Source organism: Ranitomeya variabilis, chromosome 5 (assembly GCF_051348905.1).
Source record: "Ranitomeya variabilis isolate aRanVar5 chromosome 5, aRanVar5.hap1, whole genome shotgun sequence".
In the NCBI taxonomy this organism is placed as follows: Eukaryota; Metazoa; Chordata; class Amphibia; order Anura; family Dendrobatidae; genus Ranitomeya; species Ranitomeya variabilis.
In genome coordinates, this window is record NC_135236.1 from 394326627 (window position 1) to 394398715 (window position 72089).

At 46.1% G+C, this 72089-nt stretch overlaps 1 long non-coding RNA gene across 1 annotated transcript; it reads right to left on the minus strand.

The window, feature by feature from the left end:
* Positions 1-2747: 2747 nt before the first annotated feature.
* Positions 2748-41851, minus strand: LOC143773687 (uncharacterized). Its single transcript, XR_013215304.1, has 3 exons — positions 41596-41851; positions 3150-3280; positions 2748-3049 (listed from the first exon to the last, which is right to left on the minus strand). It is a non-coding gene; the product is annotated as an uncharacterized LOC143773687 (long non-coding RNA).
* Between the last annotated feature and the right edge of the window lie 30238 nt (positions 41852-72089).

A 72089-nucleotide genomic window follows, 5' to 3' on the forward strand; every position in this document is an offset into this window, starting at 1 on the left:
TTCAGAATGTTTAAGATGCCATGTGATGGACGCAGACTTTATACATATGGTGTGGGAATGTCCAGTTATTCTATCCTTTTGGAATGAGGAAACCTCGTTGTTGACCTCCCTTATACATACTTCTGTTCCCCTTGATCCATTAGTATGCTTGTTTGGTGTACTGGAGGAATAGATATGGGGACACCACGTTACGATTTTCTTGCGGGAGACACTTTTCTTGGCTAGGAAAACGTTAGCCTTATGTTGGATGAGTAGTTTGTGTCCATCCCTTAGAGCTTGGATTGAGCTGGTAAATTCAATTATACCCTATGAGCGGACACTATCAGAATAGGGGATGCTTGGGGAAATTTAATAAGATTTGGGACACGTGGACTTTATCACATCTTACCATATCAACACGTAGATAGTGGTCTGATTTTGTTTTGTTTTTTTAACTGTGGTAAAGATAGCATTGACTCACACTTTATACTATAATAAAGTTATTAACACTATGGGAATTTGTTCTTGGCAGCGGGGTAGTAGTTGTAGTTTTAAGTTAGATGTGTTGGTTGTATGGTATCATTCTGTGTTATGTATAACCAAAAAACATACATTTTGTATAATCGGTCTCTTAATTAATTCCCAATTGTTATGGACTTGAGGAATTGAGATTTGTGTGAATATTTTACTGTGTAGACTTGCTGTCTTCCTATTTTACGAGAAGCTTATATGCGTTATATTGGTTATGTATTAATGTGTGCATTGTTGTTTATTAAGCGAATTTCAAAAAGATTAGATGAATACTGAGTTTCCTCTGTATCCCACAACCCTTAGCAAAATTTATTTCGCATATGGGCGCCCCATCCGTGGGGACTGGCATCGGTGGTTACAGTATGGGTTGGTGTTATTACCCATGGAACACCACTCGTCAAATGGTTACAATCTAGCCACCACATTAAAGAAGTCAAGACTTCCTGAGATAAGGTTATTTTTGTTTCAAAATGACTGAGTACTCGTCTTTCCTCTCGGAGAATCTGGTGTTGCAATGTCCGGGTATGGTATTGTACCCATTGAACTGCTGGGATACAGGAGGTAAGAGATCCTAAAAGTAACACTGCTTTCCTCAAGGACATGCGTGGATTATCCATCGCCACTGTTACTTTGTGTATGATGAGTGATATCTTTACCTGAGGGAGAAGACACTTTTGGCTTGTGGAGTCTAGATGGAACCCTAAAAACGTCTGGAGGGGATGTGGAATAAGTCTGGATTTCTTGATATTGATGATCCAGCCCAGACCCTGTAAAGATGAAAGTGCGTGAGCTAAGCGGTCGGCACACTGGATAGCTGAATTTCCGATGACTAAAAAGTCATCCAGGTAGGGTACAATTAAGGTCTCCTTTTGACGAAAGTGAGCCATCACCTCCAAAATCACCTTGGTGAAGATTCTTGGCGCTTTGGAGAGGCCGAAGGGCATGGCTGCATGTTGGAAATGATGAATCTCGCCTTTGAATGTCACCTCTACCCTGAAGTATCTTTGGTATCTGTCATGGATAGGGAGATGGTAATAAGCATCTTTAAAATCAATGACCCCCATCATGCTATTTGGAAAAAGGAGTTTTATGGTGGATCTGATTGACTCAATTTTAAAATTATGATTTTGAATGAACGAATTAAGTCTTTTTAGGTTTATGATTGTTTGGAATGAACAATCGGGTTTAGGAATTAGAAACAAGGGAGAATAGAATCCTCTACCTTCTTGCCCTTCCGGAACCTTAACCAAGACCCTTTTAGTTAATAGGGTTTGAATTTCCACCTCCAGGGCCTTTTGTTGTATTGGTGAGCTGAGGGATGTTATAATAAATGAGTCTTGGGGAACCAGAATGAATTGTAATTTAATTCCTTCTCTGATTATATTCAGGATCTAGTTGTTATTTCTTCCCACTGGGAGAAAAAAAAAATTGTAATCTGCCCCTTACCGGGGTAATAGGCGTTTCAATATTTGTTTTCTTGTTGGAGGTTGGGCCTTCTAAACATAGTACCTCTCTGTTTTTCTTCCTTTGTGGCCCATCTTGTTGGCCTCTGTTTGCCTTCTTTTTCCAAATGGCCTTCTCTTAAAGGCCCTCCTATAGAAAGGAATAGAAGAATCAGGAAAAGCTTTCTTCCTGTCTTTTGCTCTTTTGGTGTTATTTACCAGACCAGCGGACCTTGCTGCCAGGTGAAGAGAATCTGCTGATGCATCAGCCATAAAGGCTGCTGCCCCTCTAATTAAGGGAATTGCGGCTTTTTTCTCAATTTTTTGGTCTAGTTGATCAATCCATATGAGCATTGACCTAGCGGTGCATGTACTGGCTACTGCTGGTTTGAATATGCCTGTAGTTGCCTTCCAAGACCTTTTTAAAGATGACTCTGCTTTACGGTCAAAAGGGTCAGAAAGTAGGCCAGCATCTTCTACCAGTAATGTAGACTGCCTAGAGGTAGAGGCGATGGCTGCATCCACCTTGGGGACTTTAGTCCATGTCAGCAACTTCTCGTCACTAAACGGGTATTTTCTTTTTGACGCCGAGGGTACAAAGCTTCTCTGATCCTGCTTCTCCCATTCTCTTTTTATTAAAGCCTTGACTGCCGGGATTACTGGAAAGGCTTTCCTTTTTCTCTCAGCCAAACCCGCAAACATAATATCCTGCGTGGTTTGAGCATCTTTTGTTTCCTCGCACCCCATAGTGTCTTACCGATTTTACCAAATTGTCCACACCACCTAGGGGAAAAGATGATCGTCCCTCAATTTCTGAGGAGGATGATGACGATGTCAGTGAAGAGTCTGAAACTATTTCTTGTTCATTATCAGACTGATGAGGATATTGTTTATTTACTTTTGCTTTTTTGTGATTTGGCATGGGTCATAGCTTGTAATTTCTCCCTAATTATGGTATGTATGCCCATGATTGATACTGCTGCTCCCTGTGTGGTCTCAGTCATGCAGTCTTTGCAAAGCTTTTTAGGGTAAGAATCTGGGAGAGGTTGGCTACAGAAGGCGCATTGTTTAGGTTTAGACTTGTGTCTCTTTTTGGCCTGAAGAGAGGGAGACATAGCGAGAGAAAGAGAAAAAAGGAGGGTGTCAGCTTTATAGGTAGAGTTTTTTTAACACTCACCCAGTGAAGCTTAAGGGTACCGGATCAGGAGGCCGAGGTCCAGTCCTGGATCTGGAGACCGCTACGTCGCTTCTGTGACCGGCATCTGTGGATCCCCTGCTGGAGCAGTCCTTGGGGGAAGCTGCGGAGTCTGTTGGAGGGTCCATAGTCCCTGGGGATGACATGTTGCAGCGTCAGAAGCAGCGCTTGTCTGCTTTTTATAGAGCACCATTTAAAAAAAAATAGTCTGTTAGCAGTTCTGGGTCGTTTTTGTGGTACTGCGCATGCGCGAGTTGATGCTTCCCCCACCGCTGACCTCGGCCTGAGTGCCCCAGAAGTTTAACCTCTACTTCCGGGGCAGGAGCATCTGCGGCTGTTGGTGCATGCGCGGCCCGAGATTCTGCACCAGACCGCATTCTGGAACGCTGCCCTCACCTTATCAGACTTCCTGTCAGCCAGGGCTCGTTCTGTCACCGCTCCACGCCGCATGTTATTTAGTGATACCGAGTAGCCTTCCACGGCCCCGGTCATCACCTCAGCCATCCATCAGACGAGGATGGAGCCATCAAACAGAAACTCCCCCGACGCTGCTTCTGAACTGCAGCCCCTGCCGTTCCCAGAAATACTGCGCAGGCGGCATGCATTAGTTCAGGTACGTGTTCTTTATAGGAGAATCCTCCCATTCCGTAGGAACAGGAAACCTAAACTGAGGAGGAGAGGCGGACCGCCCTTTTATTTTCTGTAGGTTTCCTGTTCCTATGGGGTGGATCCCTCTCTCCAGTAGGGTGCTGTCGTGGCGAAGAGTAAAAATTGACTTTTTAATGTGTTTAGGATGAAAGCTGTGCAAGAGGCTGGTACCACCAGCAGTTTCCATATTAAGACACCCATCACTTGGGTGTCCCAATATGGCGGTCGATGAACTTCTGCCGCTTGTAATTCTGGGATCCGGACACATCTGGATGGAACAGGATGTGAAGACATTACAAGGTAAGTATATATTAAGATTTTAGAGTAAAATGTAAATTGTTCTTTTATGCTATAAACTACTGACATGTCTCCGAAGTTCCAAGCAATACATTTTGTATTTATTTTCTGAAAATGTGAAATGATTAAAATAGCAAAAAATGCGTTGCTTGCAGACCTGAAATAATGCAAAAAAAAAAAAAGTTCATAATCATTTAGAAACAATACTAATGTTTTAACTCGGGAAGAGTTCAGAAATCAATATTTTGTGGAATAACCATGATTTTTAATCACAGCTTTCATGCGTCTCGGCATGCTTTCCACCAGTCTTTCACACTGCTTTTGGGTGACCTTATGCCACTCCTGGTACAAAAATGTAAGCAGTCCTTTGTTTCATGACTTGATTACATTCCAGAGGTTTTCAATGTGCTTCAGGTCTGGAGATTGGGCTGGCCATGACAGGGATTTGATGTGGTGATCTCTCATCCACACCTTGATTGACCTAGCTGTGTGGTATGGCGCATTGTCCAGCTGGAAAAAAAAAAAAAAGAAAACAGTCCTCAGAGTTGGGGAACATTGCCTGAGCAGAAGGAATAAACTGTTTTTCCAGGATAACCTTGTATGTGGCTTGAGTCATACATCCTTCGCAAAGATTAACCTGCCCAATTCCAGTCTTGCTGAAGCATCCCCACATCAACACCTGGTCATCTAATGGTTAGACAGACCTAGAAAGGCATACAAGCCACAGTGTCTTGCACCCACTGTGAAATTTGGTGGAGGATCGATGATGATCTGGGGATGCTTCAGCAAGGCTGGAGACCTGCCTATTCCTTCTTTTTTAAGAAATAGGCGGGTCTGCTCAACAGCAGCCCGTTTCAAGCGACATCCCGTCATCCTTGCCGACCATTTTACAGAAAGGGGGTATAGTCGTCGGTGCATCAAGGAGGGATATAGATGGGCTAGATTCATGAGAAGGGAAGATTTACTTGTTCCCAAGAGATACCGTGGAGAGGAATCCAGTGAAATTGGGATGGGATCCGTGATATCCTCTCTAAACATTGGTCTGTCTTATATACTGATGGTGTCCTGGCGGCACATTTATCCCCGCGTCCATATTTGACACAGCGAAGGGGGAAAAATCTGAGTGATCATCTTGTCAGAAGCCACTATGTGGCAAAACCCCAGACCGTTTTCAATCTTGGGAGTCCAAAAGTTGGTTGTTTCCCCTGTGGTTCTTGTGTCGGTGTCCCAATATCCTTAGATGTGGGACCTTCAAATCCTCAGATGGGAGCAGGGAGTTTAAGATTCGCGATTACATCTCATGTAACATCACACATGTAATTTACTATGCGACTTGCCCATGCTCCTTTATTTATGTGGGTCTCACATCTTGGGAGTTAAAGGTGAGAACAGCGCGAACACGTGTGGTATATCTTGGCCGCCAGGGACGAGGAAGACATATCACTGAAAACATTACCGAGACATCTGAGGCTTCTTCATGGATCTGATCTCGGCAGCTTGAAGGTGAGGGGGGGGTATTGATAGGATTCATGGTGGTGTTAGGGGTGGCAATCTAAATCAAATTTTAGCACAACACGAGTGCAAGATGGATTGTCACCCTTGACACCATGACCCTGAGGGGACTAAATGACAAATTTACTTTTGTTCCCTTCTTGTGACTCTGCCCCTGATTTGTCTTTGTGCAGTCTTAGACCTGTTCCCCCTGTTCTCGTCTGCTGTGTGGCAGTTGTCCTGATTCTCTTACATGCACTTATTATGGATGTGTTGGAGTTCTTTCCACCTTATTTTTATGCTTTTAATTTTTGTGTTGTTTCTCAGTTTTTATTTTTAGCCATACTATGCTGGTTCATGTTTCGTGGATAGGTGCATGCCTTCCAGATACGCCTTTTCTTTTCCTTGTGACATGACTTTGCTGGGATAACCAAGAGAGATATTTTTATATTGCAGTTATATATATGCAATTGTAATGTACTCACATTTTCTTGTTTTATTGTTCTTTCTTACTTTGCACTTTGTCACTTTCAATATTGCGCTTTGACACTATTGCACTTTTTTGATTATTATCCATAATTAAACTTGTATTCATTGGATTTATATTTCCTTTCCTGGTAATATTCACTTTGCCCACCTAGTGTCATTCACACATATGCCTGCATAGTATTAGTGCCTTAATTCTAAATATTACCGAGTTTCTCTCCCTTGGTCCATCGTGTTATGGCTGCTGCCTTGGTCTTCTTAAAGATGGCCACCGCAGTGCTCCAAGGCGCCTTGATTTCTGCACCACTTGTCTTTGTATGCAGCCATCACATGATGCGATGTGCACATGTCTACTGACGTTTACTGACATCACTGGGTGAACTTTTTGCCTGCATGCGCACATCGCTCTGATGGTCACGGGGAAAGGACCCTCTTCCAATGTATGATTTCTGGGATGTGTGCGCCACATGTACTGGCATTTAGGGGTTCATCTATTTAAACCCCTGGTTTACGGCACAAGACTTTCCCCTTCTTGAAGAAGCATCTACACGAAACATGTGTCAAGGGGCCAGCAGGGAGACACGTGGTCAATGCCAGCTACAATGGGTGAGCAGTAATTAACTTTGGGGTGCTCTTTTAGTTTGGTGGTCCTTATATGGGGTATAGTTGACTTGTATTGCGTTCTGTCCATAAGCAGTGCTGGTTTCTCCCCTTTTATTTGGATATTGGTTTGTGGCTGACCACCACTGTTGCCGTGCACGCTGGGTTAAACACGCCATTCTTTCTGTTTTCATTAAGATTGATCTAGGCTGCTGTACACACATACAGCAGCCCTGCCCTGCCCCAGGCTCTGTTTGATTTGTGCACCTGTGTCTGGGCCTGTCTCACTCTTTATCTGTGGTGCTGGTCAGGCAGTGTGGAGGTCAGATCTGAAATGTCTATGTTTGGACCTGGTCGACCTTTATCCGCGCGTACCCTTTCTGGTGCCATGGGAGTGATTCTGAAACGCTACAGGTACAGTTTGCATTCAATATGGTCCTGCTTTTAATACATTTAGGAGGCCTTAATGGCACAGCGAATATAAAAAACGTAAAGTGGGATTAATGTGGTCTTGCTTCCAACATATTTAGGAGGCCATAATGGCACAGGGAATATAAAAATCGTAGAGTAAGACTGCCCCATTATGAGAATGCCGGGGCGGCTCAAAGAATTGATCAATTGTTTGCTAAATGTCTCATTTTGATATACAGTTAGAAACTAATATGTGCATGTGCACTTTTTATATTGCGTTCTGACCATAAGCAGCGCTGGCTTCTGCCCTTTTATTTTTATAATTGACTTATCTCCAGCTTTTATTGTACTCTTTATTGTTTGTATATTTTCATTACTAAGTATGTATAAAGTTATTAATCGATCGAACTCTCTCCTGGCTACTTATTGTTCCTGGTTTCTCCCCTGCTGTATCAGCATGTCTCCACATTTATTCCCCTCTGTTGGTGCCAAAACATTTGGCTTGTTTTAGGTGTATGTAATTTTGGTTTAATAAATGACTTTTTGGATTTCATTATCCTTTTGGTGGTATTTGTACTTCACTTTCCTTGTGTTGCTATGTATCTTTAGGAGTATTTCACCAGCTGATGCACATTCTTGCATTTATGCATTTATTTTGGGAGCGAGGCTGTAGCCTCTCTCAGTCTTGGTATTTTGTTTTACTCATTTTGACTTTTGTTCTAAAACTAAAAATTTTGAAGTGATCTCTTAATTTTTGCCAGAGCTGTATATGCCTACTATAAAACTTCATGTATTTTAGAGATCATTTCATTTTCAACTTGTTTAACAGTTCACAATAACACTAATTTTGACCAGGAGTACCCAAACGTTTACATGCCATAAAATCACTCCAGAGGGGAGGTGACTAGAATATTTGTATACATTGCTGCCATTTTTTTTTTACTTTTTAAAAAGTTGTAATTGATAAATCAGCCAAAAACAACTGGACACCCCAACTCCCTCCCACAATGATGAACATAAATAAAACAGTTGAACAGGTAAAACAGACTTTCAAAAAAGCACAAAATAAAACACGAATTAGGTACAAAAACAGGAGAAAAACATCAAACTCTAAACAAAAAGTGCAATTGCAATATTGAATGTTCAAAAAGTTTTGTCTACTAGAAATGAGGCTCTCCTTATACAATGGAATTAGAGAACATTTTTAATTTCCCAAGTCTAAATCCTCTGCATTACAAGACTTGGTCATTTAGGGCTTTTTTTTACTGTTCGTCCAAATTTTCTGTTGCGAGGATTTTCAGACCGAAACCTTGGACACATCTAGACTCCCATTTAAAAAAAATATATATTGCCTTACGTCAAGTAAAGAGGGGACTAGAAATCCTTTAACTATATGCATAGGCAGATTATAATTAGGGCAATGTGGGCTACTGCCCAGGCCCAAGGCTCAAATGGGGCCAATGGCCAGATTTCCCTCATTATATTTTTTTCCTCCACTTTTGGCGGCTCTTATCGCCAGCAGGGAGCGCTCCTATTGCTCTGCTGCTTGTGATAGAGAGATCAAGCGCAGCTGCAGCCCATTGTTTTCTCTATGACTCAGCCTGAGCGATGAATCGCACGGCTGCATCGCTTACTATGTATGTGCAGGCAAGAAGAGGAAGGAAGCAGAGGTGCAGGAGATCACCAGGAGGAGTGTGTTAGTTTTATTTATTTTTTTTAAGTGAATTAATTGGGGTGGGGGATGGATGAGAGCACAGTATGTTATACTGAATTGGGTGGGGGATGGGTGAGAGCACAGTATGTTATTGAATTGGGTGGGATATGGATTTGAGCATGGTATGTTATAATGAATTGGGGAGGGGGTCAGAGCACAGTAAGTTATAATGAATTGGATGGGTGAGTGTTTTGCCAAGTTTTTAACACTAAGATTTGGGTATGGCTTTAAAGAAGGCTACTACTTGCGATATAACGCAATTTTATTTCAAAGTACAAAATTAAAACAATAGTATGATTGCATACACTTTTGTATGTTTTAACATACAAAGGTTAGGTACATATAAAGATTAAATACATATAAAGATTAACTAACTACATCTGCTCACCTGCTCAAGTCATGTTTCTCTGGCCTTATATAATGATTTACACAATGTAGTAACTCTGGTTTCACCTTGCCCCTCCAGTAGCCAGCTTTAAAGATAAGATGAAACAGATACCAGACAAACATCAAACGATGAGCCATAAACCCTTAAAGTACCTTCACACATAACGATTTCGTTAACGATATCGTTGCAACGTCACGCTTTTTTGTGACGTAGCAACGATCCCGCTAACGATCTCGTTATGTGTGACAGCGATCAACGATCAGGCCCCTGCTGGGAGATCGTTGGTCATAGGGAATGATCAGGACCTTTTTTTGGTCGCTGATCACCCGCTGTCATCGCTGGATCGGCGTGTGTGACGCCGATCCAGCGATGTGTTCACTTGTAACCAGGGTAAATATCGGGTTACTAAGCGCAGGGCCGCGCTTAGTAACCTGATATTTACCCTGGTTACCATTGTAAAAGTTAAAAAAAAACAAAAAACACACTACATACTCACATTCCGATGTCTGTCACGTCCCCTGCCGTCAGCTTCCCGCACTGACTGTCAGTGCCGGCCGTAAAGAAGAGCACAGCGGTGACGTCACCGCTGTGCTCTGCTTTACGGCCGGCGCTGACAGTGTCAGTGCGGGAAGCTGACGGCGGGGGATGAGACAGACATCAGAATGTGAGTATGTAGTGTTTTTTTTTTTTTAACTTTTACAATGGTAACCAGGGTAAATATCGGGTTACTAAGCGCGGCCCTGCACTTAGTAACCCGATGTTTACCCCGGTTACCCAGGTGCTGCAGGGGGACTTCGGCATCGTTGAAGACAGTTTCAACTATGCCGAAGTCGTTCCCCTGATCGTTGGTCGCTGGAGAGAGCTGTCTGTGTGACAGCTCCCCAGCGACCACACAACGACTTACCAATGATCACGGCCAGGTCGTATCGCTGGTCGTGATCCTTGGTAAGTCGTTTAGTGTAACGGTACCTTTAGAATATAAAAGCCCACAAGGATCAGATAAAACCACCAAAGACAGGTTAACTATAATGAATTGCTTTATTTGCAGGGTGATGATTGGAGTAATACTTTTGTTTGCAAAAAACCTCACTTATTATGTAAAGCACCGTTAACTAGTATACTCTAGCCTAGTCTTCCCTTGTTATGCTCAGCACTATACATAAGAAAAAAAAACAAAACAAAAAAAAACCTTGTCTTCCTTAGCATCTGTTCTTGCTGTGTATAGCCCTGTCCCTTATTACACGATACAACACTAAACAGAACACTAGAGGGTATGTAAAAGAAAATTTTTGGCATCTACAGGTGTGCACCAGAGCATCTACGTGTTCATCACGTGACCTGTCACATGAACATCCAAAAATATCATGTGACTTGTCACGTGATACATCATATGCTGGGGGGGCCATGCACACTAAACTCTCCGGGGCACTGGTTATCCTATATCTGCCCCTGACTATGTGCACAAAGCTTTCCCCATGTATACAACATTTGCTACAAATGCGGTGTGAAAGACTTACAACATTTTGCTGGTGTACATGATACAATGTTCAATGTGCCCTGGAGGTATCTATATTGAGGAAACCATGCAAAAACTACAAACAAGGATGAATCTACACAGACACACAATCAGGAATTATATGGACACGCCTATGGGAAAACATTTCTCTGGAACTGGACATTGTATGACAGACTTAAAAGTCTTAATTACTAAAAGGTCATTTTAAGGATGACAGAGAAAGAAAAATTTCGGAATTCAAACTGATAAAAATGTTCAATTCTTTGACACTAGGACTCAATTTAACTCCTGGATTTGTGACTCACGGCATGGATACAATTCACACCTAAACCAGACTCCAGATAACTAAGAACATCATTTCCACTGCCTCTCCATTTGTACGAAAATGCCAAGTTTGATTTCCTTGGCTTAACTTTAGGAGGCTTCACCCCTCTCACCTCATGAACAAATGTCCTGCTATAGTATCCCTAAAATGTTGTGCCTTTTTCTTATTATTTGCTAACAGAATTCTCTATACTCCTCCTCCTAGACCTGTCCTCTGCCTTCGAGACAGTTGACCACTGCCTCCTACTACAGATCCTCTCTTCCTTTGGGGTCAAAGACCTTGCCCTATCTTGGATCTCCTCATACCTTGCCAACCACACATTTAGCGTTTCCTACTCCCATACTACCTCTTCATCTCGCCCCCTCTCTGTTGGAGTCCCCAAGGCTCTGTCCTAGGACCTTTACTCTTCTCAATCTATACACTCGGCCTGGGACAACTCATAAGGTCCTATGGCTTCCAGTACCATCTATATGCCGATGACACTCAGATCTACCTCTCGGGCCCAGATGTCACCTCTCTGCTCTCCAGAATCCCAGAGTGTCTATCAGCCATATCCTCCTTCTCCTCTAGCTTCCTCAAGCTCAATGTGGACAAATCTGAACTCCGTATCTTTCCTCCATCACGCATATCTTCCCTACCTGATCTATCTATCAAAATAAATGAAATCACACTTTCCCCTGTTCCCAAAATCCGCTGCCTCGGAGTAACTCTTGACTCTGCCCTGTCCTTCAAACCGCACATCCAAGCTCTCGCCACTTCCTGTCGCCTCCAGCTCAAAAATATTTCCAGAATCCGTCCTTTCCTCAACCCACTCTACCAAAATGCTCGTGCATGCCCTAATCATCTCCCGCCTCGACTACTGCAACATACTCCTGTGGCCTACCTTCTAACACTCTCGCACCCCTCCAGTCCATCCTTATCTCTTCTGCCTGACTAATTAATCTCTCTTCTCGCTACACTCCTGCTTCCCCTCTTTGTAAATCCCTTCACTGGCTCCCAATTTCCCAGCGTATCCAGTTTAAAGGGAACCTGTCACCCCCCCAGGCGTTTGAAACTAAAAGAGCCACCTTGTGCAGCAGTAATGCTGCATTCTGACAAGGTGGCTTTTAGTTATTGGTGCTGTAACTGCAGAAATAGTCCGTTTTGTAATTTGTCCCAAATACCTTTCTTCAGTCAAGGAGGCAGGCCTTTCCCCCCCTGCTGCGGATGCCACACAGCCGTCACTCAAATCCTCTTGGCGCCGGGTGCCGCCTCCTCATCGCGGTTTTGAAGTGAGCCGGCACCTGCGCTCTTTTCTCCTGCCTTGGGCAGGCGCAGTGAGCGCTGCCTGTCCTGTCCTCATATGCAGTCTAGCTGACTGCGCCTGCCCTGCCTGTGAATCCCCGATGTGTCTTCTGATTTATTCTCACTGCGGGGCTGGGATTGACAGGCAGGGTGGCCGCACAGGCGCAGTTAGCTAGACTGCATATGAGAACAGAGGACGGGCAGCGCTTACTGCACCTGCCCAAGGCAGGAGAAAAGAGCGCAGGCGCTGGCTCATTTCAAAACAGCGATGAGGAGGCGGCGCTTGGCACCAAGAGGACTTGAGTGACGGCTGTGTGGCGTCTGCAGCGGGGGGGGGGGGAAGGCCTGCCTCCATGACTGAAGAAAGGTATTTGGGACAAATTACAAAATGGATTATTTCTGCAGTTACAGCACCAATAACTAAAAGAGCCACCTTGTCAGAATGCAGCATTACTGCTGCACAAGGTGGCTCTTTTAGTTTCAAACGCCAGGGGGGGGGGGGTGACAGGATCCCTTTAAATTACTAACACTGACCTACAAAGCCATCCATAACCTCTCCCCTCCATATATTTCCACACTAATCTCTCAATATCTTCCCTCACATAATCTCCGGTCCTCCCAAGACCTCCTCCTCTCCATGCTTATTCACTCCTCACACAATCACCTCCAAGACTTCTCCAGAATATCACCCATCCTCTGGAATTCAGTGCCCCAGCACATCCGGTTATCCACTACTTTTGGATCCTTCAAAAGAAACCTGAAAACCCACCTCTTCAAAGAAGCTTACAACCTGTAATGACCACACGGCCACCTCAACACCATTGGAGCTACAGCAACCCTCTACCTACTGTCTCCTTAATCCTGTAGAATGTAAGCCCGCAAGGGCAGGGTCCTCTTCCCTCTGTACCAGTCTGTCATTGTTAGTTTTGTTTACTGTAAGTGATATTTGTATTTTGACGTAACCTCTTCTCATGTACAGCACCATGGAATCAATGGTGCTATATAAAATAATAATAATAATACTTAATTTATTTGTAACCCTGCCTGAAGGAGCCTCTGTGCTCTTGAAAGCTTGCAAACATACTGTATATTATTTTCCGGTTAGCCAATAAAGGTATCACTCTGAGAATACTTTTGTCATCATTGGGCAGAAAAAGTATTCACATCAACATTTTGTTGGATAATATACCAGTAGTGATGATCGAGCACTAAAATTATCGAGTGCTCAGAACTCGAATCGAGCAGGTCGGACGGGCTCCACTCGAATAACGAGTATAATGAAACTCAATGGGAAACTCAAGCATTTTTCAGGAAGACCCCAAGGGCTGTGGGGGGCAGGAACAACAAAAAAAAAAAAAAAAAAATCAATGAAATTATGATGGAGACAGCACTTGAATGGAATGGGCTCAGCATGGGAAGGCGCCTGGATGCATCTTTGACTCCCAGGTCGCTGCTGGGAACAATGTTGTTGGAGTATTAGGCAACTTTTACAGACTGACAATGAAACATGCAAAACCAAAGATAAAATGGATTTTACAGTAGAAAAATGTTAGTAAACATTGCTCCCTGTGTAATAACTCATATTTAAAGCAAAATTAAAAAGAGGAAAAGAAAAAAAAGCCCCTTCCACCCCTTAATAGCGGGGTCATCTCTCACCGTATTTCCACTATGACTACGGTAGATGACATAGTAGTAGAGGGGAAACTGAAAGTACACCCACAGGTAGTCACCGGTAAATGTAATTTAAAAATTTTACTACGGTACATTATCTGGGCATGTGGTGTGTGTGACGTGGTCAAACACATAGAAAAGAAAAAGCTGACAGCACTCACTAGTTGGGGCGCCCGTTCCAAGTCCAGGGAACCTTCCTGGATAATCCAGCAACCAAAATAGTAGAAGAACAGTGCTCCATCTAGGTGTAGTAATTCAAAGTGAAAAGTTTATTCTGCCATGGTAAAACAACGTTTCAACCATATAGGTCTTTTTTATGCTTGAAAAAGACCTATATGGTCGAAACCTTGCTTTACCATGGCAGAAAAAAAAATTTCACTTTGAATTACTACACCTGGATGGAGTGCTGTTCTTCTACTATTATGGTCAAACACATACTGTTAAATTTATGAATGAGGGACTCTGAAACTTGCAAAACCTATGCGGACAATGCAAGAACTACCAAAAATTAGAAGGAAAAGGTACTCTGATACACCCTGTGTCAGGCATAAAGGAGGGCCTCATACACATTCTGTTAAAAATGTTAGGTAGTGGGACTTCTAGACTCATAAACCTATGCACTAAGTGCAAGGGCTGCCAAAAGTTAGAAAGAGGCACTGCAATACACCTTGGAAGACCAAAATTTTGAACATGTGCTGCATGATTACCCTCTAATTTTTACAGAGCATGACGCATAATAACCCTCTAACAATTTTGAGTTAAGGCCGCATGATGATCCTGTAAAAATTCAGAGTGAGGGCCGCATGATAACCCTATAAAGATTTTGGAGTGAGGGTTACCTGATGATCCTACAATTCAATTGGCTTTATGTTCCGCTGTTATCTGGTGGGGTTGAGAAGTCTTTGCCAATCCAGACCTTGTTCATTTTGATAAGAATCAACCTTTCGGCATTTTCTATTAACAGGCAGATGTGTCTCATTTAGGGTTGAGCGAAACGGGTCGATCATTTTCAAAAGTCGCCGACTTTTGGCTAAGTCGGCGTCTCATGAAACCCGATCCGACCCCTGTGCTTGTCGGCCATGCGGTACGCGACTTTCGCGCCAAAGTCGCGTTTCAATGACGCGAAAAGCGCCATTTCTCAGCCAATGAAGGTGAACGCAGAGTGTGGGCAGCGTGATGACATAGATCCTGGTCCCCACCATCTTAGAGAAGGGCATTGCAGTGATTGGCTTGCTGTCTGCGGCGTCACAGGGGCTATAAAGGGGCGTTCCCGCCGACCGCCATCTTACTGCTGCTGATCTGAGCTTAGGGAGAGGTTGCTGCCGCTTCGTCAGAAGCAGGGAGAGCGTTAGGCAGGGTCCACTAACCACCAAACCGCTTGTGCTGTAGCGATTTCCACTGTCCAACACCACCTTCGGTGTGCAGGAACAGTGGAAGCTATTTTTTTTTTTTTTTCCTCAGCGCTGTAGCTCATTGGGCTGCCCTAGAAGGCTCCGTGATAGCTGTATTGCTGTGTGTACGCCACTGTGGAAACCAACTGCTTTTTTCAAAGCACATATCCTCTTGTTCCTTTCTGCACAGCTATCTTTTTTGTTTGTCCACACTTTTTATTTAATTTGTGCATCAGTCCACTCCTATTGCTGCCTGCCATACCTGGCTGAGATTACTGCAGGGAGATAGTAATTGTAGGACAGTCCCTGTTTTTTTTTTTTTGTGGGAGATTAAGATTGGCATTTCTGCTACAGTGCCATCCCTGTGTGTGCCATCTCTCACTGAGTGGGCCATAGAAAGCCTACTTATTTTTTCCGTGATTTGTGTTCTAAATTCTACCTCAACACAAAAACACTACATCAATCAGTGGTAGAAAAATATTGGCCTCAGTCAGGGCTTGTGTGCTATCTCTCATTCAGTGGGCTATAGAAAGCCTATTTATTTATTTTTTTTTTTTTCTTATTATTTGGTTTCTAAAGTCTACCTGAAAAAAAAAAAAAACATAAAAAAACAGTGGGAGAGTAATATTGCCCTTTCAGCTTGTGTGCCAGTCTTGACTCCTGGGTGTGCCACCTCTCTCTCATTCAGTGGGCCATAGAAAGCCTATTTATTTTTTTGGTTTTTTTAATATTATTTGGTTTCTAAAGTCTCCCTGAAAAAAAAAAAAACATAAAAAAAACAGTGGGAGAGTAATATTGCCCTTTCAGCTTGTGTGCCAGTCTTGACTCCTGGGTGTGCCACCTCTCTCTCATTCAGTGGGCCATAGAAAGGCTATTTATTTTTTTGGTTTTTTTAATATTATTTGGTTTCTAAAGTTTCCCTGAAAAAAAAAAATAAATAAATTAGGTGGGAGATTAATATTGACATTAGTGCTTGAGTGACAGTCCTGCGTGTGTGTCATCTCTGTGATTTTGTGCCACAGAAAACAGAGTGTGTAACATTGTGCCTGATTTTCCTTGTGGTCTCACCAACCTGTTAAGGGATATTGAAATCATACTGAAGTTATAGCTCACCGTGTAAGTTGTTTGACAGCAACAAATAAAGTTACTTTGGTTAAGATTTTAAAACAATGAGGAAGTCTGGTGCAAGAGGTCGTCGTGGGCATTCATTGTCAGCTGGTAATGATGGTAGTGGTAGTGGAGCATCAGGTGGTCGTGGGGATAAAAATATTCCACCTAAGTCTGGAGCTGTGGAGCCAGTTCCGTCGTCAGGCTACACAAGGCCTCGAACGCCCTCTTTTCTGGGAGTAGGAAAACCGCTTTTAAAGGCGGAGCAGCAACAGCAAGTTTTGGCTTACATTGCAGACTCAGCCTCTAGCTCTTTTGCCTCCTCTTCCGAAACTGGTAAATGTAAAAGCAGCGCGTCGCTTGTGGATGTTCACGGTCAGGGACAAGTCGCTTCCTTGTCCTCCTCAGCAAAAACTACAACAAGAGAGAAGGATGCAGCAGGCGACACAACGGGTCACTCCATGGAGCTCTTTACACATACCGTCCCTGGCTTAGAAAGTGAAACATTTAACAGGCCATGCCCATTACAAGTATATTCTGACATGGAGTGCACTGATGCACAGCCACAGCCAGAGTACTATGCTGCTCCTTTGACTCAGACCACCACATTGCCCTCTCAGGGTACAGATCCACAATCAGACCCTGATGAGACTATGTTGCCCCGCCACGAACGCTATACCACTGACCGACAGTGACACAGACGAAGTTGCACACGAGCTCGAAGAGGAGGTAATAGATGACCCAGTTATTGACCCCGATTGGCAGCCATTGGGGGAACAGGGTGCAGGCGGCAGTAGTTCAGAAGCGGAGGTGGAGGAGGGGCCGCAGCAGGCATCAACATCGCAACAGGTTCCATCTGCCGGGCCCGTATCTGGCCCAAAACGCGTGTCAAAGCCAAAACCTGTTGGAGGACAGCGTGGCCATCCGGTTAAAGCTCAGTCTGCAATCCCTGAAAAGGGATCCGAGTCTAGGAAGAGTGCAGTCTGGCATTTTTTTAAACAACATCCAACTGATCAGCGCAAAGTCATCTGTCAAAAATGTTCAACTAGCTTAAGCAGAGGTCAGAATCTGAAAAGTCTAAATACTAGTTGCATGCATAGACACTTAACCACCATGCATTTTCAAGCCTGGACTAACTACCAAACGTCCCTTAAGGTTTTAGCTCCGTCGGCCAATGAAGCTAGTCAGCAACGCAACATCCCTTCCGTCACTGTAAGGCCACCATTTTCCGCACCACCGGCAGTATCTGTGCAGGTTTCTTTGCCAGCCAAAAGCAGTCAGGGTCAGGGAACCACCAGTTTTGTAGGAGGAAATATTGCATCTAGGGCACCGGCGGAAACAATACCGTCTCCAACCGTCTCTCAGTCTGCCATGTACACCGGCACACCCGAAAGTTCCACGATCTCCAGCTCTCCAGTCCAGCTCACCCTACATGAGACTCTGGTTAGAAAAAGGAAGTACTTATCCTCGCATCCGCGTACACAGGGTTTTAACGCCCACATAGCTAGACTAATCTCGTTAGAGATGATGCCCTACCGGTTAGTTGAAAGCGAAGCTTTCAAAGCCCTGATGGAGTACGCTGAACCACGATACGAGCTACCCAGTCGACACTTTTTTTCCAGAAAAGCCATCCCAGCCCTGCACCAGCATGTTAAACAGCGCATCGTCCATGCACTCAGGCAATCTGTGAGTACAAAGGTGCACCTGACTACAGATGCATGGACCAGTAGGCATGGCCAGGGACGTTATGTGTCCATCACGGCACACTGGGTGAATGTGGTGGATGCAGGGTCCACAGGCGACATCAATTTAGGGACAGTTGTGCCTAGCCCACGGTCTAGGAAACAGTTGGCTGTAGGCGTTCGCACCCCCTCCTCCTCCTCCTCCTCCTGCAGAAGCTACAGCTCTTCCACAGAACGCAGTCTGCCAACCACTCCATCGGCAGATGACACTGTTGCACACCAGTTGTCCCATTATGGGCCAGCTACTGCCAAGCGTCAGCAGGCTGTATTGGCTATGAAGTGTTTGGGCGACAACAGACACACCGCGGAAGTTCTGTCCGAGTTCTTGCAACAAGAAACGCAGTCGTGGCTGGGCACAGTAGATCTTGAGGCAGGCAAGGTAGTGAGTGATAACGGAAGGAATTTCATGGCTGCCATCTCCCTTTCCCAACTGAAACACATTCCTTGCCTGGCTCACACCTTAAACCTGGTGGTGCAGTGCTTATTGAAAACTTATCCTGGGTTCTCCGACCTGCTCCTCAAAGTGCGTGCACTTTGCTCACATATCCGACGTTCGCCTGTACACGCCAGCCGTATGCAGACCTATCAGCGGTCTTTGAACCTTCCCCAGCATCGCCTAATCATAGACGTTGCAACAAGGTGGAACTCAACACTGCACATGCTTCAGAGACTGTGCGAACAGAGGCGTGCTGTTATTTATTTGTGGGAGGATACACGGGCAGGCAGTAGGATGGCAGACATGGAGTTGTCAGGTGTGCAGTGGTCTAAGATACAAGACATGTGTCAAGTCCTTCAGTGTTTTGAGGAATGCACACGGCTGGTTAGTGCAGACAACGCCGTAATAAGCATGAGCATCCCCCTAATGCGTCTGCTGATGCAAAGTTTGACGCACATAAAGGAGCAGGCGTCTGCACCAGAGGAAGAGGAAAGCCTTGATGACAGTCAGCCATTGTCTGGTCAGGGCAGTGTACAGGACGAGGTAGCGGGCGAAGAGGAGGTGGAGGACGAGGAGGATGATGGGGATGAGTATATTTTTAATGCCGAACCTTTCCCGGGGGCACAGGAAATTGGTTGCGTGTCACGGCCGGGTTCTGGTTTTTTGAGGGACACAAGTGACGTAGATTTGCCTGCAACTGCCCCTCAACCAATCACAACCGGAGATTTGACAACTGGAACTTTGGCCCACATGGCGGATTATGCCTTACGTATCCTAAAAAGGGACACACGCATTACGAAAATGATGAACGATGACGATTACTGGTTGGCCTGCCTCCTTGATCCACGCTATAAAGGCAAATTGCAAAATATTATGCCACATGAGAACTTGGAACTAATATTAGCAACCAAACAATCAATTCTTGTTGACCGTTTGCTTCAGGCATTCCCAGCACACAGCGCACATGATCGTTCTCACACGAGCTCCAGGGAGCAGCAGACTAGGAGTGTTAGGGGTGCACACATCAGAAGTGGCGTTGGACAGAGGGGTTTTCTGACCAGGTTGTGGAGTGATTTTGCTATGACCGCAGACAGGACAGGTACTGCTGCATCAATTGAAAGTGACAGGAGACAACATTTGTCCAGTATGGTTACTAACTATTTTTCATCCCTTATCGATGTTCTCCCTCAACCGTCATTCCCATTTGATTACTGGGCCTCCAAATTAGACACCTGGCCAGAATTGGCAGAATATGCATTGCAGGAGCTTGCTTGCCCGGCAGCAAGTGTCCTATCAGAAAGAGTATTCAGTGCTGCAGGTTCAATATTAACCGAAAAAAGGACTCGTCTGGCTACCCAAAATGTTGACGATCTAACATTCATTAAAATGAACCACAACTGGATTTCGAAATCTTTTGCCCCACCTTGCCCGGCCGACACCTAGCTTTCCTATGAAAAGCTCTTGCCTGTGAATTACTTTTCTAATGTCTAATTTGCTGCAGCTGATTGTACAGCATACGACATGTTTACACCTCCCTAAATGGCAAAACTCCCCACACGGGGCCGTGGTATCGCGACTTGGCACAAGCACCCGTGAGACTGCTGTTTGTCTGAAGAGGTGGGTGTGCTCGCTTTTGGTTGACGGCATTGCTACTGGGTCCCTCATAGTACAATGTAGTGTCTCTGGCGGTGGCGGTGCGCACCCAACGTCAGACACACCGTTGTAACATGAGGGGCCCTGGGGCGGTCCCGCCGGCCTCAAGAGAGTTCCCCCCTACCCCAGCTCAAAATGTGCTCTACCACGTGCAAAATTATGTCGCACAGCTCCACCAATCTTTAGTCTATTCGCTGACATCATTCAATGTCTGGCACTGACAATACAAATTTGTAGACATCTATGATGCAACTTAAAGTAGTCTGTGTCTGTGTCCTATATTGGCACCATTAAATAGTTACTGCCAAATTACTATGTCAGAAACTCAGTAGATGAGCCCACCCCTGTACCTAAGTATGCCACCTTTTTTTTTTGTTTTGGTTGTTTTGCGAGACATTAACATCTATTTATATTTTGGGAGTACTGGGACAGACACTCCTTGCACTACTCCTCCACTCATCACCAGCTGCCTGCCCGTGTATCCATGTAACCGCTGTAAAGCTGCCATGAGCCTATTGTTTGTTATTTTAGGCCTTTGATAGCCTGTCTGCGGTCCCTACTTTAAATACTCCTCCACTGACCACCAAGCTGCCTGCCCGTGTATCCATGTAACCGCTGTAAAACTGCCATAAGCCTATTGTTTGTTATTTTAGGCCTTTGATAGCCTGTCTGCGGTCCCTACTTTAAATACTCCTCCACTGACCACCAAGCTGCCTGCCCGTGTATCCATGTAACCGCTGTAAAACTGCCATAAGCCTATTGTTTGTTATTTTAGGCCTTTGATAGCCTGTCTGCGGTCCCTACTTTAAATACTCCTCCACTCACCACCAAGCTGCCTGTGTATCCATGTAACCGATGTAAAACTGCAGTATTTTGCTTATAAAAAAGAAAATACTGGAGAGATATCAAATGCAGACATTTTAACATTAAAAACAAAAACACATACAACAAAAAACTGGTACAGTACAAAAATTGGCCACCAGCTACAAAAACTCTCTCCTGCAAGTAGTTAACTGAAAGGTTTTTTTCCATTGAAAACACAGATATGGCATCCACCGAGTGTTGTCCTGTCGCGTCTTCTTTATATTATTGCCAAGAAGCTGCAACTGAATAAAGCTGAGCTTCAACCTTCTGTTCCAAATTACCATTTTTAAAAATGCAATTGGCTGTTCCGGCCTACTAAAGGTGAATGTCTGCCCCTGCCTGGTGTTGTCCTCAACTGAATAAAGCTGAGCTTCAACCTTCAGTTCCAAATTACCATTTTTAAAAATGCAATTGGCTGTTCCGGCCTACTAAAGGTGAATGTCTGCCCCTGCCTGGTGTTGTCCTCAACTGAACAAAGCTGAGCTTCCACATTCTGGCTTTCGCCCTATACTATCAGATATTAAACTGCATTTGGCCTACTAGTGTGGTTATGCCCTTGAAACAGTGTCTGCTGCTCTTGGGTTTGCTACTCCACTGAACAAAGCAATGCCGCCTGTTTAGTCCTGTCCTGTTACCAATTTTGAACTGCATTTAGCCTACTTTTATTCTTTGGCCCTATATCTGTTTCCTCCTCATCCTGCCCATTGCCCAGCCACTGCTAGATGAGTCTGCTGGTACATTGACCTAGACCACTACATTCCCCTTATACTCTACACAGCCAGAATCTGACCCTGCTGAAAGTAAGGTTCCCCTTCCCGCATGTTATACCACCTTACACAGGGACAGAGAGGAAGGTGCAGATGAAAGTGCAGGTTCCTTCATCAGGTGGGGGGGCATACTCGTTGGCGACGTCACTGGCACAGGGCCCATCAGAGTACGCAAAAGTGTCGCTGCTGGTGGGAGGCGCCCCCGCCATGCAAACACACATCGCTGTACTTTGAGGGGCCCTGTGCCAGTGCCAATGCGAACGAGTGGGCCCCCTCTGCTTGCTCAGGATCACAGCACTTGCAACGTTGAAATACTTACCTTTCCCTGCAACACCGCCATGACGTAGTCCGCATTTCCTGGGCCCACGAAAAACTTGAGCCGGCCCTACTCCCCCCACAACTTTTGCCAAATGACCCCCAATTCCCTATGCCCAACTATTATTATAAAGTTAATTAAGATTGACAAGCTTCAGAAACAAGAATGGATGTTTTTGGCATTAAAATGGGCACTGTAGGTGTTTTCCTGGCCTCCACTCACTGCCGACTATACTTCCCCATTGACTTGCATTGGGTTTCGTGTTTCGGTCGATCCCCGACTTTTAGCGATAATCGGCCGACTGCACTCGACTCGACTCTGGACAAAATCGGGTTTCACAAAACCCGACTCGATCTTAAAAAAATGAAAGTCGCTCAACTCTAGTCTCATTTATTATGCCCTATTGGACCTGGTGTGTTTCTCCCTTGTGTCTCCTCCTTGGTTGCCCAAGGATTTATGACTTCTGCCGCCATCATTGTCAGCTGCTAATTTTTTTTACTAATCGTTCAATGGGGGCCTCCTGAATTGCACCATTTTACTAGCCATCTCCACCGAAGGAATGAGAGATAGAAAGTTCTCCTTACATCGTGGGTTGAGAAGGGTTATGAGTGTTGGCCAAAATCCATATAAACACAAGGGTCATGGGAGAGGCAGTGGGACACAAAGTCAGCCATGTGTGCCAGACTCCCAACAGGCAAAGACTTCCCCATCACCACCAGGAATACAGCTTTCCATCTCCTCCTTCTCCTCTTCAGCCCATTCACGCTGAACAGACTGGATGAAGCATGTGTGGATAGTACCCTCTGTAGTGCAAGCAACAATCTGCTGTTCCTCCTTCTCAGCCTCTCCCTCATTATCACTCAATTAGTGCTGAGAAGATGAGGCTGGGTAGTTTTACCCTGTGTACTTTCTTCCTCCATCTCCACCTGCTCACCATGCAAAGCTTCCTCTTTGTGAGCAAAGATCGTTTGAGTAGACACACAAGTGGGATAGTTTACACCGATAATGCTGCTCGCCATCTTGGTTGATTCCTCAAAGATTTGGAGAACCTCACAGATATCAGACATCCATGTCCACTCATAAGTTGTTATGTGGGGAGGCTAACTGAAATACATGTTATAGCTGGAATTTAACTATGGCCCGCTGCTGCTCAAAAAGCCATGCCAACATATGTAATGCAGAGTTCCAGCGCATGGTGCCTTCAAACACCAGTTGGTGAGCTGGCCCTTGCAAGCACTGCTACAGAACTGCCAGACCAGCGGCAGCAGAGCTGACTTTCGGAAATGGGTGCAAGTAGCTTAGGGAAATCAGGGTAGGTTGAGAACGTGGCTATGCATGGTACGTGTGCAAGTTTGTCAAGCTTCAGAGCCGCCACCAGGTTACGGCCATTATCACACACGACCATGTCTAGTTGTAGGTTCAGAGGAGGGAGCCACAGATCTGTTTGGTCTGTTATACCTTTCAACAACTCTATGGCAATGTGCTGTTTGTCACAGGGCTGCCACCAGGAATTTCAGGGCCCTATACAGGCAAAGGCTCCACCCCAGCTCCCCAGCTCCACCTGAACCTTCCACAGTCCCACTCTTGGAAAAACTTCACTTCTGCACCATGTCCTCACCAATCACACATTAACATTTCCCATAAAACACCATATCACATACATAGCCATCAGCTTTTGTTTTGTCCAAAGGATTTTTTAAGTCGCCACCACGACAAAGTAGACTTTTTTCGCCTGTCCCTACTCTATTCTAACCTATTAAACATTTCTTAAAATATCCGATACTCTTTTTAGGTATATTTTTCTTTATGGGAATATGCCACTTACAGTTTTAAAAATGATCAATAATACCATATAGAAGGGACAAATACTGCAACACAATGGCCAGACCACATAGTGGCCGAATAAAACCACATACAAGGAACAAATACCATCACACCATGACCAGACCACATATTACCACCACATAATGACCGAATAATACCACATACAGGGACAAATACTGTCACACCATGACCAGACTACATATTACCATCACATAGTGATGGAAAAATACCACATACAGGGACAAGTACTGCAAATACTGTCACACCATGAACAGACCACATATTACCACCACATAGTGACTGAAGACAGGGTGGGTCATGTATATGGATACACCTAAATAAAATGAGAATGGTTGGTAATATCAACTTCCTGTTTTTGTGGCACATTAGTATATGGGAAGGGGGAAAACTTTTCAAGATGGGTGGTGACCATTTTGAAGTTGGCCATTTTGGATCCAACTGTATTTTTACCAATGGGAAGAGGGTCATGTGACACATGAAACTTATTGAGAATTTCACAAGAAAAACCAATGGTGTGCTTGGTTTTAACGTAACTTTATTCTTTCATGAGTTATTTACAAGTTTCTCTTTGTTCACAGTCATTGACATGTCGCAGAGGTTAACACGTGAGGAGCTGGTAGAAATTTTGTTGATGTCTGATGAACGCAGTATCTGGATCATTGCAGCGGATTTCAATGAAAGACACCCTACGCAAGAAAACTGTCACCATTCCCATATTATTTAGGTGCATCCATATAAATGGCCCACCCAAAAAAGTTTGCCTCATCACTGAACATAATGTTCTGTGTAAACTGAGGGTCCTGTTCCAATTGTTGTTTTGCCCATTTTGCAAATTCAGTGTGCTGATCTGGCATCAGTCGAACATCCCTTCAGCGGATATTAGATACTCACAAATGGCACCCTTACAAAATCCAGCTGCTGCAGCATCTCAACAAGGATTTGATCACTTAAGTTGAGGGCCGAGTTTCTTATCATAGAAGGCAGTAATTGACACACTCCACAAGGAGAGTAAGCCACAAAAGGTCATTGCTAAAGAAGCTGGCTGTTCAAGCAATGACTCCAGCAGCAGTCCACTCCTTTTGAAGAGCCAGCACATGAAACGTATCCAGGACATGGGCTACAAGGGTCACATTCTTTGTGTCAAGCCACTCATGACCAATAGACAATGCCAGAAGCGTCATACTTGGGCGAAGGAGTGAAAGAATTGGACTGTTGCTCAGAGGTCCAATATGTTTTCAGATGAAAGTAAATTTTGCATTTCATTTGGAAATCAAAGACCCAGAGTCTGGAGGAAGCATTGAGGCACACAATCCTAGCTGCTTGAGGTCTAGTGTGAAGTTTCCACAATCAGTGATGGTTTGGGGAGCCATGTCATCTGCTTGTGTAGGTCCACTGTGTTTTATCAATACCAAAGTTATCGCAGCCGTCTACCAAGAAATTTTAGAGCACTTCATGCTTCCCTCTGCCAACATGCTTTTTGGAGATGGAAATTTAATTCTCCAGCAAAACTTGGCACCTGTTCACACTGCCAACAGTACCAATACCTGGTTTAGAAACAACAGTATTGCTATCCTTGATTGGCCAGCTTACTCGCCTGACTGTAACCCCATAGAGAATCTATGGGGTATTGTCAAGAGGAAGATGAGAGACACCAGACCCAAAGATCCAGACAGCTGAAGGTTGGTATTAAATCAACCTGGGCCTCCATAACACCTCAGCAGTGCTGCAGGCTGATCACCTCCATGCCACGCCACATTGATGCAAAAGGAGCCCCAACCAAGTATTGAGTGCATTTACTGTTCCACCACTCCATATACCAGACCTCTGCTCTTCCCTAATAACCTTCCTCTCCAACATCACTGAAGGAGAACTTACTCACCTCCTTTCCAAATCACACCTCACCACTAGTGCACTTGACGCCATCCCTTCCCACCTGCTCCCCAACCTCACTAACATGCTCATTCCAGCCCTAACCCATCTCTTCAATCTATCGCTATCTTCTGGTACCTTCCCCTCTCCCTTCAAACATGCCACCATCACACCCATCCTCAAAAAAACTAACCTTGACCCAACTGCTATGCCCAGCTATTGCCCCATATCACTGCTCCCATTTGCTTCCAAACTCCTTGAGCAGCATGTCCATGCTCAACCTTCCTCCCACCTCTAATCTAACTCTCTCCTTGACAACCTCCAATCTGGCATCCGCCCCCACCACTCCACCAAAACTGCTCTGACCAAAATTACTAATGACCTAGTCACACCCAAAGCTAACAAACAGTTCTCCATCCTCCTTCTTGACCTGTCCTCTGCTTTCGACATAGTCGACCACTGCTACATATTCTTTCTTCCCTTGGCATCAAAGGCCTTGCCCTGTCCTGAATTGCCTCATATCTTTCTGATCGTACATTTAGCGTTTCCCACTCCTACACTACCTCCTCATCCCACCCTCTCTCTGTTGGAGTCCCTCAAGGATCTGTCCTAGGGCACCTACTTTTGTCCCCCATCTATACCCTTGGCCTAGGACAACTCATAAAGTCCAATGGCTTCCAGTACCACCTGTTTGCAGACGACACTCAGATCTACCTCTCTGGCCCAGATGTCACCTCTCTGCTGTCCAGAATCCCGGAGTGTCTATCAGCCATATCCTCCTTCTTCAACTCTCGCTTTCTTAGATCAGGTAGGCAAGATGGGGGAAAGATGATGAGTTCGGTTTTGTCTACATTGAGTTTATCTATTATGGCAAACGGCATCACGCTCTCTCCCGCATCTGAATCCCACTGCCTCGGGGTAACTCTCAACTCTGTCCTGTCCTTCAAACCGCATGTCCAAACTCTTGCCACCTCCGACTCAAAAATATTGCCAGAAACTGTCCCTTCCTCAGCCCACAATCTACTAAAACTCTTGTGCATGCCCTCATCATCTTCCGCCTTGATTACTGCAATACCTTCCTCTGTCACCTCGCTGCTAACTCTTGCACCACTCCAGTCTGTCCTCAACTCTGCTGCCCGGCTAATCCACCTCTCTCCTCGCTACTCCCCTGTTTCTCCCCTCTGCAAATTCCTCCACTGGCTCCCAATTCCCCAACGAATCCAGTTCAAACTACTAATACTGTTCTACAAAGCCATCCACAACCTTTCCCCTCCCTATATCTCTGAACTAATCTCCCACTATCTTCCCTCATGTAATCTTTGATCCTCCCAAGACCTCCTACTCTCCTCCACACTTATTCATTCCTCACACAACAGCCTCCAAGATTTCTCCCGAATATCCCCCATCCTCTGGAATTCCACGCCTCAACACGTCCGATTATCCACCACCCTCGGATCCTTCAGACGGAACCTGAAAACCCATCTCTTCAGGAAAGCCTACAATAACCATTCTGCCACCTCACCAACCACCCGAGTTGCCGCCTTACCAACCAACCGAGCTGCCACCTCACCACCACCAGAGCTGCCGCACCACCGACCTTCTGTCTCTTCCCCATTATCCCATAGAATGTAAGTCCACAAGGACAGGGTCCCCTCCCCTCAGTACCAGTCTGTTATTGTAAATTTGTTTACTGTAAACAATATCTATAACTCTGCACGTAACCCCTTTTCTCATGTACAGCACCATGGAATTAATGGTGCTATATAAATAAATAATAAATTATTGAACATACATTTCAGTTGGCCAACATTTCAGATTTTAAAATAATTTTCAAGCTGGTGTTATAAAGTATTCTAATTTACTGAGATAATGAGTTTTGGGTTTTCATTGGCTGTAAGCTATAATCATCAACATTAACAGAAATAAACACTTGAAATAGATCACTCTGTTTGTAACTTTAATATATGAGTTTCACTTTTTGATTTGAAGAACTGAAATAAATTAACTTTTTGATGATATTCTGATTTTGTAAGAAGCACCCGTATGTACTCTCGTCCTGACCCCATGTATGTCTTCCCATATTGTGGATTGGGTTTAAAGAAAAAAGTTCTCCCTACATGGCCAGGGTCCAGAAGCATCCTCTTCCTCATAATTTGAGGCGCAGATGCGCTAGCGCATGACCGTGACGTCAGATGCTGCAATGTGCAGGTTGAGGTCAGCTCGGACGCATGTTCAGAAATTAGCAAATGGACTAATCCTGCCCCTGGGGCCCAATGAGGAAGGGGGCTCAGGGCAATTCGGATGCACATTCAGTTACATCCTATTGCTGTGCAGGCCCCATATGCCAGTAATGCTCTGATGGTGGCCCTGGTTTATGACCTAAATTAGTTTCAGCAAAGCCTATTGCAGCTTTTCCTAGGGAGTTCTGCAGTGCTTATAGCTTGTGACTAATATGGATGACAATTTGAAGATGGATGATGAGGATGAGGTGGAGGATGGGGGAACCCTGATGGAACTAGGACCTGCAATCCTCGGTTTCACCCAGTGTGCCGTCAGGGAAATGTAGATTCCCTAGCCACAAGCACTTGTCCACGTGTCGGTCGTTAAGTGGACCTTCCTAGTTACTGCGTTGATAAGGGCATGGGTGAGGTTATGGGACACATGCTGGTGTAAGGTAGTGACGACATAGCGGTAAAAATAGTGGTGGTTAGGGACCGAGTACCGAGCTTTGAGGTTACTGAATGCCTCAGTGTCCACAAGCCTAAACAGCAACATTTCCAGGGCAAACAGTCTGGATATGTGGCATTTAGTGTTTGGGCCTGTGGGTGGCTGGGTATTTACGCTTGCGTTCCAAGGCCTGGGGTAGGGACAGCTGTGCTGGAACAAGGAATTGGTGGTGGTCGCTGATGGTGCTTGGGAAGGGCAGAAGTCCAGAATCAATAAATGGAAATGTAAAGAGCTCCTTGGCGTGTCTGAGTGTGAGATCACTTGTCTCCTTGGGCTCACCATGGTGGGAGGAAGGAGGATGAGGGTGAGAATTATGAGGTCCAGACTAGGGTTGAGCAACTTACTTTTTTGGGGTCGAGTCGGGTTTTGCGAAACCCGACTCTCAAAAGTCGAGTCGAGTGCAATCGGCCGATTATCGCGAAAAGTCGGGGATCGACCAAAACACGAAACCCAATGCAAGTCAATGGGGAAGCATAGTCGGCAGTGAGTGGGGGCCAGGAAAACATCTACAGTGCCCATTTTAATGGCAAAAACATCCATTCTTGTTTCTGAAGCTTGTAAATCTTAATTAACTTTATAATAGTAGTTGTGCATTGGAAATTTGGGGTCATTTGGCTAAAGTTGTGGGGGTAGGGCTGGTTCAAGTTTTTAGTGGGCCCAGGAAACGTGGACTACGTCACGGCGGTGGAGCAGTGAGAGAGGTAAGTATTTCAACTTTGCAAGTGCTGTGATCCAGAGCAAGCAGGGGGGCCCCCACTCGTTGGCATTGGCACTGGCACAGGGCCCCTCAAAGTACGGCGGTGTGTTTGCACGGCGGGGGGCGCCTCCCACCGGCAGCGACACTTTTGCGTACTCTGAGGGGCCCTGTGCCAGTGACGTCGCCAACGAGTATGCCCCCCCACCTGATGAAGGAACCTGCACTTTCATCTGCACCTTCCTCTTTGTCCCCGTGTAAGGTGGTATAGTATGCAGGACAGGGAACCGGACTTTCAGCAGGGTCAGATTGTGGCTGTGTAGCATGCAAGGGGAATGTAGTGGTCTGGGTCAATGTACCACAAGACTCATCTAGCACTGGCTGGGCAATAGGCAGGATGAGGATGAAACACAGATATAAGCCCAAATAATAAAGTGGGCTAAATGCAGTTCAAAATTGGTAAAAGTACTAACCAGGCGGCATTGGTTTGTTCAGTGGAGTAGAAAACTCAGGAGCGGCAGACACCGTTTTAAGGGCCCAACCACAATAGTAGGCTCAATGCAGTTTAATATTACAAATAAAGGCCGAAAGCCTGAAGATAGAAGCTCGGGAAAACAAAACAGGAGAAAACCCAGGAGCGGCAGACACTGTTAGTAGGGCCCAACCAGACAAGTAGGCCAAATGCAGTTAAATATCTGATACTATAGGCCAAAAGCCTGAAGATTGAAGCTCAGCATTGTACAGTGGAGGACAACACCATGGAGCGGCAGACACCGTTAGTAGGCCCCAACCACACATATTAACAACAACTACTTAATGAGAGCCTGTAGATTGAAGCTCAGCTTTGTGCAGTGGAGGACAACTGTAATGGGAGACAGACACAATAAGTAGGCCTAAATAAGTAATTAGGCAAAATGCTGTTCAAAATTGGTAAGTGGAGTACACTTGCAGCATAGCGTGGTTCAGCGGAGAAGGGCATGTGTAATTAGTGGCTCTGACACACGAAGTAGGCCTAAAATAAAAATGAAGGCTATATTAAGTTCAAAATTGGTAAAAGAAGTACACATGTGGCATAGCTGGGTTCTGTGGTGGAGGACAACTGTTATGACAGGCTTACACAGTTACTAGGCACAAATAAGTAAGTAGGATAAATGCAGTTCACAATTGGTAACAGGAGTACACAGGCGGCATAGCTTTGTTCAGTGGAGGACAACTGCAAGGAGTGGACTGGCCGAGACAGACACAGGTAGTAGGCCTACAATGGAAAGTAGGCTCTATGCAGTTTAAAGTAGGTTACAGGGGTACACAGGCAGGATTGGTGTGCTCAGCGGAGGACAATTCGAAGGAGGGACCGCAGACAGTAAGTACTCCAAAAAACTAAATAGATGTCAATGTCTCGCCCAAAAAAAAAAAAAAACGGGGGGGGGGGCGGCATACTTCGGTACAGGGGTGGGCTCCTATGCTGACTTTCAGACATTGTAATTTGGCGCAAAGTATTTACTGTTGTAAAAGTAGGACAGGGCCCCTGCCTATTTTAAATAGCATCATACATGTTAACAAATTGTTATTGTCAGTGCCAGGCATTGAAGGATTTCAGCGCATAGACTAAACAGTGGTGGAGCAGCGAGAGATTATTTTGCAAGTGGTAGAGCACTGTTTGAGCTGGGGGGTACACTCTCTCGTGGCCGGCGGTACAGGCCCAGGGCCCCTCAAGTTACAACGGTGTGTCTGACGTTGGGTGCGCGCCACCACCAGAGACACTTCATTGTACTATGAGGGACCCATTGGCAGTGCCGTCGACCAAAAGTGGGCACACCCACCTCTTCAGACAAACGGCACTCTGACGGGTGCTTGCGCCAAGTGGCGAGACCACGGCCCCGTGGGGGGGAGTTAGGCCATTTAGGGAGGTGTAAACATGTTGTATGCTGTACAAACAGCAGCTGCAAATTTAGACATTGGAACAGTCAGTAACACCAGTCCCAAAGCAAGACCTTTTTTCAAGAAAACTAGGTGTCAGCCGGGAAAGGTGAGGCAAAATTAAAAACCATGAGTGGTTCATTTTAATGAAGGTTAGATCATCAACATTTTGGGTCGCCTCGCCAGACGAGTCCTTTTTTCGGTCAGTATTGAACCAGCAGCACTGAATACTCTTTCTGATAGCACACTAGCTGCTGGGCAAGCAAGCTCCTGCAATGCATATTCGGCCAATTCAGGCCAGGTGTCTATTTTGGATGCCCAGCAATCAAAGGGGAATGACGGTTTAGGGAGAACATCGATAATGGAGGAAAAATAGTTAGTAACCATACTGGACAAATGTTGTCTCCTGTCACTTTGAATAGATGCTGCAGTACCTGTCGTGTCTGCGGTCATTGCAAAATCACTCCACAACCTGGTCAGAAAACCCCTCTGTCCAATGCCACTTCTGATTTGTGAACCTCTAACACCTCTGCCCTGTTGCCCACTGCAGCTCATGTGAGAACAATCACCGGCGCTGTGTGCTGGGAATGCCTGAATCAAACGGTCTACAAGAGTAGCTTGTTTGGTTGCCAATATTTGTTAGAGGTTCTCCTGTAGCATGATATTTAGCAATTTGCCTTTATAGCGAGGATCAGGAGGCAGGCCAACCAGTAATCGTCATCGGTCATCATTTTTAGGCCGGCGTCATACTCAGCGTATGTAAATATGGTCCGTTTTTTACGGCCGTAATACGCAGACAAGTCCCCAAAATAGTGATCCGTATGTCATCCGTAGGCAGGGTGTGTCAGCGTATTTTGCGCATGGCATCCTCCGTATGGCATCCGTACTGCGATATTTTCTCGCAGGCTTGCAAAACCGACATTTAATGGATTTATGTGCTCAAATGTTTATATATATATATATATATATATATATATATATATATATATATATATATATATATATATATACATACACACATACAGTGGGGCAAAAAAGTATTTAGTCAGTCAACAATAGTGCAAGTTCCACCACTTAAAAAGATGAGAGGCGTCTGTAATTTACATCATAGGTAGACCTCAACTATGGGAGACAAACTGAGAAAAAAAAAAAATCCAGAAAATCACATTGTCTGTTTTTTTATCATTTTATTTGCATATTCTGGTGGAAAATAAGTATTTGGTCAGAAACAAAATTTCATCTCAATACTTTGTAATACATCCTTTGTTGGCAATGACAGAGGTCAAACGTTTTCTGTAAGTCTTCACAAGGTTGCCACACACTGTTGTTGGTATGTTGGCCCATTCCTCCATGCAGATCTCCTCTAGAGCAGTGATGTTTTTGGCTTTTCGCTTGGCAACACGGACATTCAACTCCCTCCAAAGGTTTTCTATAGGGTTGAGATCTGGAGACTGGCTAGGCCACTCCAGGACCTTGAAATGCTTCTTACGAAGCCACTCCTTCGTTGCCCTGGCGGTGTGCTTTGGATCATTGTCATGTTGAAAGACCCAGCCACGTTTCATCTTCAATGCCCTTGCTGATGGAAGGAGGTTTGCACTCAAAATCTCATGATACATGGCCCCATTCATTCTTTCATGTACCCGGATCAGTCGTCCTGGCCCCTTTGCAGAGAAACAGCCCCAAAGCATGATGTTTCCACCACCATGCTTTACAGTAGGTATGGTGTTTGATGGATGCAACTCAGTATTCTTTTTCCTCCAAACACGACAAGTTGTGTTTCTACCAAACAGTTCCAGTTTGGTTTCATCAGACCATAGGACATTCTCCCAAAACTCCTCTGGATCATCCAAATGCTCTCTAGCAAACTTCAGACGGGCCCGGACATGTACTGGCTTAAGCAGTGGGACACGTCTGGCACTGCAGGATCTGAGTCCATGGTGGCGTAGTGTGTTACTTATGGTAGGCCTTGTTACATTGGTCCCAGCTCTCTGCAGTTCATTCACTAGGACCCCCCGCGTGGTTCTGGGATTTCTGCTCACCGTTCTTGTGATCATTCTGACCCCACGGGGTGGGATTTTGCGTGGAGCCCCAGATCGAGGGAGATTATCCGTGGTCTTGAATGTCTTCCATTTTCTAATTATTGCTCCCACTGTTGATTTCTTCACTCCAAGCTGGTTGGCTATTGCAGATTCAGTCTTCCCAGCCTGGTGCAGGGCTACAATTTTGTTTCTGGTGTCCTTTGACAGCTCTTTGGTGGTCTTCACCATAGTGGAGTTTGGAGTCAGACTGTTTGAGGGTGTGCACAGGTGTCTTTTTATACTGATAACAAGTTTAAACAGGTGCCATTACTACAGGTAATGAGTGGAGGAAAGAGGAGACTCTTGAAGAAGTTACAGGTCTGTGAGAGCCAGAAATCTTGATTGTTTGTTTCTGACCAAATACTTATTTGCCACCATAATATGCAAATAAAATGATTAAAAAAACAGAAAATGTGATTTTCTGGATTTTTTTTTTCTCAGTTTGTCTCCCATAGTTGAGGTCTACCTATGATGTAAATTACAGACGCCTCTCATCTTTTTAAGTGGTGGAACTTGCACTATTGCTGACTGACTAAATACTTTTTTGCCCCACTGTGTGTGTGTATATATATATATATATATATATATATATATATATATATATATATATATTTTCTGTATTTATAGTTAATTCAGCGCGATATATGTGAAAAGCCGGTAATTCAATTGCCGGCTTTTCATTTCTCCTTCCCAAACCCGACATGATATGAGACATGTTTTACATACAGTAAACCATCTCATATCCTTTTTTTGCATATTCCACACTACTAATGTTAGTAGTGTGTATGTGCAAAATTTGGGCACTGTACCTTGTAAAATAAAGGGTTAAATCGCGGAATAAATTGGCGTGGGCTCCCGCGCAATTTTCTCCGCCAGAGTGGTAAAGCCAGTGACTGAGGGCAGATATTAATAGCCTAGAGAGAGTCCATGGTTATTGCCCCCCTCCTCGGCTACAAACATCTGCCCCCAGCCACCCCAGAAAAGGCACATCTGGAAGATGTGCCTATTCTGGCACTTGGCCTCTCTCTTCCCACTCCCGTGTAGTGGTAGGATATGGGGTAATGAAGGGTTAATGTCACCTTGCAATTTTAAGGTGACATTAAGCCAGATTAATAATGGAGAGGCGTCAATTACGACACCTATCCATTATTAATCCAATAGTACCAAATGGTTAATAAAACACACACACACACACACACACACACACACACTTACAAGTATTTTAATGAAATAAAGACACATGTTGTAATATTTTATTAGACTCTTAATCCACCTGAAAACCATTGTCCTGAAACAAAGTTAAAAAAAAACCAAACAATATTCCATACCTTCCGTCTTTATGTCCCACGATGTAAATCCATCTGAAGGAGTTAAGTTATTTTACAGCCAGGAGCTCTGCTAAAGCAGTGTTCGTGCCTGTAAAACCCTGGGTACTGAATGGAAAGTAGTTTGATCTGTAGTTACCTTGAGTCGTGGTGATGCGCCCTCTGCTGGATGTCCTCATATGAACTTGAGCGTGGGAACTTTTCAAAGGCTCCAGTTCATGAGGACATCCAGCAGAGGGCGCATCACCGCAACTCAAGGTAACTACAGATCACCCCGCTTTCCATTCAGTACCCGGGGCTTTACAGGCAGGAGCGAGTGCTTTAGCACAGCTCCTGGCTGTAAAATGATTTAACCCCTTCAGATGAATTTACTTCGTGGGACGTGACTGTTCATCGGAAGGTATGAGATACTGTTGATTTGTTATTTTTACTTTTTCACAGAACGAGGGTCTTCAGCTGGATTAAGAGAATAATAAAATATTACACCACCCTGTGTCTTTATTTCATTTAAGTACTTTGTAATAATGTGTGTGTTTTATTAACCATTTCGTACTATTGGATTAATAATGGATAGGTGTCATAAATGACGCCTCTCCATTAGTAACCTGGCTTAATGTCACCTTACAATAGCAAGGTGGCATTAACCCTTCATTACCCCATATCCCACCGCTACAGGGAGTGGGAAGAGAGTGGCCAAGTGCCAGAATTGGCGCATCTTCCAGATGTGCCTTTTCTGGGGTGGCTGGGGGCAGATGTTTGTAGCCGGGGGGGGGGGGGGGGGGGCAATAACCATGGACCCTCTCTAGGCTATTAATATCTGCCCTCAGTCACTGGCTTTACCACTCTGGCGGAGAAAATTGCGCGGGAGCCCACGCCAATTTTTTCCGCCATTTAACCCTTTATTTTAGCAGCTACAGCGCCAAAATTTTTCACACACACAACTAACATTAGTAGTGTGGAATATGCAAAAAAAAAAAAAGAGGATATGAGATGGTTTACTGTATGTAAACCATGTCTCATATCATGTCAGGTTTGGGAAGGAGAAATGAAAACCTGGCAATTGAATTACCGGCTTTTCTCTCTAACACCGGTGCGTATTTCTCGCAGGTCACACTGCTGCTCCATGTGTAATCCGTATTTCTCGGCCTCATAGACTTTCATTGGCGATTTTTTTGCGCAATACAGTGACAAACGCAGTATGCTGCGATTTTGTACGGCTGTACAAGACCGTATAATACGGATCAGTAAAATACGGCTGATAGGAGCTGGGACATAGGGAATCATTGGGCCGTGTGTTATGCGCATTTTACGGGTGTATCTTCTGCGCTCATACGTCCGTAAAACTCGCCAGTGTGATGCCGGCCTTATAATGCGTGGGTCCCTTTTGAGGATACACAAGGCATAATCCGCCATGTGTGCCAATGTTCCAGTTGTCAAATCTGTGCATGTGCTGGGTTGAGGAGCACTTTCGGGCAAATCAACGTCACTTGTCTCCCTCAAAAAAAACCAGAACCCGGCCTTGCAACGCCAGCAGTTTCTGTTGCCCCCTGAGAAGCTTCCTCATCCAAAAAATACTCATCCCCATCATCCTCTTCGCCCGCCACCTCATCCTGTTGACTTCCCTGAGCAGACAATGGCTGACTGTCATCTAGGCTTCCCTCGTCCTCGGCTGCAGACGCCTGCTCCTTTATGTGCGTCAAACTTTGCATCAGCAGACGCATTAGAGGGATGCTGATGCTTATTATGGCGTTGTCTGCACTAACCAGCCGTGTGCATTCCTCAAAACACTGAAGGACTTGTGCAGTGGTCGAAGCTACAAGACCTCTGTCACCTGACAACTCCATGTCTGCCATCCAACTGCCTACCCGTGTATGTGTATCCTCCCACAAATACAAAACAGCACGCCTCTGTTCGCACAGTCTCTGAAGCATGTGCAGTTCCATCTTGTTGCAACGTCGATGATTAGGCGATGCTGGGGAAGTTGCAAAGACCGCTGATGGTTCTGCATACGGCTGGAGTGTACGGGCGAACGGCGGATGTGCGAGCAAAGTCTGCGCACTTTCAGGAGCAGGTCGTGTAACCCCGGATAACTTTTCAGGAAACACTGCACCACCAGGTTTAAGATGTGAGCCAGGCAAGGAATGTGTTTCAGTTGGGAAAGGGCTATGGCAGCCATGAAATTCCTTCCGTTATCACTCACTACCTTGCCTGCCTCAAGATGTACAGTGCCCAGCCATGACTGAGTTTCTTGCTGCAAGAACTCGGACAGAACTTCCGCGGTGTGTCTGTTGTCCCCCAAACACTTCATTGCCAATACAGCCTGCTGACGCTTGCCACTAGCTGTTCCATAATGGGACACCTCGTGTGCAACAGTGGCAGCTGCGGATGGAGTGGTCGTGCGACTGCGGTCTGTGGACGAGCTGTCGCTTCTGCTGGAGGACGAAGAGGAGGAGGGGGGGACGAACGCCTACAGCCAACTGTTTCCTAGACCGTGGGCTAGGAAGAACTGTCCCAATATTGCTGTCCCCTGTGGACCCTGCATCCACCACATTAACCCAGTGTGCCGTGATGGAGACGTAACGCCCCTGGCCATGCCTACTGGTCCATGCATCTGTTGTCAGGTGCACCTTTCTACTCACAGACTGCCTGAGTGCATGGACAATGCGGTCTTTTACATGCTGGTGGAGGGCTGGGATGGCTTTTCTCGAAAAGAAGTGTCGACTGGGTAGCTTGTAGCGTGGTACAGCGTAGTCCATCAGGGCTTTGAAAGCTTTGGTTTCAACTAACCGGTAGGGCATCATTTCTAATGAGATTAGTCTAGCAATGTGGGCGTTCAAACCCTGTGTACGCAGATGCGAGGATGAGTACTTCCTTTTCCTAACGAGAGGAATGTAGGGTGAGCTGGACTGGAGAGCTGCATAGGGTGGAACTAGCGGGGGTGCCGGTGGACATGGCAGACTGAGAGAGTGTTGGTGATGGTATTCTTGCTGTTGCCCTACATACAGTGTTTCCTACCACAAACCTGATGATTCCCTGACGGCTTTGGCCTTGCGACGAAACCGCCACATTTACTGCAGGTGGTGTGGTAAACAGTGGGCTTACAGTGAGGGAAGGGATGTAGTGTTGCTGACTAGCTTCATTGTGAGAGGGTGCTACAACGTTAAGGGACGTTTGGTAGTTAGTCCAGGCTTGCAAGTGCATGGTGGTTAAATGTCTACGCATGCAGCTTGTATTTAGATTTTTAACATTCAAGGACCTTCAGCAGAGGTCAGATAGTGTTGAGAATTCTGATACCGCAAGTATCGGCCGATATTTGCGGTATCGGAATTCCGATATTTTTGCGATATCGGGAATCGGGATGCATATTCATGTGTAAAATAAAGAATAAAAATAAAAAAACAGGGATATACTCACCCTCGGACGCGCCCTGGTTGTAACCGCTGCAACCGGCAGCCTCCGTTCCTAAGAATGAGCGAGTGAAGGACCTGCGATGACGTCGCGGTCTTGTGATTGGTCGCGTAACCGCTCACGTGACCGCGACGTCATCGCAGGTCCTTCACTCGCTCATTCTTAGGAACGGAGGCTGCCGGTTGCAGCGGTTACAACCAGGGTGCGTCCGAGGGTGACTATATCCCTATTTTTTATTTTTATTCTTTATTTTACACATGAATATGGATCCCAGGGCCTGAAGGAGAGTTTCCTCTCCTTCAGACCCTGGGAACCATCCAGGATCACTTCCGATATTTGTGTCCCATTAACTTGTATTGGTATCGGGTATCGGTATCCGTGATATCCGATATTTTTCGGATATCGTCCGATACTGATACTTTCAAATATCGGAAGGTATCGCTCAACACTAGTCCTTGAGCATTTCTTACAGATGACTTTGCACTGATCATTTGGATCTTGGTTAAAAAAAAATACCAGACTGCACTCTTCCTACTATCGGATACCTTTTCAGGCATTGCACACTGAGCTACTTTAACCGGATGGCCACGCTGTCCTACAACTGGTTTTGGTTTTGCCACACGTTTTTGACCAGATACAGGCCTGCTAGATGGAACCTGTTGCGATGTTGATGCCTGCTGCGGCTCCTCCTCCTCCGCTTCAGAGCTATTGCCGCCTGCACCCTGTTCCCCCAATGGCTGCCAATCGGGGTCAACAACTGTGTCATCTATGACCTCCTCTTCTATGTCCTGGGCACCTTCCTCTGGGTCACCGTGTAAGCCGGTACTATAGCGTTTGTCACGGGGCTTAATAGTGTCATCAGGGTCAGATTCTGGATCAGTACACTGCGAGGGCAATGTTCTGATCTGAGTCAATGGAACAGCATAATAATCTGGTTGTGGATCTGTGCACTCCATGTCCGATTCATCTTGTAATGGGCATGGCCTGTTAACAATTTCCCTTTCTAACCCAGGAACGGTATGTGTAAATAGCTCCATGGAGTAACCTGTTGTGTCGCCTGACGCATCCTTCTCTGTTGTTCTGGGTGAAGAACACAAGGAAGCGACTTGTCCCTGACCGGGAACATCCACTGACGACGCACTGCTCTTACATTTGGCACTTTCCGAGGAGAAGGCGAAAGAGCTAGAGGCAGAGTCAGCAATGAAAGCCAAAACTTGTTCCTGCTTTAAAAGCAGTTTTCCTACTCCCAAAAAAGGGAGCCTTCGAGGCCTTGTGTAGCCAGACGATGACGCTGGCTCAACAACTTGAGACTTAGGGCTATTTTGCTTTTCCCACTACCACCAGATGCTCCACCTCCACCACCACCATTACCAGCTGGCAATGACCGCCCACAGCCACGACCTCTTCCACCAGACTTCCTCATTCTTGGAAAAATTAAACCAAACTAACAGTTATGTGGTCCTGTACAAGCAGGTAGAAGGTGTACGTAAACTTGTTGTGAATTAAAATCTCCCTTTTTTATGTGTGGGAGAATGCTGGAAAAAATGAGGCCCACTGTATTACACTACACAGTTTGATTGGCAGAAAGAGGCTGGCAGATATGCCACAAACATGACTGACACACGCAGATGCACACACTGGCAATATAAATTTCCCTCTTTATGTGTGGGAGAATGCAGGATTTAATCAGGCCCACTATATCACAGTATATTTCCTGTGTCACAAAATGAATGACAGATACCACAGACACAGATTTGCCAAGATTATTCTCCCTTTTTTTTTTTTTTTTATATGGGAGACAAGTGAATAAATCAGGCCCACTATATCACAGTATATTTCCTGTGGCACAAAATGAATGAAAGATACCACAGACAGCACTGGCACAGATGCACTGATTGGCAATATAAATCTCCCTTCTTAGGTGTGGGACAGTGCAGAAAAATACAGGCCCACTGTTTTACACTACACAATTTCAGGGGCTGAAAGTGGCTGGAAAGTATAAAAAAAAAAAAAAAAAAAAAAGGGGACCGTAGTACAATTACTATCTCCCAACAATAATCTCTGAAAAGTATGGCAGGCAGCAATAAAAAGGACTGCTGCACACAAAAAATTAGGACAAACAAACAAGATAGCTGTGCAGAAAGGAAGGAGCAACAGGATTTGTGCTTTTAAAAAAGCAGTTGGTTGCACAGCGGCGTACACACACAGCAACGCAGCGATCAGGGAGCCTTATAAGCTACAGAGCTGTTGCACAGAAATCTTGCCTCCACTGTCCCTGCAAACAAAAGGTGGTGTTGGACAGTGGAAATCGCTACAGTACAAGCGGTTTGGGGGTTAATATACCCTGCCTAACGCTATCCCTGCTTCTGACGAAGCTGCAGCAATCTCTCCCTACGCTCAGATCAGCAGCAGTAAGATGGCGGTCGGCGGGAACGCCCCTTTATAGCCCCTGTGATGCCGCAGAAAGCAAGCCAATCACTGCCATGCCCTTCTCTAAGATGGTAGGGACCAGGACCTATGTCATCACGCTGCCCACACTCTGCGTGCACCTTTATTGGCTGAGAAATGGCGCTTTAAGCATCATATGAAATGCGACTTTGGCGCGAAGATCGTGTACCGCATGGCCGTTCCCACGCTGGGATTGGGTCGGGTTTCATGAAACCCGACTTTGCCAAAAGTCGGCGACTTATGAAAATGACCGATCCGTTTTGCTCAACCCTAGTCCAGACTTTTGGCTAGTGAGATTGGACTGTGTGGAAGACAGGATGGTGCTGGGAAACATACTTGTAGCATTATCTGCCATCTCACCGACAACCTGTTTGCACTTTTCTGGCTTCAAGAGTGGTGTCCTACGTCCTCCTGCAAAGTGGGACAGAAAGCTAGGTCTTGTGGATGAGCATGCTTGTTGTACTCTTGCAGCAGACACAGTTTCACCTGGCCCTCGGCCTCTTCTTGTACCATCAGAAGCACGTCCATTTCCCAGTCCCTTATTGCATGTCTTGCGCATTTTAAATTGGGTATATAGGCCTGCAAACTTTCTGGTATTAATAGGAAAAAAAATATTTAGCCTGACAAGGACTGTTTTAACGGTGCAGCAGGGGTAGACAAATACTGCAATACCAATGTTAAACCATGCCTAGGTGCCTCTAATCCTAAGCTTTCCCTGCACTGAATGCAGGTAACAGTGGTTTTACTACAGAATGGAAAATATTCATCCCTGAAAAGGACTAGTATTTTAATACTGCAGGAGCAATATACAAGTACTGCAATAGCAATATTATTAAATCCTGACTACATCCGTGCTCTAAAATACACACTCACTCCTACAACAATTCTCCATGAACTACTTCCTGAACACAGTGTGTCAAGCATTGCGTCACTGGGTCTTATACAAGACCCCATGACGCAATGTGGCTGGCCAAACACAATAATAAGCAATCCCCACATGTATATAGGAAGAAAAAGTAGTGGCACTCACCTGTCCTTTAGAATCCAATGTCTTTATTCAGAAAAACATGGTTAAAACTGGCTGCAGAGAGGGAAGGCGTAGACATGCGGACGACGATTGTTTCACACTTTCCTGCCCTTCTACTGGTCCTGGAATGGGAGTAGGTAGAAAACACCCTTCTGATATACCTAACCAGCTCCTACACACACCTGTGCAATTAAATCTCACAGACTGACAAACACAATAAAGTAACACCATTTAATAAAAAAAAAAAAAAAAACAATTCTTATATATGCGATGGTTCCCACCCTGTGAAGGGCAATGTACTTTTTCAATGCCTGCAAAAGGTAGTACATTGGGATCTGCACAGTGTGTATCACGGACATGCTGTATTAGTCCACTTGATCTTTTTCCTGAGGTAATAGATTCATAGTGATCCCTAAAGCATTCATATAGCGGCCTTATAGGTTTGCCTATATAGAAATATCTACAGTAGCAGAAAATAATGTATACAATAAATCAAGATGAAATGTTGGAGTTGATGGGTGATATTCCCTATGGTAAAGAATTTGGAACTGAAGTGTAAATTACAAAAATGACATCCCCACATGTTAAGTTGCCCTTAAGGTGCAAATCCTTAACCACTTGTTAGAATCCAACTGTAATTGATTTTGAACTGAGATGGCTTTTAAACTGGTGCATTTTCTGTAAGGCTGCTTTCACACATCAGTTTTGTGGTGAAGATGTAAGGCGTGATGGCAAACATTCTGAAGATTTCTGTGGATTTCACTTTTGAGGCGAATCGATTGAACGCGATTGTTATGGAGAACGAGCGAGAAAGAGAGCATTATGCGTGTGCGCCGACAACGTTTTTGGATCCACCCAATCAAAGCACAGAGAATGACACGTGTATTCAACATTATACATGGAGTTAAGAGGAAACCCCGGGAAATTTTTCAGCTACATGAGTATACAAATGGAGAACTTTGATTTTTTGGTGGAACGGATTGGACACCTCATCGCTAGAAGTGACACATATTGCCACTTCTCCATTTCACCAATAGAGCGTCTGATGGTGACTCTTCGGTAAGCCATTTTTATTGTATCTTCTACTGTTAAAGCACACTTATAACTAGTGTTGAGCCACATCCCTAGTGTTCGAGTTTGGTTTGGTTCGTCGAACTGGGGCGTGTTCGACGAATGTTCGACGAACACCGTCGAACCCCATTGAAACCAATGGCAGGCAAACACAAACACATACAAACACATAGAAAACACATTAAAAGGTGTCCAAAAGCTGACAAACTGCTCAGAAGACACAACAAACACATGGAAAAGTCACAACTACATATAGTCATGCGAAAAGAAAAGAGGTGGAGGAGTAAAAGGAGGAGGAGACACAGATATAGGCATGTCATGCGCTTCTAAAATCAAGAAAGGCTGGAGTAAAAATCTAAAATCACCCTACCAACACCCAGACGTCGTGACAAAAAAATTGAAAAAAGAAATATCTTTAGGTAGAATGGCGGCGGGTCCATGAAGAACACTTTCCTTAGAAGATGTAGTAGTACCCCCGTTGGGAGTTGTGCCAAAAAAGGAACCCAATACATTTAGACTGATCCACCATTTGTCATATCCAAGGGGCAGGTCAGTAAACGACAACATCGACGCGGAATCAAGTACAGTTCTAATTACTGTACCTCCTTTGACGAGGCAATCAGGCGGGTCAAGAAGTTGGGAAGGGGCACCCAAATGGCCAAAACAGCCTTTGAGGGGGTGTTCCGGTTACTACCTGTGCCTCCGAATAGTGTCCTCCCATTGGGCTGCTTCTGTGAAGGAGCATACTACATATATCGCTCCAGGAAATAGAAAAATAGAGGGCACTCACCGGTCTTCATATTCAGTCTTTATTAGCAATACATATGGATAAAATTCATGGCCGGGAACGTCGGAGCCGAAGCTCGTGTGAGCAGGGAAGGAAGGAGACGACGATCGTTTCGCGCTGTGCTTTGCGCTTCTACGGGTCACTCAGTATGAGAGCAAGACAGCGGAAATATAGTGCCGGCCATGACACCCACCTCCACCTGTGAGCCCTCCCACCAAATCTAAAACACTCATTAAAAGGCACAATTAAAAACAATGTCATATAAGCATAATTTCATTACAAAAATTCTTCAGTTATTAAATTAGAATGCTGGCTTGTAAATATGTAAACGAAAATCAACTATACTTAATACCACAGATATAAACACATACACACTAACGAACCCTTAGCACTTGCCCTTGTATTAACCCTCCTCTATCATTACTCTTTTTTTATTCTAGAGGTGCCTATTATTAATCATTTATCCATAAGCTTTCCTAATCCTTTCAAAGAAATATTGAGAGATCCACTCTATCATTGAAACCTAAAGGGCCCATCGCGTTACTGCGCATAATCCATTTTGCCTCGGCCCTGAGCAGCAGATTATCTAAATCACCACCTCTGGTAGGTAAACTAATTTTTTCTATTCCCGCAAAACTTAAACAGTCGGGGCAACCTCCATGCTTCTCCTTCACATGGGCAATTAATCTCGGTACCCCCTTACCTGTGATTATCGACCGGCAATGCTCACGGAACCGCACAAACATAGGTCTGATCGTTTTACCTATGTAATAATATCTGCACGGACAGAAAACCACGTACACAACGTGGTCCGTCCTGGACGTTATGAAATCATTCACTATGTGCCTTATCGCTCCCATTTGCAATGTCCGTTCTATAACATGCTGTTTGCACATAGGGCAGTGTCCACACTTATGGTTTCCTTTAGGCGCAGCAGTCCTCAACCAATTTTGATTAGGCTTGACAATTCTATTCCTCACCAGTTTATCCCGTAACCTGACACTTCTTCTGTTGGCTATCAAGGGACCTCGTGCCACAATAGCTGCCAATTCTTTATCCTGTCCCAAAATGTGCCAATTTCTCTTAATAGCCAACCTAATCTGCTGATCCATACTATTATATGGGAAACAAAAAGTGAATCTTTTTTCTTTTTTCGGCCTGTGTGTCACCAAAATATGATCATTAGCCAATCCCCTTTCTCTTATCACTTTCTCCTTTTCTGATGTGATCAATTTTTCTGGGTAGCCTCTCTCTCTAAATCGTTGTGACATTTCCTCAGATTGTCGCAAAAATCCCTCTTCAGTATTGTTAACCCTATCAATTCTCATGAATTGACTGCGAGGCAATGCCTGTTTTGTATGCTCAGGATGGAAACTTTTATAATGCATCATCGTATTAGCCGCTACAGGCTTGCGATACAACGATGTGCAAATTTTATCCCCTTTTACCTCCACCAAGACGTCCAGAAATTCTAGACGCTGGCCTCCGAATACGGACGTAAATGCCATGTTCATCCTGTTACTCTCATTCAGATAGGAAACAAAATCATTGAAGGTTTTTTCAGTGTCATCCCAGATCACCACTACATCATCTATATATCTCTGATAAAATTTAATATGCCGCAAGTAACCATTGGTGTCTGCATAGATATATTTCTCCTCAAAGAAACTCAGAAAAAGATTTGCGAATGTACATGCTGCCGGAGTCCCCATCGCAGTCCCCACCTTTTGTACATACCATTCATCTAGAAACATGAATGCATTATGTGCGAGGATGAACCTCAAACCCTCGCACACAAACCCAATGAAATCCTGACTTTTATCAGTCGTGCATAAAATCCGTTCAATTGTTTCAACCCCTATGTCCTGGGGAATTCTAGTGTACAAACTCTCAACGTCTATTGAGGCTAAGGAATAATTATCCTGCCATTCAAAGTTCTGTATACTATCCAAAAAAGAGTTTGTATCTCTAAGATAAGCCGGAATGTCTTTCAGGATGGGCCGCAATAGCCAATCAATGTACTGGGATAGGGGCTCTGTGAGCGACCCTATCCCAGACACTATCGGCCGTCCAGGGGGATTTTGAACAGATTTGTGCACTTTCGGAATATGATACCAGTGGGGTCTGGTGGGGAACTCCGGCAACAATTTTTCCGCTTTCTTCTGGGTGATCACCCCTATTTCTACATACTTTCTCAAAAAAGATCTCAATTCGGATTTGTATCGATGCAGAGGGTTACTTGGTAGCAGTTCATAGACTCTTCTATCCGACAATTGTCTCTTTGCTTCATTGATGTAGTAGGATCTGGGAAGCAACACTGTTTTGCCCCCCTTATCAGCAGCTCGAACTATTGTGTCTTCCCACGTTTGTATCTCATGAAGGGCCCCCACTTCTTCTCTAGTTAAATTTTTAGGGGATTCTTTATAAATAAGTGCTTCCACATCCTTCACAACCTGTGCCTCAAATAAATCCACTACGTTGCCGGGGGATACTACAGGCATAAATCTGGACGAAACTCCTCCAATAAATGGGGCCACCTCTCCTACTCCCAAATGTGAACCCCCACTCTGTGACTCATTAATACCTAACAAAAGTCTAGATTGTTCCCCCAGGTCCGCCAATGCCCCTGTTCCTGCCATGAACCCTAAGGGTCCAATAGAAACCGGGATTTCTCCTTCTGGAGCATTGTTTGCAGATACTTTATTGTTAAATGCTTTATAAAGATGAATTTTTCTAGTCGCCTTAAAAAGATCGATTCTAAAATCAGTCAAATCAAATTCCTGCGGCATACAAAACCCCAAACCCTTGTTCAATAGGGACAAATGTGCCGATGTTAATGTATGGTCAGTCAAATTGATAATTGTGTCTTCGGGACCACTTAATATCTGTGTGTCCACGCCACATGTTTCCGTTTCTGTTGCCTGTTGCCTCCGTTTCTTCCTTCTGCCCCTCCGGATCTTTCTCCTAAAGGGATCACACCATCGGTGGACTCAGTTACTCCTCCTGGTAATAGCTCTGAAGAACCAGCTGAGGTGCCTGCCTCATCGCTCATGCTTGACTCTGATTCAGTGGTTAGATATTCATTCCTCCGATATCTCTTTGTATTTTTATTTTTATTTTCAAACCTCTTTCTGCGGCTAAAGGGATTTCTTCCAACAAAATTATAATCTTTATTGTATGTAAACACTCGTCCTGTGTCAAAATCGATTTTATCACGGACAAATTTGTCCTTTTTCCGTTGTTTAACATTTGCCTGAATTATTGTTAGTTTATTATCTAATTTTTTGTTGAAAGTTGTCCACTGATCCTCAGGCATTCTTGCTTTGAGTTCTGTTTGTGTTTTAATTAAATCTTCATTTAATTCATCATAACTCCGTGTATTAGTTTTCAATACCAGAGACAAAAGTTCCTGCGAACATCTCAGCATGATATTTTCCCATTCCTTTCGGAACTCCATATTGTCATTGTGTTGCGAGATCTGTTTCCAGACTCTTAGCCCCCGTGGGACTCGCCCATTGTCACAATACGACTGTAGGGATCTGTTCGTCCAGAACAACTTTATCTCCTTTTCAGCCAAATTCATCATACGGTGTTCCAAAGCTTTTGTGCTTAATGAATGTATCCCTTCCACCTGCTCACACTCACGAAAATAATTGTCGACATTTTCCCGGCCGGCTTGTAGCCCCACTCTGGGTTGACCGACCGCTAAATCCATTTGCTCCATTTGTGCAATCAATTCCAACGTTTCTCAGCCTCTCAAAGCAATGCAGACGTGCTCAGCCCAATATAAAGTTGTGATAACATCCACCATAAAAGAGTTCAGTAGGCGGCACAATCTCTGCTGAGGTTCTATACAAGTCGGTATATCCCTGAGGGAGTGCTTAACAAATAACTCTTGCAATATTCACTGAACCAAACGTCGGGTGCTCCTCCAGAAAATGCGACTATGATAGTAATCCAGGAAATAGAAAAATAGAGGGCACTCACCGGTCTTCATATTCAGTCTTTATTAGCAATACATATGGATAAAATTCATGGCCGGGAACGTCGGAGCCGAAGCTCGTGTGAGCAGGGAAGGAAGGAGACGACGATCGTTTCGCGCTGTGCTTTGCGCTTCTACGGGTCACTCAGTATGAGAGCAAGACAGCGGAAATATAGTGCCGGCCATGACACCCACCTCCACCTGTGAGCCCTCCCACCAAATCTAAAACACTCATTAAAAGGCACAATTAAAAACAATGTCATATAAGCATAATTTCATTACAAAAATTCTTCAGTTATTAAATTAGAATGCTGGCTTGTAAATATGTAAACGAAAATCAACTATACTTAATACCACAGATATAAACACATACACACTAACGAACCCTTAGCACTTGCCCTTGTATTAACCCTCCTCTATCATTACTCTTTTTTTATTCTAGAGGTGCCTATTATTAATCATTTATCCATAAGCTTTCCTAATCCTTTCAAAGAAATATTGAGAGATCCACTCTATCATTGAAACCTAAAGGGCCCATCGCGTTACTGCGCATAATCCATTTTGCCTCGGCCCTGAGCAGCAGATTATCTAAATCACCACCTCTGGTAGGTAAACTAATTTTTTCTATTCCCGCAAAACTTAAACAGTCGGGGCAACCTCCATGCTTCTCCTTCACATGGGCAATTAATCTCGGTACCCCCTTACCTGTGATTATCGACCGGCAATGCTCACGGAACCGCACAAACATAGGTCTGATCGTTTTACCTATGTAATAATATCTGCACGGACAGAAAACCACGTACACAACGTGGTCCGTCCTGCACGTTATGAAATCATTCACTATGTGCCTTATCGCTCCCATTTGCAATGTCCGTTCTATAACATGCTGTTTGCACATAGGGCAGTGTCCACACTTATGGTTTCCTTTAGGCGCAGCAGTCCTCAACCAATTTTGATTAGGCTTGACAATTCTATTCCTCACCAGTTTATCCCGTAACCTGACACTTCTTCTGTTGGCTATCAAGGGACCTCGTGCCACAATAGCTGCCAATTCTTTATCCTGTCCCAAAATGTGCCAATTTCTCTTAATAGCCAACCTAATCTGCTGATCCATACTATTATATGGGAAACAAAAAGTGAATCTTTTTTCTTTTTTTTTTTTTTTTTTTTTTTTTTTTCACTGAACCACCCGACGTTTGGTTCAGTGAATATTGCAAGAGTTATTTGTTAAGCACTCCCTCAGGGATATACCGACTTGTATAGAACCTCAGCAGAGATTGTGCCGCCTACTGAACTCTTTTATGCTACATATATCGCTGTTTGCCCATGGGGTGCTCCATATCCTGCTCACTATTTGAGGCGTTTAGTTGCTTCCTCGAATGGGTCATCATGGACGTTTCTAAGGTGGCACATATTATCCATTACCTCAACGACTTCTTATGCCTGGGCCCAAAAGATTCGCCACAGTGTGAATACACGCGGTAGTCCACCTGTGAGAAGCAGAGAGCTGGATGGAAAGTGGACACCCCAGAGCCGAGGGGTTAGATTGAGAAAGGAAGAAGGCAGTGTAGCTTGCTTCATGGGTGGGGTACTCTGCTGAGTAGCACAAAATTCTACTAGGCCCAAAAGGATTTCCTTGGGCTAGATGCCGTTAAAAAATAGTACTTAGGTAAACAGGCGGTGTAGCTTGCTTCATGGGTGGGGTACTCTGCTGAGTAGCACAAAATGCTACTAGGCCCAAAAGGATTTCCTGGGCTAGATGCAGTTAAAAATTAGTAATTAGATAAACAGGCGGTGTAGTTTGCTTCATGGGTGGGGTACTCTGCTGAGTAGCGCAAAATGCTATTAGGCCCAAAAGGATTTCCTGGGCTAGATGCAGTTAAAAATTGTTACTTAGATAAACAGGCAGTGGGTGGCTGGGCTACTCTGCTGACTAGCAGACACTGAAGCTTTGGAGCAAACCTCTGAATCCCAGGCCATAGTATGAGTAAACAACTCTGCAGATGACCCCACCCACCTGGAATTGACGATGGCAACGTCATGTAAAACACAGCAAGGGGACTCAATAAAGAGTCTCCATTTTTTCCAAAAATTCGGCCACAGACACCACTTAAGTGGCATCAATTTCGCCAGAGTTTTTTAAAACGGTTGGTGAGGTGATTTTCAAAAATCATCAAGCTTTTAGTCTCCCCAGGATGACACAGGGGTAGAAAAGTCCTTACGGATCCAGGATTTGTTCATCTTGATGAACGTTAGTCTGTCTACATTGTCACTGGACAGCCGCGTGCGCTTATCTGTCAGCACACCACCAGCAGTGATGAACACACGTTCAGAGAGAATGCTGGCTGCGGGGCACGACAAGATCTCCAAGGCGTGAGTGGCGAGCTCAGGCCATTTTTCAAGATTGGAAGCCCAAAATGAGCAAGGGTCCAGTTCCACAGTCATGGCATCGATGTTAACTTGGAGATACTCCTGTACCATCCTCTCTAGGCGTTGGCTGTGCGTCAGACTTCTTGTCTCCGGTGGCCTTGCAAAGGATGGTCTAAAAAAATCTTGAAACGATTGGAAAAAATTGCTGTTACCACCAGATATGATGTTTGAGGGATGACTCGATAGTCCCACGGTTGGCAAGTTAGAACTCAGAGATTCACTACGTGCACCACTGGTGGTTTGTAGAAAAGCAAATGTAAGATTCTGCAACAGTCTCTTCTGATACTCCTGCATGCGCGAATCCCTTTCTATGGCAGGAATTATTTCACAAAATGTACTTTTGTACCGGGGATCTAAGAGTGTGGCAACCCAGTAGTCGGCATTACTTCGGATTCTGACAATCCGAGGGTCATGTTGCAGGTAGTGCAGCAAGAAGGCACTCAAGTGTCTTGCGCATCCAGGAGGACCAAGTCCTTATTGTCTTGGTGGCAGCAAGGTGAGAATCATGCTTCCTTCCTCTGCCCTCTCCCCCCAACCTCCCACAACAGGAATTTGATCAAGGTCTCCCTCATCTGTTGAATCTTCCATGCCCAGCGCCAGTTCGTCCTCCACTTCTTCTTCGCCTCCTGCACCTTCCTCAATAGTTTGACTGCTACCATGTGCCCTCAGTAATCCCTCTCCCCCAGCCTCCAATGCCAGCCGCCTTGGGGCTGCCAACCGTCTAGACCTTGGAGATATTATCCCTTCTGCATACGACTCCTCCTGTTCCTCTTCCTCCTCTTGTTCCACCACCTGACTCCGAATACTGTTTAGGGTGTGCTCCAGCATGTAAATCACCGGAATAGTCATGCTGATAATGGCATCATCAGCACTAAACATCTTCGTCGCTATTTCAAAACTGTGCAGTAGGGTGCATAGGTCCCTGATCTGAGACCACTCCTGCAGCGTGATTTGCCCCACCTCTGGATCTCATTGGCCCAGGCTATACGTCATAACATATTGCACCAGGGCTCGTCGGTGCTGCCACAGTTGCTGCAACATGTGCAGAGTTGAATTCCATCGTGTGGGCACAACGCATTTCAGCCGGTGAACTGGCAGGCCCAACGACTTCTGTAGAGATGTAAGTCATTGAGCTGTGGGATGCAAACGGCGGAAGTAAGCACACAGCGACCATGCCCTCTGCAGAAGCCCATCTAGTCCGGGATAGTGGGATAAAAATTGCTGGACAACCATCAAAACGTGAGCCATACAAGGCACGTGTGTGACATTGACCCGAAGAAGGGCCGCACCCAGGTTTGCAGCATTGTTGCACACGGCCTTCCCTGGCTGCAGGTTGAGTGGAGACAACCATTGATGGAACTCGGTCTCCAGAGCTGACCACAACTCCTCAGCTGTGTGACTCACATTTCCCAGACATTTCAATGTAAACACCGCCTGATGCCATTGAGCCCTGGTGACAGCATAGTAAGGAGGTGTGCAGGATTCCTTCTGCATAGTTAGAACGCGGGTGGCATTACCAGACAGGCTTTGGGTGCAGGTGGAGGACCGAGAGGAGGTTGAGGAGGCAGAAGCAGTGGAGGAACTTCTAGATACAGAGGATCGATGAGCAACTCGTGGGGACAGCAAGACTTGGACAGCAGCCCCTTCTCCTGATGTCATCATAGTTACCCAGTGCCCAGGTGTCTGGGCATCTGGTACTGGGACACTGCGACAGACATAAGGTCTCGAAAATCCTCTGTGTCCACCAGGCGGAAAGGCAGCATTTCGGTAGCCAACAGCTTGAAGATGGTGAAATTCAACCTCTTAGCTTTGTCATGGCTAGGAGGAAGTGGTATTTTACTTGTCCACATCTGAGGGACTGAGGGCTGGCTGCCGTGCTTAGACAGAGTTGAGTAGGGTGTCCCCGGCAAACTGCTGGTCTATGAGGAAGGTGCAGGCGGAGATGTTATGTTGCCTTGATCAAAATGTGGTCTCGATGTCGGAGAGCGCTCAACACCAGCAGGTGTTTCCACTTGCAAATGTCCTGACGACCCTCCAATCACACTGGCTGTTGCGGGTAAACAGGTGGAAGGTCTGCATCCAAAACCATGTGCGACTGCTGTCCCCACAGTCACAGTGGATGAAGAGGACGCAGATGCACTTGATGGGGCAGATGGTGGTTGACCCGGCCCACTAGGCTGCATTGTAGCACAGTGTGCTTCCCACTGCAACTTATGCCTCATATCCATGTGACGGTTCATGCATGAAGTACTCAAGCTAGTCATTTTTTGGCCTCTACTGAGATTTTGGTGACAAATCTTATAGACAACATGAGTTGGGTCATCCTTTGTGATGTCATAAAATGCCCAGGCTATGCAAGGCTTAGAGCCCGAGCGACCTGAAGAGTTACCACGACTTCTGCTCAGAGGCACAGTTGGGGTTGAGGATGCAGTTGTTGACGTGCTTTCAGTACTCTGTCTCTGTCCAGGAAGGCGCAACCTAACCTCGTCGTCAGACTCGTCACTAGCATCCTCCTCCACCTCCTCTGCTGACCTGATGGACTGGCGGACTGTGGGTTGACAGTAAGTGAGGTCTCCAACCTCGTCATCATCATCCTGTGTGTTCTCACACCCGTCTTCCTCAGAGCCAACCTCTTCCTGCCCTGACCGAAAAGTCAAGTTTTCGTTCCAATCAGGTATCTCAGTCTCATCATCATCTTCCTCATTGTCTCCACCAACAGGAGTTACAGTTTGGGAACGAGGGTCTACATTATGCTCAGAACCTTCTTCATCTGGGCATGGATTCGACTCACAAAGATTCTGGGCATCAGTGCAGATCATTTCCTTTTCTGGATTCACAGAAGCTCTGGAGCAGACCTCTGATTCCCAGACTATAGTATGAGTAAACAGCTCTGCAGACTCAACCATCTGTGTTACCCCATACTCAGACGGGCGGCTGGAGACTTGGGAGCTGTGAGGAAGCAAGTGCAATTGGGGTGACAACTCTGAGGACTGGAGTAGTTGTGATGTTGAAGTTGACATGGAGGAGAGCCCACGATATCCGTTCAAGCACCTGCTGTTTTTGTGCCTCATCTGGAATTTTTGGCGATGCTCGTAGCAATTATCGTAAGAAAGGGAACATATCAGAATGTCCACGAAAAGAAGCAGACATCTTACTTTGGCTGGAAGATGGTCTTTCTTCTGCAGATGTTACTGTTGCTTTATCACCTACCCCATGGACACAACCTTTTTTTCCCTTTCCAACACACCTATTCCCCTTTCCACCAGCAGCAGGCCTTTTGCCACTCATTTTAGTGCTTAACTAATTGGCAACTCTGTATCTGTAGTTGTTGGCGCAAAAACCGATGGATGAAAACCGAGCAGAACTGAGTGGCCAAACTGTGGTACTAGGCCCAAAAGGATTTACTGGGTTAGATGCAGTCAAAATTTAGATACACAAGCGGTGCAGCTAGCTTCACAGGCGGGCTACTCCGCTGACGTGCAGACACTGCTCCTAGGCCCAAAACTATTTACTGGGTTAGATGCAGTAAAAATTTAGATACACAAGCGGTGTAGTTAGCTTCACAGGTGGGCTACTCCGCTGACGTGCAGACACTGCTCCTAGGCCCAAAACTATTTACTGCGTTAGATGCAATAAAAATTTAGATACACAGGCGGTGTAGTTAGCTTCACAGGCGGGCTACTCCGCTGACGTGCAGACACTACTCCTAGGCCCAAAACTATTTACTGGGTTAGATGCAGTAAAAATTTAGATACACAGTCGGTGTAGCTAGCTTCACAGGCGGGCTACTCAGATGACTACCAGACAATGCTACTAGCCCAAAAGGATTGGCTGAGCTAGATTACACCAAATGCTGTGACAAACACTTGCACAGCACTGGCACAGACCTGCCTGGCAAAAAGTGCTAGGAACTGCTGTAACCTACCCTGAAAAGGGCTGAAAAGGGCTGATATTACAACTAGTCCCGACTCCCTAAACCTATCTCTCTGAAAATTTGCTCCCAAAAAAGACTCTTAGTCTGTATAGCACCCACAGCAGCAGCGGTGCCGTCTAACACTAAGCTGCAGCAGTGAGGAAATGGTGGCGACGGGGAAAATGGCCGGTTCTTATAGGGCAAGAACATGTGACATACACAGCCAATGACACATGCCCTTGCTTGTGTGCATCACATGCACATTGCTGTGTGTGTGTGCACTGCTGATAGGCTGAGAGACTGCACCGCCCCACTGTAAATGCGGGAAAGAAAAAAAAAAAAAGATCGGCGTTATTTCAGCACAGATCTATCCCCCGCCCACTATACACTGAAACAGTCCATTAACAATGATAAACAGTTTTAATGTGCAAATCAAGTTAGGCTTTTGGTGAACGAACAGTTATCAAACAGAAACTTGAACAGCCGAATTTTAAGCAAAATCTTCGTCGAACTCGAACACCGCCCAAAACGACTCGAACACCGCTCATCTCTACTTATAATTGTAATGTTGTTGCTGGTATTTTGTACTAATTATTGCCTTGCCTTTTTTCACAGATTCCTTGCAACTGGAGAATCCCTTTCGTCACTCCATTTTCAATTCAGACTCGGAATTTCCACCATATTGGGGATTGTTAAGCACACCTGCCGTGCATTGTGGGACTGTTTACATGAAGAATTTATCCCATATCCCACAACGGAGAGTTGGCTGGAGATTGCAGAAAAATTCCAACAAATTTGTCAGTTTCTCATTTGCTTGGGTGCAGTAGAAGGGAAACATATCCGCATAGTCAAACCTGCTGCATCTGGCTCAGAATATTTCAACTACAAGGAATATTTCTCCATTGTGCTCATGGCAATCGCAGAAACAGAATACAAATTTATAGCGGTCGATATTGGGGCCTATGGCTGCTCCAATGATTTGCAAGTTTTTAAAGTGTCTGCAATGGAGCGTCATCTCTATGGAAACACTTTCCAATTTCCACCCCCAAAACCGCTGCCTGAAACCTCTGGGCCACCAATGCTTTTTGTATGTGTTGGAGATGAAGCGTTCCAATTCTCAGAACACCCGCTGAAGCCATACACAAGTAGTGGATTGACGCCAACTAAAAGAGTTTTTAATTACCACCTAACACGAGCACGAAGAATGGCGGAGTGTGCATTTGGGATTCTATCAGCCAAATGGTGAGTTCTGTTGACCGCTATAAACCTGAAGACTGACACTGTTGATGAGGTGGTGAAAGCTTGTGTGGTCTTGCACAATTTCACAATATGCAAGGAACAGGTTGCTATTGATGACCACTTTGAAGAAACCACTTTGAAAGGAAAGGCCAGAGCGAGCGCCCCCTCCCCCCGCGGCGTAAGCAAAGGCCTGCATGGCAGTGGGTTGGAGTTGTGGGGCATTGTTTTAATGGGGAGGGGTATGTAAATTTGGGGGTATTTTAATGGTGCTTATGGGGCGGTTACCTCAGTTCCTGCTCCGGAGTTATCAATAGCAGTCCTGCCGCCCTTGTTCTGCTCTATTTTGGGGTTATTGGGTGATTATTTTATTGGGTCATGGTGGCTGGGTTGCAGTTGGAGGGGGGGGGGATCTTGAAGTTGGTGAAAAATTGGTCTTGGGGATATGGATTCCTCAATTGTTACTATATGGTGTTTTGGTCTGGTGATTTTGGGGGGATTTCGGCAGTGATGTCAGATTCCCAGGGTTTAAGTGGACAATGGAACCCCATAGGGGTATTGATGCTCCCAAGCCAGTAGGGTAACAGCTGGGAGTAATTTATGGTCCGTTATTTGTTCACTAAATATTTTGCTACGGTTTTGCTACAGATTTTGGGAGCTTCAAGGACCCTTAGGCCATGTTCACACTTTGCGGTTTTTACCGCGGAACCGCCGCGATTTTGATGCTGCGGGTCCGCAGCAGTTTTCATAGCGTTTCCATTTACATGTAAACCCTATGGAAACCACAAACCGCTGTGCACATGCTGCGGGAAAAACCGCGCAGAAACGCAGCGGTTTAAAACCCGCAGCATGTCACTTCTTTGCGATTCTGCACCCATAGGAATGCATTGAACCGCTTACTTCCCACATGGGGCTGTGCCCATGTTGCGGGAAGTAAGTGGCTAATGTGCGGGTGGTACCCGGGGTGGAGGAGAGGAGACTCTCCTCCAGGCCATGGGAACCATATTTGGGGTAAAAAAAAAGAATAAAAATAAAAAATCATGCTATACTCACCTCTCAGCGCTGCACGCGGCCGGCCGGTCAGAGTTGCTGTGCAAACAGGACCTGTGGTGACGTCGCGGTCACATGACCGGGACGTCACGAAGGGTTCTTCTCGCTCAGCATCTTTGGAACCGGAGCGCCGGGTGCAGCGCCGAGGAGATCCGGACATCAGAGGGTGAGTATAACCAATTTTTATTATTTTTAACATTACTATTGATGCTGCATATTGCTGCATATGCAGCATCAATAGTATAGGCAGAAACCCGCAGCAGAAACTGCGGAACAAACCGCGATAAATCTGCAGGAATAACCGCAGCGGTTTTGCCCTGCAGATTTATCAAATCCGCTGCGGGAGAACCCGCAGAGGGACGCCGCAAAGTGTGAACATGGCCTAACAGTGCTATTTATTTTACTGTTGAATATTTGTATGCTATTTAAATAAAGGCTGCTGTGGCCATTATTATCCAATTTACGGTGTTATTGTCTTATTTTGGGGGGTGGTTGTTCCTATGGCAGGGATTTTTATTATAATGTGAAGAGCCCACTGGATCATCGACAATGCCAATGTCATGATATCATGACATCACTTTTAGAAGTTCTGTGTCAGTTTCCAGAATGAGGGACAAATTTGCTGAATACTTTATTTCACCTCAAGGAAGAGTACACTGGCAAGATGAGATAGTTTGAAAAATTTGTCTTGGACCTTGTTTTACCCAAAGTATTGTACCTGGTTAATATTGTACCTGGTTGTGTTTTTTTCCAAAGTATTGTACCTGTTTTCAGGGCCGTATTTGCCACTAGGCACTTGAGGGCATGTGCCTAGGGCGGCAGGATGCGGGGGGTGCACTTGAGCAAGGTTTTTTTTATAAAGTCTGGGGTCAAGCGCCCACCCCCTCCCTGAAGACTTCATACTCATCCTCCTCCAGCGGTGCCTGCTGCAACTCCGTCTCAGCGCCGGCAGCTCGACCTGTCCTCAGCGGTCATGTGGTACCGCTCATTAAGGTGATGAATATGGACGCATATTCATCACGTTAATGAGCGGTACCACGTGACCGCTCATACAGGAAGGAAGACGCTGTAGGGACAGAGATGCCAGGAAGTTCAGCGCCGCACGGTGAGAGAAAGGTGAGTATGACAGGGGAGGTTAAAGGAGGACGGGGGAGGATAGAGGAGGATGGGGGGAGGATGGAGGAAGACGGAGGAGGACAGGGGAGGATGATGGAGGAGTCATGTTTACAGAGTGGGAGGATGGGGAAGCCATGCATACAGGATGGGAGGATGGGGGAGCCATGCATACAGGGTGGGAGGATGGGGGAGCCATGCATACAGGGTGGGAGGATGGGGGGCAAGCATACAGGGTGGGAGGATGGAGGAGCCGTGCACACAGGGTGGGAGGATGAGGGAGCCGTGCACACAGGGTGGGAGGATGGAGGAGCCATGCACAAAGGGTGGAAGGATGGGGGAGCCCTGCACACAGGGTGGGAGGATGGAGGAGCCGTGCACACAGGGTGGGAGGATGGGGGAGCCGTGCACACAGGGTGGGAGGATGGAGGAGCCGTGCACACAGGGTGGGAGGATGGGGGAGCCGTGCACACAGGGTGGGAGGATGGGGGAAGCAGAGCCATGCATACAGGGTGGGGGAGCCATGCATACAGGGTGGGAGGATGGGGGAGCCATGCGCACAGGGTGGGAGGACAGGGGAGCCATGCACACAGGGTGGGAGGATGGGGGAGCTGAGCCATGCATACAGGGTGGGGGAGCCATGCATACAGGATGGGAGTAAGGGGGAGCCGAGCCATGCATACAGGATGGGAGGATGGGGGAGCCATGCATACAGGGTGGGAGGATGGGGGGCCGTGCACACAGGGTGGGAGGATGGAGGAGCCATACACACAGGGTGGTAGAATGGAGGAGCCATGCATACAGGGTGGGAGAATGGAGGAGCCATGCATACAGGGTGGGAGGATAGGGGAGCCGAGCCATGCATACAGGGTGGGGGAGCCATGCATACAGGATGGGAGGATGGTGGAGCCATGCATACAGGATGGGAGGATGGAAAGCCATGCATACAGGGTGGGAGGATGGGGGGGCCAAGCATACAGGGTGGGAGGATGGGGGAGCCATGCACACAGGGTGGGAGGATGGAGGAGCCATGCACACAGGGTGGGAGGATGGAGGAGCCTTGCACACAGGGTGGGAGGATGGAGGAGCCATGCATACAGGATGGGAGAGCCATGCATACAGGATGGGAGGATGGGGGAGCCGTGCATACAGGGTGGGAGGATGGGGGAGCCGTGCACACAGGGTGGGAGGATGGGGGAGCCGTGCACACAGGGTGGGAGGATGGGGGAGCCGTGCATACAGGGTGGGAGGATGGAGGAGCCGTGCACACAGGGTGGGAGGATGGGGGAGCCGTGCACACAGGGTGGGAGGATGGAGGAGCCATGCCCACAGGGTGGGAGGATGGGGAGAGAAGAGCCATGCATACAGGGTGGGGGAGCCATGCATACAGGGTGGGAGGATGGGGGGAGCCATGCACACAGGGTGGGAGGATGGGGGAGCCATGCACACAGGGTGGGAGGATGGGGGAGCCATGCACACAGGGTGGGAGGATGGGGGAGCTGGGCCATGCATACAGGGTGGGGGAGCCATGCACACAGGATGGGAGTAAGGGGGAGCCGAGCCATGCATACAGGATGTAATGACCAGAGGTCCGAATAAGATCCAGTGAGTCACAAACCAAGACTAAGGCAGAAATCTCCAACAGTTGTTTACTCAAAGGCAAAATAACTAAGGTAGTATGGAGAATATCAAGGCAGATGCACCCCAAAGATACACCAATTCAGCATCAGCTGAAATCACTGTGCCACTCCAAGGTCTCCTGAGAAGTGTATGCTCCAACAGACTAATAATCAATTTACCTAACAGAACAACTCAATACAAGAACAAGTGTAAATTGATTGTAATGCAATCAAGGGAGCCCCTGGAATGGCACACTGAGTATAACTTATACACATCTAATATTAACGATTAAACACTCTGAACAGGGATACCCGGGTATCTATGACTATGGTACCGTATCCTGAGATAGATCTCGTCTCAGCCAGGAATCTGCACAGGCTGCAGCCAGTCCATATCTTCAGCGCCAATAAATTACAGCAAGCTCCTCTGTCTTGTCGGCCGATGCCGAGCCCAAACGCCGGGGACTTAGTTTGGTGGTCTCACGATGTTGTCTCTGCTTCTGTAGCTCCTAGAAATGCTCCACAACAACCCGTCCGTCTCTATATCAGCAGTCTGTCCAAACTTGTTTCTCCACTCAATGCACCGAGACTCCACAGACTCTCAAATACGTACTTGGTTTTCAGTAAAGTCTCAGTCTTCCAAAATAAAAGGTTAGCTCTTCTCCAGAAAACGTTAGCAACAAAAGTCTCTCACAGAGTTAGATAAAAGGTTAGCTCTTCTCCAGAAAACGTTAGCAATAAAAGTCTCTCACAGAGTTAATTCCTCTCAACAGCTTTTTCTCCAACACACTCGCAGTAAATCCACACAGTCTCTTTCTATATCACTGCAGCTGCTTCTTCTCTTCCCGCCTTTTCTTCTTTTCTCTCACTTCCTTATCTGACACTTTACACACAGGACACCAGACCCCACCCACCAGTACACATTGTCTCTGGGAGTCTGGCAGTGTCTGTCCCTTGCTGCAGCAGGCAAAAACCACAGGGTCCTAGTGCTCTCTCAGTGGGACTACAGTTCACCCTCTTACACAGGATGGGAGGATGGGGGAGCCATGCATACAGGGTGGGAGGATGGGGGGCCGTGCACACAGGGTGGGAGGATGGAGGAGCCATGCATACAGGGTGGGAGAATGGAGGAGCCATGCATACAGGGTGGGAGGATGGGGGAGCCGAGCCATGCATACAGGGTGGGGGAGCCATGCATACAGGATGGGAGGATGGGGGAGCCATGCATACAGGATGGGAGGATGGGGGAGCCATGCATACAGGGTGGGAGGATGGGGGGGCCAAGCATACAGGGTGGGAGGATGGGGGAGCCATGCACACAGGGTGGGAGGATGGAGGAGCCGTGCACACAGGGTGGGAGGATGGAGGAGCCGTGCACACAGAGTGGGAGGATGGAGGAGCCATGCATACAGGAAGGGAGAGCCATGCATACAGGATGGGAGAATGGGGAGCTATGCATACAGGGTGGGAGGATGGAGGAGCTGAGCCATGCATACAGGAAGTGAGGATGGAGGAGCTGAGCCATGCATACAGGAAGGGAGGATGGAGGAGCCGAGCCATGCATACAAGATGGTAGGATGGGGGACCCATGCATACAGGGTGGGAGGATGGGGGAGCCATGCATACAGGGTGGGAGGATGGGGGAGCCATGCATACAGGATGGGGGAACCATGCATACAGGGTGGGAGGATAGGGGAGCCGAGCCATGCATACAGGATGGGAGTATGGGGGAGCCAAGCCATGCATGCAAGATGGGAGTATGGGGGAGCCAAGTCATACATACAAGATGGAAGTATGGGGGAGCCGAGCCATGCATACAAGATGGGAGTATGGGAGAGCCGAGCCATGTATACAAGATGGAGGAAGACGGAGGAGGACAGGGGAGGATGATGGAGGAGTCATGTTTACAGGGTAGGAGGATGGGGAAGCCATGCATACAGGATGGGAGGATGGCGGAGCCATGCATACAGGATGGGAGGATGGGGGAGCCATGCATACAGGGTGGGAGGATGGGAGCCATACACACAGGGTGAGAGAATGGAGGAGCCATGCATACAGGGTGGAAGAATGGGGGAGCCGAGCCATGCATACAGGGTGGGGGAGCCATGCATACAGGATGGGAGGAAGGGGGAGCCATGCATACAGGATGGGAGGATGGGGGAGCCTGTTATGATCCGGTGACCTTGGAGCCGCATGAAACTTTCTCTGGAGTCGGTGGAACCTGTACTGACTGCAAATCCTGAACTAACACCGCAACTAGAAGTAGCCGTGGGGTGTGCCTAACACGAACCTAGACACCTCGACCCAGGCGGAGGACTAAATACCCCTATAGATGGAAATAGGAATGCTACCTTGCCTCAGAGCAGACCCCCAAAGGATAGGCAGCCCCCCACGAATAATGACTGTGAGTAGGAGAAGAATAGACATACGCAGGTAGAAAACAGGATTTAGCAAAAGAGGCCACTCTAGCTAAATAGGAAAGGATAGGACAGATTACTAGGCGGTCAGTATTAAAACCCTTCCAAAAATATCCACAGCAGATGATACAAAAAGTTCCACAATCTAACTAAAGACATGGAATGTATATCTGCCACTCCAGAGAATCCAACAAGACTGAGAAAATACTGACACAATCTAAGCTAGACAAGAAAACACAAAGAATAGCACTGAATTGTGAAGCACACAGCATGTGTGCCACAGAGAAAAAAACCCAGACACTTATCTTTGCTGATTTGGCAGAAAGGCAGGAGGAACCAGGCAGAGGTCCATAACCTCCCAAGAACAATTGACAACTGGCAAGGACAAATGAATCCTGCACGCCTAAATACCCCAGTCAGAACTGCAATCAGCAGATACACCTGACCAGGGCTGCATCTCAGGGGCAACTGCATTACCACCTACAACCACCGGAGGGAGCCCAAAAGCAGAATTTACAACAGTAACCCCCCCTTGAGGAGGGGTCACCGAACCCTCACCAGCGCCCCCAGGCTGATCAGGACGAGCCAGATGAAAGGCACGGACCAAATCAGCAGCATGGACATCAGAAGCAAAAACCCAAGAATTATCCTCCTGGCCATAACCCTTCCATTTGACAAGGTACTGAAGCCTCCGCCTCAAAAAACGAGAATCCAAAATCTTCTCAACCACATACTCCAACTCCCCATCAACTAAAACAGGGGCCAGAGGATCAACAGAGGGAACAACGGGCACCACATATTTCCGCAATAAAGATCTATGGAAGACATTATGGATAGCAAAAGAGGCCGGAAGCGCCAGTCGAAAAGACACCGGATTAATATTCTCAGAAATCCTATAAGGACCAATAAACCGAGGCTTAAACTTAGGGGAAGAGACCTTCATAGGAACATGACGGGAAGACAACCAAACCAAATCCCCAACCCGAAGCCGGGAACCAACACACCGACGACGGTTAGCAAAACGTTGAGCCTCCTCCAGAGACAACACCAAATTGTCCACCACATGAGCCCAAATCTGCTGCAACCTGTCAACCACAGAATCCACACCAGGACAGTCGGAAGGCTCAACCTGCCCAGAAGAAAAACGAGGATGAAAACCAAAATTACAAAAAAAAGGCGAAACCAAAGCAGCCGAACTAGCCCGATTATTAAGGGCAAACTCGGCCAATGGCAAAAAGGCCACCCAATCATCCTGATCGGCAGACACAAAGCATCTCAAATAAGTCTCCAAAGTCTGATTAGTTCGCTCGGTCTGGCCAATTGTCTGAGGATGAAATGCAGAAGAAAAAGACAAATCATTGCCCAGCCTAGCACAAAAGGCCCGCCAAAACCTAGAAACAAACTGGGAACCTCTGTCGGACACAATATTCTCTGGAATACCACGCAAACGAACCACATGCTGAAAAAACAACGGAACCAACTCTGAAGAGGAAGGCAATTTAGGCAAAGGCACCAAATGAACCATCTTAGAAAACCGGTCACAAACAACCCAGATAACCGACATCCTCTGGGAAACCGGAAGATCAGAAATAAAATCCATAGAAATATGTGTCCAGGGCCTCTCAGGGACCGGCAATGGCAAAAGTAACCCACTAGCATGGGAACAACAAGACTTGGCCCGCGCACAAGTCCCACAGGACTGCACAAAAGAACGCACATCATGTGACAACGAAGGCCACCAAAAGGACCTACCAACCAAATCTCTGGTACCAAAAATACCAGGATGACCAGCCAACACAGAACAGTGAACCTCAGAAATCACTCTACTAGTCCATCTGTCAGGAACAAACAATTTCCCCACAGGACAGCGGTCAGGTCTATCAGCCTGAAATTCCTGAAGAACCCGCCGTAAATCAGGGGAAATGGCAGAAAGGACCACCCCTTCTTTCAGAATGCCGACCGGTTCAAGGACCTCAGGAGAATCAGGCAAAAAACTCCTAGAAAGGGCATCAGCCTTAATATTCTTAGAACCCGGAAGATACGAAACCACGAAATCAAAACGGGAAAAAAACAAGGACCATCGAGCCTGTCTAGGACTCAGCCGTTTGGCAGACTCGAGGTAAATCAAATTCTTATGATCGGTCAGGACCACAATACGGTGCTTAGCTCCCTCAAGCCAATGTCGCCACTCCTCAAACGCCCACTTCATAGCCAACAACTCCCGATTGCCGACATCATAATTGCGTTCAGCAGGCGAAAACTTGCGGGAGAAGAAGGCACACGGTTTCATCAAAGAACCAACAGAATCCCTCTGAGACAAAACGGCCCCTGCCCCAATCTCAGAAGCGTCAATCTCAACCTGAAACGGAAGAGAAACATCTGGTTTGCGCAACACCGGAGCAGAAGTAAATCGGCGTTTAAGCTCCTGAAAGGCAGAGACAGCCGCAGAGGACCAATTCGCCACATCAGCGCCTTTTTTCGTCAAATCAGTCAAGGGTTTAACCACGCTGGAGAAGTTAGCAATGAAACTGCGATAAAAATTTGCAAAACCCAAAAATTTCTGAAGGCTCTTCACGGATGTGGGTTGAATCCAATCATGAATGGCCTGAACCTTAACCGGATCCATCTCCCTAGATGAGGGAGAAAAAATAAAGCCCAAAAAAGAAACCTTCTGCACCCCAAAGAGACACTTAGACCCCTTCACAAACAAAGCATTGTCACGAAGGATCTGAAATACCATCCTGACCTGTTCCACATGAGACTTCCAATCATCGGAAAAAAATCAAAATATCGTCCAAATATACAATCAAGAATTTATCAATATAAGTCCGGAAGATATCATGCATAAAGGATTGAAAAACAGATGGAGCGTTAGTGAGCCCGAATGGCATCACAAGGTATTCAAAATGGCCTTCGGGCGTATTAAACGCAGTTTTCCATTCATCACCCTGTTTAATACGAACAAGATTATATTCCACCCGAAGGTCAATCTTCGTAAACCAACTAGCCCCCTTAATCCTAGCAAACAAATCGGAAAGCAAAGGTAAAGGGTATTGAAACTTGACCGTGATCTTATTCAAGAGGCGATAATAATCAATACAAGGTCTCAAGGAGCCATCCTTCTTAGCAACAAAGAAAAAACCTGCTCTCAACGGTGAAGAAGATGGCTGAATATGCCCTTTCTCCAAGACTCCTTAACATAACTCCGCATGTTCAGGCACAGACAGGTTGAAAAGTTGGCCCTTAGGAAACTTACTGCCTGGAATCAAGTCTATCGCACAATCACAGTCCCTGTGCGGTGGAAGGGAACTGGACTTGGGCTCATCAAATACATCCTGAAAATCAGACAAAAACTCTGGAATTTCAGAAGAGGAAGAAGAGGAGATTGACATCAAAGGAACATCATTATGAACCCCCTGACAACCCCAACTAGTCACAGACATAGATTTCCAATCCAACACAGGATTATGTACCTGCAACCACGGGAAACCCAGCACGATAACATCATGCAAATTATGCAACACCAGAAATCGGCAATCTTCCTGATGGGCTGGCGCCATGTGCATGGTCACCTGTGTCCAAAACTGGGGCTTATTTTTAGCCAAAGGTGTAGCATCAATCCACCTTAAAGGGATAGGGTTCTGCAAAGATTGCAAGGGAAAACCACAACGCCTGGCAAACTCAAAATCCATTAAGTTCAAGGCGGCGCCAGAATCCACAAACGCCATGACAGAAAATGATGACAATGAGCAGATCAAGGACACCGATAACTGAAATTTAGGTTGTACAGTACTGATAGTAAATGAACTAGCGATCCTTTTTGTCCGCTTAGGGCAGACTGAAATGACATGAGAAGCGTCGCCACAATGACTTTGCTCTAAGGACGACGCCACAGCGCGCACAGTTTGACGCTCCCGCAAGCGCCGATCAATCTGAATGGCCAGAGACATAGAATCACTCAGACTGGAAGGCGTGGGAAACCCCACCATAACATCTTTAACGGATTCAGAAAGACCCTTTCTGAAAATTGCCGCCAAAGCATCATCATTCCATTTAGTCAACACAGACCATTTTCTAAATTTCTGACAATACAATTCTGCCGCCTCTTGACACTGAGACAGGGCCAGCAAGGTTTTCTCCGCTTGATCCACAGAATTCGGTTCATCATTAGTGTTGAGCGATACCGTCCGATACTTGAAAGTATCGGTATCGGAAAGTATCGGCCGATACCGGCAAAGTATCGGATCCAATCCGATACCGATACCCGATACCAATACAAGTCAATGGGACTCAAGTATCGGACGGTATTCCTGATGGTTCCCAGGGTCTGAAGGAGAGGAAACTCTCCTTCAGGCCCTGGGAACCATATTAATGTGTAAAAGAAAGAATTAAAATAAAAAATATTGCTATACTCACCTCTCCGAGGGAACCGGCAGCGTTGTTTGCTTAAAATTTGCGCTTTTCCTTCCTTACGTGAAGTCACAGCTTGTGATTGGTCGCGTGCCGCCCATGTGGCCGCGACGCGACCAATCACAGCAAGCCGTGACGTAATTTTAGGTCCTTCAGGATTTTAAAATTTTAAAATGCATTTTAAAATGCGCGCGTGTCCAGCCTCCCGTGACGTCACGGCTTGTGATTGGTCGCGTCGCCCATGTGACCGCGACGCGACCAATCACAAGCCAGAACGTAATTTTAAAATCCTGAAGGACCTAAAATTACGTCACGGCTTGCTGTGATTGGTCGCGTCGCGGCCACATGGGCGGCACGCGACCAATCACAAGCCGGGACTTCACGTAAGGAAGGAAAAGCGCGAATTTTAAGCAAACAACGCTGCCGGTTCCCTCGCTGAGGTCCAGGCTGCGTCGGAGAGGTGAGTATAGCAATATTTTTTTATTTTAATTCTCTCTTTTACACATTTTTACATTAATGTTGTTTCGATACCGATACCCGATACCACAAAAGTATCGGATCTCGGTATCGGAATTCCGATACCCGCAAGTATCGGCCGATACCCGATACTTGCGGTATCGGAATGCTCAACACTATTCATCATATAATAATCCTAAAGCCTGAAAAAAGGAATCTACATTAAGCAAGGCAGGATTCCCAGATTCCAGGGAAAATGCCCAATCCTGAGGATCGCCACGCAGCAGGGAGATGACAATTTTAACCTGCTGAATAGAATCACCGGAGCAAAAAACAGTTTACAATTGTTTTTAAAACCCAAAAATTTGAACCTATCACCCAAAAAAAAATCAGGAGTAGGAATCTTCGGCTCTAAAGCAGGAGTCTGAACAATATAATCAGAAATACCCTGTACCCTAGCAGCAAGCTGGTCTACACGAGAAGCTAATTCCTGAACATCCATGCTGGCACAAGACTCCTCAGCCACCCATAAATAAAGAGGGAAAAAAAGACAAAACAGACTGCAGAAAAAAAAATGACTCAACACCTTTCTTCCCTTCTTCTGTGATGCATTTAACTCATTGTCCAGTTGTACTGTTATGATCCGGTGACCTTGGAGCCGCATGAAACTTTCTCTGGAGTCGGTGGAACCTGTACTGACCGCAAATCCTGAACTAATACCGCAACTAGAAGTAGCCGTGGGGTGTGCCTAACACGAACCTAGACACCTCGACCCAGGCGGAGGACTAAATACCCCTATAGATGGAAATAGGAATGCTACCTTGCCTCAGAGCAGACCCCCAAAGGATAGGCAGCCCCCCACGAATAATGACTGTGAGTAGGAGAAGAATAGACACACGCAGGTAGAAAACAGGATTTAGCAAAAGAGGCCACTCTAGCTAAATAGGAAAGGATAGGACAGATTACTAGGCGGTCAGTATTAAAACCCTTCCAAAAATATCCACAGCAGATAATACAAAAAGTTCCACAATCTAACTAAAGACATGGAATGTATAAGGCTACTTTCACATCAGCGATTTATGGCAAAGTCACTGCCAATAGTGTCATACTCACCAAAGGGGGAGGCAGCACTAAAAGTGCCTAGGGCAGCAGAAACTCTAAATACGGCCCTGCCTGTTTTACACAAAGTATTGTACCTGGTTGGGTTTTACCCAAAGTATTGTACCTGGTTGGGTTTTAACCTAAGTATTGTACCTGTTTTACCCAAAGTATTTAACCTTATAATTTAATAAATAAAACCAACCAAAAAAATTGTTTTTTATTTACAACTGTTATACAAAAATGTATAAATTTAGATAGTGTGGAGTGGAGATAATACTGGAGGGGCTGTCAGATTGGGCCACTTCGACAGTGGGAGTGTGTAGAGAGGATTGTGGTGGTGACGGATCAGAAGGTAAAACAGTAGGTGAAGGGGTGGAGAAAGAAATAGAACGGGTGGACATAAAACCGGGAGTAGTGATGGGAATTTGCAAGGTTTGAGGGGTGGAGTGGGGGGATTGGGAGGCAAAAGTGGTGGTGGGTGGAGAAGAGGGTTGTGTTTGGGGCATGATGGGTGTGGAAGGAGACTGGTGGTAGTGGGCAGGAAGTAGAGGTTGGGCAGGGAGTGGAGGCACAGATGATGTGGTTGGGAACTGGTACTAGGCAGGAATAATAATAATAATCTTTATATAGCGCTAACATATTCCGCAGCGCTTTACAGTTTTGCACACATTATCATCGCTGTCCTCGTTGGGGCTCACAATCTAAATTCCCTATCAGTATGCAGTATGTCTTTGGAATGTGGGAGGAAACCAGAGTACCCGGAGGAAACCCATGCAAACGCGGAGAGAACATACAAACTCTTTAGGAAGCTGGTACTGTATAGGAGGGGGAGGAAGGACAGTGGCTGGTGGGGGGCAGGTGGAGGAACTACTATGGAGGGGCTTGGGTGCTAACATGTGCTAGGGCAAACTGGCAGGCTTGCATTACATGCATCTGCTGGTCAGGAGATAGCTCGTCTATGAGTTCGACTACTGCCTGGAAAAAGGAGTGATATGGCGATTTACTTGCATCTGAATGCATCTGTCACGGGGAGACTGGGTGAGCGAGAGCTAATAACCAGGGCCCCTGCAATTTCCCTAAGACTAGGGAAATCCTGACTGACCCTCTACCTGGAGTTTACACTGATGGTGTGCATGTCCAGGCCTCGAACCTCACCCTGTCTCCTGTTTCAACCCTAGGCTTAAACCTCCGCCCACCACCCAGTGAAGAGGTAATACACCAATACCCACAGTTAGCACAGACAAGGATAAAGGAAAATATACACCATGCCGCAGTCACTCAGGAATACACTATAAATGTGCAGGGCAAAATAAATACAAATATAGGAAGGAGTAAATAAGACTAAGGAAAATACACCACCAGCAACGAATCTCCAACAACCAGCTCTCCACTCCAGACCGAGATAACAACACACAAGACAGAAGCTATAATCGGCGACGCCCAATGATCAGGAGAACTATTTAAAGGCAATGGGCATGGCCCAGCTTCCAATCCGAGGATCAGGTAAATTAACCCCGGAACAGCTAGATAAAATCTAGCCAACGCCAATGAGCAAATAGTGGTCAAAAGCGGAATTACCGCTGTCTGTTGAACGACCTGGTCTGAACAGCGTCCGACATGACAGTACCCCGCCTTCTACGAGGGACCCCAGGGCCCTCACGGCTTATAGGACCCGGCTTGTCTGGATGGCGACGATGAAAATACCTGACCAGCCGATCCGCATGAATATCCGAGGCTGGTACCCAGGACCTCTCCTCAGGCCCATAACCATGCCAGTGTACCAAGTACTGTAAAGTGCGATGCACTACACGAGAGTCAACCACCTTGGAGACTTCAAACTCCAAATTACCATCCACCAAGACTGGAGGTGGCATAGGCGCCGCGTCCACAGAACCCACCACCTTCTTTAGAAGAGACCTGTGGAACACGTTGTGTATCTTATACAACGTAGGGAGATCCAATCGATACGCTACTGGGTTAATGACGGCGGTGACCCTAAATGGACCAATAAACCGTGGACCCAATTTAAGGGATGGTATTTTGAGTCTTATGTTTTTTGTGGATAACCACACCCAGTCATCCACACTCAGGTCCGGACCTGGCACACGCCTACTGTCAGCCACACGTTTGTACCTAGCACCCACACTCAACAGGCGCTGTTTAACTCTCCTCCAGACAGATGACAATTGTGCTCCTAACTGATCCTCCTCTGGAACGCCGGAAGAGCCCCTCTGACTCAAGGTACAAAATTGAGGATGTAGCCCGTAAACACAAAAAAACGGAGACTCCCCAGACGACTCCTGGCGGTGATTATTGATGGCAAACTCAGCCAAAGGAAGAAAGGTAGACCACTCCTCCTGGTTAACAGAGACAAAGCAGCGTAGGTACTGTTCCAAATTTTGGTTCATACGCTCAGTCTGACCATTTGACTGAGGATGGAACGCCGAAGAATGAGACAACTTGATCCCCAGCCGTGAGCAAAATGCTTTCCAAAATTTTGCCACAAACTGAGACCCCCTATCAGACATGATGTCAGACGGAACCCCATGAAGTCTAACCACCTCCTGCACAAATACCTGAGCCAGAGTCTTAGCGTTAGGCAACGAAGGCAAAGACACAAAGTGCGACATTTTAGAAAACCGATCAACAATCACCAAGATGACCGTGTTCCCAGCTGATGAGGGCAAATCAGTGATGAAATCCATGGAGATTTCCGTCCATGGCTTACTAGGTACTTCAAGAGGAAGTAGTGTGCCAACAGGACGGGAGCGGGGCGTCTTAGCCCTAGCGCACGTGGTACAAGCTGACACGTATGAGACCACGTCCTGTCGGATCTTGGGCCACCAAAACCGACGTGACACCAACTCCAAGGTACCTCTAACCCCTGGGTGGCCAGCCAGGACAGCATCATGATGCTCCGCCAAAACCTTTAAGCGGAGATGAAGCGGTACAAAAGATTTGTTGATGGGAAGCTCAGATGGTACCTCCTCCTGAGCCTCAGCAATCTCAGCCTCAACCTCGGTAGTGAGAGCCGAAACCACAAAACCCTTTTGGAGGATGCGTACTGGATCTTCCCGAGGTTCACCCCCCGGAAAACACCTGGACAGAGCATCCGCCTTAGTGTTTTTAGACCCCGGTCTGTAAGTGACAACAAAATTGAACCGCGTGAAGAACAATGCCCAGCGAGCCTGCCTGGGGGACAGACGCTTGGCTGACTCCAAATACAGCAGATTCTTATGATCAGTAATAACAGTTACCTGATGTACCGACCCCTCCAAGAAGTGTCGCCATTCCTCAAAGGCCAACTTGATTGCCAACAACTCCCTGTTGCCGATATCGTAGTTGCGTTCGGCGGACGACAGTTTCTTGGAGAAATTGGCGCACGGACGCAAACCACTCAAAGATGAGCCTTGAGATAGTACCGCCCCCACACCAACCTCAGACGCATCGACTTCCACAACAAAGGGTTTTGATATGTCTGGCTGCACAAGAATGGGGGCTGAAACAAAACTGTTCTTAAGAAATTCAAATGCGCACACAGCAGCCTCAGGCCAAACGGAGAAATTGGTACCCTTTTTAGTCATGTCAGTTAGCGGTTTAGCAATGATGGAAAAATCCTTGATAAATCTCCTATAGTAGTTAGAAAACCCAAGGAACCGCTGAAGTGCTTTCAGGTTATCAGGACGTTCCCAATGCAGCACCGCTTGCACCTTAGCGGCGTCCATTTTAAAACCAGAAGCAGACACAATATAACCCAAGAAAGGCAACTCTTGAACAGAAAATACACATTTCTCAAGTTTAGCATACAGCTTATTCTCTCTGAGAAGCTGTAACACCTGCCTGACATGATTTAAATGAGCATCACGGTCGCAAGAATATATGAGGATGACATCTAGGTACACGATAACGAATTTCCCCAAAACATGCGAGAACACATCATTGATGAAATGTTGGAACACTGCAGGTGCGTTAGTCAACCCAAAAGGCATCACCAAATTTTCAAAATGACCCTCAGGGGTATTAAAAGCCGTCTTCCACTCATCACCTTGACGGACTCTTATGAGGTTGTACGCCCCCTGAGGTGAAGTTTGATAAACCACTTAGCACCCGCCACCTGGTTGAACAAGTCTGGTATCAGTGGCATCGGGTATGGATCACGAACCATAATCTGGTTCAACTCCCTGAAATCCAAACACGGGCGTAATCCGCCATCTTTCTTCTTCACGAAGAAGAACCCTGCTGCCACCGGCGAGGATGACGGCCTGCTGTGCCCTTTGCTCAAGCTTTAAGCAATATAATCCTTTAACGTTTGTCTCTCCGGACCGGAGATGTTAAACATCCTTACTTTAGGCAACTTGGCCCCTGGTTTAAACCTGATAGAACAGTCATAGGGACGATGTGGCGGCAACTCTGAACAACCCTTTTCAGAAAACACATCCACAAAATCCAGAAGTGACTCTGGAACGCTTGAAGTCACCGCAGCCACACATGTGGCCAGGCAATTCTCCTGGCAGTACTCGCTCCACTGAATTATGTCCTGAGTTTTCCAGTCAATTACCGGGTTGTGCATGGACAACCAAGGAAAACCCAAAACCACCTGAGCAGGAAGATTCTTGAGCACCTTCCATGTAAAACCAGCTCGGAATGTAGAACCCCAATGTGGAGTTTCACTTCAGCCACAAATTCAGTAATCTTCCCCTGAGAGAGAGGAGCAGCATTGATGGTGACCACGCGGATAGGATGAGACAGTTTTTCAATCCTAAAACCTGCTGTGCGCGCAAACTCCTCATCAATGAGATTTGTGGCTGAACCACTATCCACAAAAACAGTAATTGGCAGCTCACTGCCAGCGATAAAAACCTTAGCAGGGAGCATGCATTGAGAAACCACCATGGAGGATATACATAAGCTC